Source organism: Hyaena hyaena, unplaced genomic scaffold (genome assembly GCF_003009895.1).
Source record: "Hyaena hyaena isolate Hyena2069 unplaced genomic scaffold, ASM300989v1 scaffold_370, whole genome shotgun sequence".
NCBI lineage: Eukaryota > Metazoa > Chordata > Mammalia > Carnivora > Hyaenidae > Hyaena > Hyaena hyaena.
Window position 1 is genome coordinate 606,249 of NW_024081001.1, and position 72,089 is coordinate 678,337.

The following is a 72,089-nucleotide window of genomic DNA, read 5'->3' on the forward strand; positions in this document are numbered from 1 at the left end:
GAGACAAAAACAAAATTTAACTATTGGATCTACATCAAAATAAAAGTCTACTGCACTGTGGAGGAAACAATCACCAAAACTAAAAGGCAACTTAAAGAATGGAAAATATATCTGCAAATGACATATCTGATGAATGGTTAGTATCTTAAATATGTAAAGATTTTGTACAACTCAACGCCCAAGAAACAAATAATCCAACTAAAATGTGGGCAGACATATTTCCAAAGAAGATATACAGATGGCCAACAGACACATCAAAAGATGTTTATCATTACTTACCATCAGGGAAATCAAAACTACAGGGAAATACCACCTCACACCTATCAGAATGGCTAAAATCAATAACAAAAGAAATGACAGAGGTTGGTGAAGATGTGGAGAAAAAGGAACACTCACGCACTGTCGGTGGGTATACAAAACTAGTGCAGCCACTGTGGACAACTGTATGGAGGTTTTTCAGAAAGTTAAAAATAGAAGTACCCTTCAATTCATCAATTGCACTACCGGCTACTTACCGAACCGGCTACTTACTGAAAGAATACAAAAACACAAATTCAAAGGGATACATACACCCTTATGTCTATAGCAGCATTACTTACAATAGCCAAGATATGGAAGCAGCTCAAATGTCTACTGATTGACAAGTGGATAACGAAGAAGTGATATATCTATATGTATCTATCTATATCTATATCTCTATCATCTATCTATCTATCTATCTATCTATCTATCTATCTATCTGTAGATCTAAGTACAATTAGACATAAAAAAGAATGAAATATTGCCATTTTCAATGACTTGGATGGAGCCTGAAAGTATAATGCTAAATTCAATAAGTCAGTTAGGGAAAGACAAATACCATATGATTTCACTCATATGTGGAATTTAAGAAACAAAACAAATGAGCAAAAGAGAAGAGACAGTGAAATCAAGAAGTGGACTCTGAACTATAGAGAACAGAGAGATGGTTACCAGGGAGGAGGTGGGTAAGGGATTAAGGAATGCACTTGTTGTAATAAGGACCAGGCGATATACGGAAGTGTTGAATCACTGATTGTACACCTGAAACTAATATAACACAGTATGTTAACTAACTGGAATTAAAATAAAAACTTAAAAAGGAAAAGAAAGAATGAAATATTTTTAAAAAGTTCCATAGTATGGAAGAAAATATAAAATATTAGGAATGAATTTAGTGAATAATGTATAAGATCCCCTTATTGATAACTTAAAAAATTACAGAGAAAAACAAATGGAAACCTAAATGGAGAGGTGTACTATGAACTGGAAGATTAAATTTTGTTAATTGGAAGATTCAGTTTTGTTCATATTTCAACTCTTTCCTAATTGATCTATAGATGTAGCACAATTCCAGTAAAGTTGTAACAGTATTTTTACAGAGTAATGGAACATCTAAATCAAAAATGTACATGGAAATGTAAAAGATCTAAAAGAGCTAAAAAAAAAAACTTCAAAAAAGAACAATGTTTGAAGATTTATACTACCTGATTTTAAGACCTACTATACAGCTTCATAATTAAGACACTGTTATTGGCAGGGAGACAGATAAATAGATCAATAGAACTGAATAAAGTACAGACATAGATCCACACATGTACAGACAATTGATTTCTGACAAAGTTGCCAGGTTAATTCAGCAAGAAAAGGATAGTCTTTTGCACAAATTGTGCTGGAGCAGTTGGATACCCACATGAAAAAAATTGAACTTTGATCTCTACTTCTCACAGTACACAAAAATTAATTCAAGGCAGTTCATAGACCTAACTATAAAAGTGAAACATAGAAACTTCTAGAAAAATATTTTTTGGACCTTGAGACAGACAGTGTTCTTTTATTTTTTAATTTCTTTTTCTTGAGAGAGAGAGAGAGCAAGTGCAGGTGGAGGATTGGACAGAGGGAGAGAGAGAATCTTAAGCAGGCTCCATGGAGCTGCTCAATCCCACCACCCTGAGGTCATGACCTGAGCAGAAATAGTCAGTTGCTTAACTGGCTGAGCCCCCAGGTGCCCCGGCAATGTTCTTTTAGTCATAATACAGGAAGCATTAACTATGAAACAACAATTGGTAAGTTGAACTTTATTAAAATTTAAAACTGTTTTTTAAAATGTGGCGGATTGTTTAATAGTCAAACTTTCACCTAATATGTCCATTCCCTTGCAGTGTGACTATCATTTCTCATATCCAGAGACAGAGCCTTTTTCTCAGTCCCTTCAATAAAGACTGGTCTTGTGACTTGCTTGGACCAAAAAAATGTGGCAGAAGTGATGTTTTGTAAGTTCCAGAGCCTATGTCTCAAGCTTTGCAGCTTCTGCCTTTGCTTTCTGTGACCCTGAGTTGAGGCTGCCATGTAAGGCAGTCAGTCCAGTCTACTGGAGGATAAGAAGCCATGTGGAGGAGAACCAGAAATCCCCCAGTAGCCAGCGCCAGCCTCCACACACGTGCATGAGGACATCTTGAGCCTTGCAGCCCAGTTGACCCTCCCGCTGAATCAAGCCTCATAAATGATCCCACACTAAACTAGAAGTGGAGGTGCTCAAATCACGGAGCTGAGAAATAATAAATCATTGTAGTTTTGAAACACAAAGTTTTGGCATGGTTGGTTATACAGTAAAGGCTAAATGAAGGAGAAATTGGTAGTGGGAGGTGGGATGCTGTGTTACAAAACCTGAAATGTTGCCATTGACTTGAGGACTAGGTGACAGATGGAGGCAGGAAGGACGCAGAAAGAGACAGCTAGTGAAGACTGAAAGATCACTGGAAAGTTCCATTGGAGGCTGGAAAAAGACCCAAGTTATATAATGGTGGAAACATTGGCAAAATTGTCATCTGTAGCGATTTAGAAACTAGAAAAGTATTTAATGAACTTGTGGGTGTGGACAAGGAAATTTCTATGTACAATGTTGAAAGTGTCAATTCATGTTTTAGCCACACATGGTAAGATACATGAAGAGAGAAATGAACTAAAAAAGTAACCGTTGGGTTTTCAAGGAGAAATTAAGACATGTATTAGACTCAGTGATGGGATAAAAAATCTAACTTGGAAATAAAACCAACTTGGAAAATAAAACTACAGTTGACCCTTGAACAATACAGGCACCAGATGCTGAGCCTCACATAGTCAAAAATGCATGTATAACTTTTGAGTCCTTTAAAAACTTAACTGCTAATAGCCTACTGGGACTGGAAGCTTAACTGATAACATAGAGTCAATTAACACATATTTTAATTAACATTGTATTATATACTGTATTCTTATAATAAAGTAAGAGAAAAAAATGTTAAGAAAATCATAGGGGCGCCTGGGTGGCTCAGTTGGTTAAGCATCAAACTTTGGCTCTGGTCATGATCTCACGGTTCGTGAGTTCAAGCCCCATGTTGGACTCTGTGCTAACAGATAGGAGCCTGGAGTTTCCTTCAGATTCTGTGTCTCCCTCTCTCTCTGCCCCTTCCCTGCTCTTGCTCTCTCTCTCAATAATAAATAAACATTTAAAAATAAAGAAAAAGAATCATAAGAAAGAAAATACATTTACAGTACTGTACTGTGTTTATCCAAAAAGTGAACTTGTGCAGGTTCAAACCTGTGTTATTCAAGAATCAACAGTATTTCTTATTCCCAGTTTCTCCAAGTGGAAGTAGGAAATTGCCTTTGGGTAAAGATCAAATTAAAGGTGTGGGTATAAGACAGTGTTTTTAGGAGCTCAGGACAATTTGAGTGTTGTCTAAAAGATCCTCTCAAATTTGACAAAAGGCTGCTGAGAATCATGAGGGCCTTCTTCTCAAAGCAGTCCCATAAATGGCCTCTGCAAGGCCAGATGTAGCTTTGGAGGCACTTAATGAATTCCAACCAAAATCTTGGGAAGGTCATAATTTCTAACAAGCTGTATTAGAAGACACACCACCAACTTTCCAGATATGTGCTTCTACTTCCTTGCATTCATCACTTGTCCCTCTGAAGTGGCTTTTGCAACTTCTACTCTCTAAAAAGGGCTCTCTTGGGGCGCCTGGGTGGCTCAGTCATTTAAGCGTCCGACTTTGGCTCAGGTCATGATCTCACAGTTAGTGGGTTCGAGCCCTGCATCGGGCTCTGTGCTGAGAGCCAGCTCAGAGCCTGGAGCTTGTTTCAGATTCTGTATCTCCCTCTCTCTCTGACCCTCCCCTGCTCATGCTCGCTCTCTCAGAAATAAATAAAATATTTTTTAAAAATTTAAAAAAAAGAAAGAAAGTGCTCTCTTAGTCGATGACAATCAGTGCCCCCTAATTGCATATTGAATATATTTTGTATCCCTTCTGTGTTCCCTTGAACTTTTTGGAGTATTTCACACTGGCGCTCTCTTCTATTTTCTTGACCCTCTTCTCTCCATCGGACAGTACACAGCCCTAGTTCTGCTTTGGTTTCTCCAGTTGATTCTTCTCTGACCTCTTTATGATATTTCTTCTTCTTGCTCACTAAATAAATCTAGTTCTCAGTCATCCTCCCTTTTTTCTCTATGTTTATTTCCAGGATAATCCCATATTAACCCCATGACTTAAACTTCACGTCGTATGGAAATTTACATCTGCGTCTTCGTACCCTACCCTCATTTCAGAACTACAGACCTTCCATTTCAACTACTTTTAAGTCAGGGTCTGTCCTTTGAAGCCCTGCTTACTTAGGACAAGGTCTGAACTTTGCCATAGTGCCACGCACAGGGTCTGACATACAGGGGTGTGGAAGTTGGAAATTTATTGGATGTTACGGGTGGTTAGGTGTTAAGTATGACAACGACCCCTAATTTTTAAATTTGTGTTACTGTGGAGATGACCAAATCTATATCAAACACTCTAACCTGGAGCTTAAATGCTCCACAGTCTGGGCTCTACTTAGCTTTCCAGAATGATCTTAGAACTTTCCCTTTCACCGAACATCTGCTTTTCATCTCCTGGGCATGCGTCAGACTCACCTACTGAGCCACTCCTTCCATCTGGAATGCACTCCTTCACCAACCTACCAATTAGAGTCCTACCCATTCTTTAAGACTCAACTCAAATAGCATTTTACACAATTAGAATAGTTTTTCCAATTACCCCAAGCAGAAAGACTTGTACCTCCAAGGACATATCAATCTTGTTATATGTACTGATCTTATAACATTCCTTCTTGTGCTGTAGCCATTCGCATATATGTTTTATTACACCTACGAGACCTAAAGCTTTAAGAGGTAGGGATTGTGTTTCACTTATATTCTCAACCTTTCCAAGTACCTAACCCATCATGTGACATGTAGTAAATGCTTAATAAATAATTATAAAATGGAAGAACAGAATAGAGATGAATGAATAATCGAAAGCAAGAAGGAATGAATGGATGAAGTAGTTGAGAATAACTATCCCCCAGTTGCTTTTACACACATACCCTTCAGCAAGTTCTTAATAACTGCACTGAATGTGCCAACATTGAATGAAGCTTGTATTCAGGAAAAAATCAGACCAAGAAATGAGCTTGTTGGAAGAACTATCAAAGTTTGGGCTAATTGATCCATGGCTCAAAGTCTGTGGCTGTTGGTCCCAGGTAGAAGCCCTGTGCCAATTAGTAGAATAGACAGTAAAAATAGAAGCCAAGTGAAATGTTTATACTTCTCCAGGCTAACTGTATATAAATTATTAATGCTTCCTGATACTATATTTTCCCTGAATATATTTAAATGTGAATACATTGATGGAAGCAGAAAATGCATTTATATTTCCATTGCTCCAATGTAACTTATAAAACTAACATGGATAATATATTTCTGATTACCAAATAAATGCTTTCATTTTAGGAAACTTACAAAGTTCAGAGAAGCACAAAAATGAAAATAAAATCGCCTATAAGCTTTTTCTTGTGGTATAAATCAGTTAATATATTGGAATGTATTATTTTAGGAGTTTTTAATCTAAGTATGGGATAATTGCATCTTCTAATGTGCTTTCTTTCTCTTAGTATACTTAGAATGTTTTCTGCAATTAAACATTCTTAATAGAAGGGTTGTTACATGTTCCATAATACCACATATCATGTAGCCAATTTTTATTATGGGGTATTTTATTATGGAACAATTACACATAAGTGACTGCAATAAACACCCTGTACTCAAAGCTTTAGCACTTCTCTTATTATAATTATAATAAATTCTAGTTGTGGAATTACTGATTCAAAGACTATGCACAGTCTTATGGTTTTACACACATATTGCCGTGAGATTTTGTTTGTTTTGTTTTGCTTTTAGGAAATTTACACTCTCATTGACACTGTGTGAAATTTTCTATTTCCCCATACCCCCTCCAGTTTCACCAGTTTTATAGGTAAACAGTTGACAGTTCGTTGCTGTTTAATTTACATTTATCTCAGAACTTGTTTGTTAAATTCCTTCCCATCTTATATAAACTGTGTTTCTTCTTTTGCCTTTTAATGGTTTATACCATTTGTTCTTTTTTATATTGATGTTTATAAGAGCTATTTATATATTAAAGACATTAATCTTTTGCCATATAAATATTCCCAGTTTCTGTATGCTAGTGAACTTCATTCATGTTGATTTTTTATCTATAAAAATGCTTTCATTTTATGGTGTCTGACATACCATTCTTTTCCTTTATAAATTCTGCCTTTACACGTAAATAGATTGTTGTGCTTTAGCTCATTCTTGCGTTTCACTTTTAATATTTTAACTTTTCAATCAGCCCATAGTTTATACTGAAGATGGTATGGGATGGGATTATGACTTTATTTTTCCCCCCAAATACTTACATAAGCGTTCTAGTATTACTATTATATAATTCCTTTATTTGAACAATTTGAACATCACTCTTATCATATATTAAATTCTTACACATATTATTCTCTGCTCCAGACTTTCCATTTTGTTTCATTTATCTGTTTATCTCTTCTGAGAGGACACTTTTTCATTATGTTAGAATTATAAGGTGTATAAATATTTACCAAAGTAATTCCACCTTTATTATTCTTTTTAGAAGATTTGTTGGCTCTTCTCATCTATTTATTTTTCCAGATAAACTTTTAAAAGGATTTACTGAAGTTCCAAAAAAGTCCTTTTAGGATTTGACTGAAAACTCATTAAGATTCATAAATTAAATAATGGTGAACTGAAAACTTGCAAAATCTTATGTACCCATCCAGAAACCTGATTCTATTCCAACTATTCTTTAGTCAGTTAACTTTTCTTATGCATAAAGCAATTTCCTTATTTAATTTATGTCTAGGAATCTCATTTTGTTGTTTGTTATCATGGATAGAATCTTAATTCATTATATTTCTAACAGAATATTGCTGGCATATGTACATTTATTTTGTAACTGACCAATTCAGTGAACTCTCCTGTAAAACCTAAGGAGCTTACTTACTTCTACAAAATTCTTTTTTTATTAAGTTTTTAAATTTTAATCCCAGTTTAGTTAACATACAGTGTTATATTAGTTTCAGGTGTACTATATAGTGATGCAACAATTTTATACATTACTCAGTGCTCATCAAGATAAGTTTACTCTTGGGGCGCCTGGATGGCTTAGTCGGTTAAGCGTCCGACTTTCGCTTAGGTCATGATCTCGCGGTTCGTGGGTTCGAGCCCCGCGTCGGGCTCTGTGCTGACTGCCAGCTCAGAGCCTGGAGCCTGTTTCGGTCTGTGACTCCCTCTCTCTCTGACCCTCCCCTGCTCACGCTGTCTCTCTCTCTCTCTTAGAAATAAATAAAACATTAAAAAAAAAATTAAAAAAAAAAAATCCCCTGGTTAAACCATATAAAAAGAGACATAACAAATATTACAAAGTTAAGAAGACTAAAATCATACCAAGTATATTTTCCAACCACAATGGTACAAAATCAACAAATAAATGGTACAAAATTAACAATAAAACAAAGCTGAAAAATGTACAATCTAAATATTAAATATTCAATATGTAAATTTTAAATACACTATTGCACAAGCAATGGGCCAAATAAGAAATCAAACAGCAAATCAAAATGTCTCAAAACAAAAGAAAAAGAAAATACAATATCCCAAAACTTATGAGATGCAGCAAGAGCACATTAAACTGAAATTTATAAGTGCTTGTATTCAGAAAAAAATTTCAAATAAACTTAACTTTACACCACAAGGAACAAGAAAAAGAAACTTAGCTGAAATTTAGTAGAGGAAGGAAATACAAAGAAAAATTAGAAATAAAATAGAGACCAGAATAAGCAATATCATAACATTGAAAATAATGACCAATTTTTCAAAAAAAAATTGGCAATTCTTTAACTGCACTAACAAAAAAAAAAAAAAAAAAAAGAGAAGACTCAAAAAGCAAAATGAGAAATGGAAGAGAACAACAGATAACCACAGGAATATTGTGTGATAACAAATTACTATAAACAATTATATACTAACAGATAACTTAGGGGAAAAAAAGATAATTCCTTAAAAAGCACAAATTACCAATATTGAATCATAAATCTTGAATCCAAGAAGTAGGAAATCTTTTTAGACCAGTAACAAGAATGAAAGTTGAATTAGGAATCAAAAATCTCCCAGCACAGAAAAGTCTAAGACCATGTGATTACATTGGCAAAGTCTCCCATACATTTAAAAAATAATAATTAATGACTGTCTTCATCAAAATCTTACACATAATGGGGCACCTGGGTGGCTCAGTCAGTTAAGTGTCTGACTTTGGCTCAGGTCGTGATCTCATGGTTCAAGGGTTAGGGCCCCTCCTTGGGCTCTGTGCTGATAGCTCAGAGCCTGGAGCCTGCTTGAGATTCTGTGTCTCCCCATCTCTCTGACTTTCTCCCACTTGTGCTCTGTTTCTCTCTCTCTCTCTCAAAAATAAAATAAAAACTATTTTTAAAAATCTTGCAAATAATGAAATAGAGGAAACACATTCAAAATCATTGCATGAGGACAGTGCTACCCTGAAACAAAAGCAGAATAAAAATACAACAAAAAAGTCTAGTTTGTCTGATATAAATAAGTATTGCTACTCCAAGCTCTTTTGACAGCCATTCGTGTTATAAATGTTTCTCCACCCCCTCCCTTCCAATCCACAGTCTAAAATGAGTGTCTTGTTGGCAGAATATAGATGAGTCTTCGTTTTTTTATTATTTTTTTTAACCCATTCTGATACCCTATGTCTTTTGATTGGAGCATTTAACCCTTTACATTAAAAGTTTTGATAGACATGCATGTATTGCCATTTTATTACTTGTTTTGTCATTGTTTCTGGAGATTTTCTCCAATCTTTTCTTATTCTTGTCACTTTTGGTGTCTCCTTTGCTCTCAAACAGTCCCCTTTAGTATTTCTGGCAAGATTGGTTTAGTGGTCACCAACTTTTTTAGTTTTTGTTTGTCTGAGGAAACTCCTTATCTCTTCCTCATTCTGAATGATAGCCTTGCTGGACAGAATATTCTTGGCTACAAACTTTTCCCATTCAGCACTTTGAATAAATCATGTCACCTCCTTTGGGCTTGCCAAGTTTCTCTTGAGAAATCTCCAGCTAGCCTTTTGGGTGTTTCCTTGTAAGTTAAAGACAAGTTAAGGACTTCTTTTCCTTGATGCTTTTAAGATTTTTTTTCTTTATCACTATATTTTGCAAATTTAATTACAATATGTCTTGGTTGACCTGCTTTATTGATTTTGATGGGAATTCTCTGTGCCTCCTGGATCTGGCTGTGTGTTTCCTTCTCCAGATTAGGAAAGTTTTCTATTATATCTTGAAATAAATTTTCTGCTCCTTTTCCACTCCCTTCTTCTGGAACTCTTATAATACAAATGTTATTATCTTTGATGGAGTCACTGAGTTATTTAAGTCTATTCTCATGTTCCATAATTCTTCATTTTTTGTACAGCTTCATTATTGTCCATTATTTTATCTACTAGGTCACTAATTCATTCCTCTGCTTTTTCCAGCCTGTTGTTGATTGCATCAAGCCTGTTTCCAATCTCATTCATTGTATTTTCACCTCTGATTGATTTTTTTGCTAACTGTTTTATCTGTATGGTAAGGGTCTCACTGATGCCTTCTATTCTCTTCTCAAGCTTAGTGAGTATCTTTATGTCGGTTGCTTTAAATTCTCCATCAGGCGTGTTATTCATACCTGTTTTACTTAGATCTTTGGCTTATTTTGTTCATTCATTTGAGATGAATTCTTCCATCTTAGAATTTTTTCTAAGTCTCTGCCTTTTTCTATGTGTGTTAGAAAAGCCAGATCATGTAGTTCCCAGGGTCTGGCTCTTTGTGGAGCGTCTCCAGTTGTGCTGCATGCACTCTACTGTTGTGTTTTGACTGCTCTATCCTTCAGGCTGGTTGTCTATGGAGGCTCTCCTTGACTGCTGTGGGCAGTGTTTGGTCCCTGGCTTGAATGTGTTGAGTTTTAATTAGGTGTCCTCTGGTTTGCTTGTAAAATGAGACTTGTAGCCACCTGCATCAGAGCTGAGGACCTGCAGAACTCTCTGGTCAGGAAATGTGGTGTGGACAGTGATTTGTGTTGGTCTTCTAGGGGAAAGAGCCCACCACACTGAGACTGAGGCAAGCTTGCTTGAGAAAAGCAGTCCCACCAGAGCACAGAGGGGTGGGGCTTGGTGTAAGCAAGTTAGGCACCAGTGTCCACACTGAGCTGCTTCCTTCAGGTGGCTCTGTGCTTATGCTGATGGGTGGGGAAGAGAAATGGTGCCAGCCAACTCCTTTGTTCCTGGAGTGGCAGTTTCCATAAATGCTGCCTCTCGGGGAAGCATTCATAGAACAGTGAATAATCTCCTCCGTATGTGCCCAAGGCATTCTTTAGATGCTGTTTCCATACTGACTGACCCTAGGTTGTTTGTCTGCCTTCATTCCAGGAGCAGGGCAGTGACCTCCTGGCTGTATCCCAGCCAAGTCCATTGACCTTTAAAACGCCAGTCTTTAAGCTCTACTGGTTGAAAGAACTCAGAGAATTCATCCCCTCTCATTTTCCCAGCCAATGGCTTTGGGGTAATGTTCTTGTGCATTCTCCTGTGTGCTCTACTCTCTTCATCTTTCTCTGTGACCACAGCTCACCGCCTCTGCAGCACCCATGATCCCTTTCTCCTCTAAATCATATTTTCACACATCTTACCTTCTTTGATATGGCCTCTGCTCTCCATTTAGTTGTGGAGTTTATTCTGTCAGTCTTCAGGCTGATTTTGGGGGCATCCAGGATGTTTGATAGTTATCTAGCTGTGTTTGTGGGACAAGATGAGTTTAGGACCCTCCTACTCCACCACTATCTTGGGTTCCTTCAATAGACTGTGATCTCAAATTCTTAAGTACATCATCTACAAATATTTATCTATTGGTTTTGCCATCTTTTTATTTTTATTTTTTTTATTTTTGGGAGTCTTATTTTTTATTTTGATATTAATCTTTCATTGGATTTGTCGTCACCGAGCAATTAACTGCATGCATGATGCACTTCATTTAACAGAATTTTTCCATTATGAAACTAAGTCATCAAACTTTCATCTTAAAGTTTGTATTTTGGGAGTCCCAATTAAGATGCTCTTCCCCCCCCTTAGGTAAGATCTACTCCAACATTTATTAATTTTATGGTTTCATATTTTACATTTTGATCATTAATCCACTTAAAATACATTTTTGCAAATAGGACAGGGTAGAATTCTTCTATATTGTGAGCCAGTTTTCTAATATCGTTGGTTAAATAATCCATCCTTTTGACATAATTTGTGGAATCATCTCATTGATAAATCAAAAACATATATTCAGAAATGTAGTAACTTTGAACTCTTTATTTTCTGCTTCTTGCCATGTTCATATCAGAAAGGGTAAACTCCCTCAATACTTTCTTTTTTTTTTCAAAATTGATCTCACTATTCAAGAACTTTAATTCTTCCATATAAATTTTTAGATAGGTATGTTCAGTTTCTAAAAAAAAAATTTTTTTTAAAAGCCCTGTTGGAATTTTAATTGGCCTTGCATTGAATATATTGACTAATTCGGTCAGATTAAAATCTATATGATGAGATTCTATCTCATTCATGACTATGGTAAATCTTTTTATTTTATTCAAATCTTCCATTGTACCCTGTAAGTTGTAACATTTTCTCTATAAAAGTTGTGTATATTCCAGGTACTTCATAAAATTTGTTATTGTGAATGATACTTTATTTTCTAATTTATTTTTGAGTTAGTTATTGCTGTCATGGAGGAATACTGCAAACACCCATCTGAGCTCTTTCTTTTTTTTTTTTTTTAATTTTTAAAATGTTTATTTAGGTTTGAGAGAGAGACAGACAGAGTGGAAGCAGAGGAGGGGCAGAGAGATAAGGAGACACAGAGTCCAAAGCAGGCTCTAGGCTCTGAGTTGTCAGCACAGAGCCTGATGTGGGGCTTGAATGCACAAACTGCAAGATCATGACCTGAGCCTGAAGTCTGAAACTTAACCAACTGAGCCACTTAGGTACCTTCCCTCCCTCCCCACCCCCCCGCCCCCACTCTTTCTTTAGTTCCAATACCAACTATTAGGGCTTTGGTATAGATGATCTTATAATCAGAAAATAATGATAGTTTTTATTTTTTCCTTGTTAATCTTCAACCTTTTACATTTAATACTATGTTAAAAATAGTAGTGATGCTTATATTACTTCTGATCTTAAAAGAATTATGTTCTTAAGATTCTCCATCAAGCCTGATGTTTGATTTAGGGTTTTAGCATAAAATCTTTATCAAGAAAATTCCTTTTATTCTCAATTCTTTAGGAAGTTTTTTTAAAATCATAAATAAGTATTTTAATCTTGTAAAGTACTTTCTCTGCATCTACTTTTAACATGGTGAATTACACTGATAGATTTTTCTGACATGAAATCATTCTTACTTCTTAGGATAAACTCTTTGGATCAAGAGTTTATACTAACTAAACTCTTGGGTTTAGTTAGCTAGTATTTTCTTTAGAATATGTGTTTATATGTAAAACTTGTTTATAATTTTTTTCTTCACTTATACCAAGCGCTCTTCATTTTGATGGTATTACCTAGAATTTTAAATATGGATTGTAATGGATATGTGGTAAATCTAATATGGTAAATTCATATTATATTTACGTTATGCCATCTTCCTTATTTTTCTTCCTGCTGGAATATTTTCCGTAAGATTTTTTTCTAAGAAGGTATTTGTAACAAGTATTTTTATGCATAAAGATATCTTTATTACACACTCATATTTAAATAATTATTTCTGTGGACATAAAATCCTAGGCCTTAAAATAATTTCTTTTAGGGCACCTGGGTGGTTCAATCAGTGAAGCATCTGACTCTTGATTTCAGCTCAGGTCATGAACTCATGTTTTGTGATTTTGAGCTCCACATTGGGCTTTATGTATGGAGTCTGGAATTATCTTTCTCTTCTCTGTCTGCACTTCCCACTCACACTTATGAGTGTGCTTTCTCTCTCCCTTTCTTTTTCTCTCTCTCTCAAAATAAACTAACTTAGAAAAATGTAAAATAATTTCTTTCAACATTTTGAAAACATTTCCCCATTGACATATGCCTTGGTGCTACAGTTAAGAAATCTGACATTGGGGCACCTGGGTGGCTCAGTCAAGCATCCAACTCTAGATTTCAGCTCAGTCATGATCTCGAGGTTCGTGACTGTGGGCCCCACATCGGACTCCATGCTGGCAGTGTGGAGCCTGCTTGGCATTCTTTCTCTCACTCTCTCTCTTCCTCCCCCTTCTCCTAGCTTGCTCTCTCTCTCTCTCTCTCTCTCTCTCTCACAGTCTCTCTCTCAAGCAACTAAATTAAAAAAAAAGAAGTATGATGTCAAACTGTTTCCTTAGTGTGGGATGTTTTTATATTTACTCTGGATGTCCTTTTAATTTGAAGGCTGTCCTTTTTAAAATATGGAAATTTCACAATGATTTATTTCCTCTTAATGGTGTTTTTTTTCCGTTTCTTTTGGTATTTTAAAAAAAATTATTTATGGATTTTGAGAGAGAGAGAGGAAATGCACACACATGAACGAGAGAGAGAGAGAAAGAGAGAGAGAGAGAGAGAGAGAGAATCCCAAGCTGTCAGCACAGAGCCCAACTCAGGGCTTTAACTCATGAACCATGAGATCATGATGTGAGCCAAAACCAAGAGTCTGATGCTTAATTGACAGAGCCACCCAAGGACCCCTCTTTTGGCATTTTAAAATATAATTTATATATGTTTTTGTTTTTTAATATATTCTTTGTGTCTTTTGTGAGAGTTCTTTAATATGATCCTTAAATGATTACATGTTGCCTTTCAAGCTATCAATTGAACTTTATCCATTTTATTTTTCATACATAATATGTCCAGATAAGTCTTATTTATGACTTCTATCTCCTTCGGTGTTGAACATGTCCTTTCATGTTCCTCTTTCATGTTTTGAACACTGCCCCCCCCCTTACCTCATTGACAATAATACATTTATTTTAAATTCTTGCTCTATCTATTCCACCACTTTCTCTTTGTCTGGTTGTGTTCCTTCTTTTTTTTTTAATTAAAAAATTTTTTTAAAATATTTATTTCTGAGAGAGAGGGAGACAGCATGAGCAGGGAAAGGTCAGAGAGGGAGGGAGATACAGAATCTGAAACAGGTTCCAGGCTCTGAGCTGACTGTCAGTACAGAGCCCGACACGGGGCTAGAAGCCATGAACTGTGAGATCATGACCTGAGCCGAAGTCAGATGCTTAACCAACTGAGCCACCAGGCACCCCGCATTCCTTCTTATAAATAAAGGTTGTGAAGATACCTTGTTATTGTATCTAAAACCCTTGCAGTCTCCTGGAGGTTTTGTTTCAACCACTGTGGTTTATGATTAAGATTCAGGTTCTAGCTTGTGCCCCCTCCTGATGAGAAAGGTGTCTTAGGCTCTGGTGTCTCTCTCCTTGCCCTGGCTCAGCCTCTTCAAGAGCTGTAATCACCTAGCTACTGAAATGCAGATACGTATGGGGTAAGAACACTGAAAGGCAAGCCCTAGTTGTATTTGCTTTTGTTTTCCAGCTTTCTTGAAGTATGATTGACAAATAAAAATTGCATATATTTAAGGGGTACTATGTGGTGTTTGGATATACCTAAACAGTATGAAATGATAACCACAACCAAATTAACACATCCATCACCTCACATAGTAAGGATTTGGTGGGGTGGGGGGCACAGTGGTGAGAACACTTATGATCAACTCTCTTAGCAGTTTCAATGGGTAGTTTTCAGACCTAAAAGAAGGAAAGCGCTTGCTACAGCATGTATGAAACTGGAGGACATTATGCTTAGTGAAACGAGCCAGATAGAGAAAGACAGACCTCACTTACGTGTGGAATCTACAAAAGTCAAACCCATAAACACAGAGAATAGAATGGTGGTTGGCAGGGGCTGGGGGTTGGGGGAATGGCGGGAAAGTTGGGCACAGGGTACAAAGTTTCAGTTATGCAAGATAAATAAGTTCTGGAGACCTACTTCACAACAAGCCCTAATTTTTAACTGTACTTCATTCTAGGCAGGTTGACACGCTAGCTTGATTTTAATCTCTCCTGTCATTGCTGGGGCTGGTACTCTGCTTCTGCTGCTGTTGTTATGTATGATCTAATCTATGATGTTCTGCCTTGTACAAGTGAAGAGACTAACCCTGGAGGGAAAAAAGACACACTAAGAAAGCTTTCCCTAGTCCAGTCTGTGGTACTCAGTTCTCTTTTTCATGTTAATTGCCTATATTGCTATACTACTATATTCCTGATATATACTGATATAGAAACTGGAGTTTCCAGTAGTTGTCATTTTTTAAAAATGTTCACTATGATTCATTGATCTCCTCCTACTTTCTGTTGCATCTGTTGCATATGTATTCATAAGAGGAGGCCAGCAGTACTTGCTAGTGCTGTTATCCTGTCTGTTGTGAATTTTGTGCTTTATATCCAGCATTCATGCTGAATCCTTATTCGTCTGTAGATTAGATATTCTGTGTAGAAAATTATATTTTCTAGAAATAATGTCAGTGATGTATCTTTTATTTCAATTATTAAACTTCTAATTTTTTCATGTCTTGTTGTATTTGTTAGGATCTCTAGGACACTATTAACAATGGAATTGACATTGAGTATCATTGTCTTGCCCTTGACTTTAATAAGAATAATATTTGCTTTAGGTTTTGAACAGTTGTCCTTTATCAGCATAAGAAAGTTCCCTTCTCTTCTCAGTTTAAAAACTAGGAGTTTTTGTTTTTATTTCAAATCATGAGTGCTTTTGAGTTTTGTCAAATATGTTTTCATTTACCGTGATGATCATATATATGGCTTTCCTTGGGTTCTTTCCTACCTTCTCTCCTTTTTGTATTTTATTCTTTTCTCTCTCTCTCTCTCTTTTTTGGTTTTCATTTTTAATCTATTAATTCAAATGGCAAAATTGATATTGATTAATGTGGATTTGCTGATATTGAAACTTCTTTACATTATCAAAATAATAGATACTTGGATTTGATTTGCTAATAGTTCAAAATTTTTGCATTTGTTCTCCTAAATGAGATTATATTATATTTTTCTTGTTTTATTTTGTTCAGTTTGGGTTAATTTTATATCTACCCTTTAAAATGAGTTGGATAACTTTCCCTCACCTACTGAAACTATTTATGTAGGATATGGAATAGCTATTCCTTGGAAGTCTAGAAAAGTTAGGCCATAAAACCATTTATATTGGTAATCTTTTCTATTTGTGGGGAGGAACATCTTACCAATTAAATAATTCTCAAGGATATTGACAGGATTTTAGTTTTTTTCTTGAGATAATTTTGAGAATTTAAATTTTTCCAGATAATTATCCATTTCTCTAAGTTTCAAAACTTTATTGGCATAAAATATTTCATAATGTTCTTATTATTTTCTTAAAAAGTTCTATTATATATAGTTATGGTCTCTTTGTACATTACAAAGTTTTATTTATGACTTTCTTTTGACCCATTATATATTCCTTTCCTTTTACTCCAATTCTTTCATATTTAGAAATTATAATTTTTATTTTTAGTCTTTTAGTTGTTACTCTTTAAGTATATATACTCTTTCTCTTTTTAAAATTTTTTATGTCTATTTTATTTTGAGAGACAGAGACAGAGAATGAGCGAGGGAGGGGCAGAGAGAGAGGAAGACACAGAATCCGAAGCAAGTTCCAGGCTCTGAGCTGTTAGCACAAAGCCCGACGCAGGGCTCGAACTCACAAACTGTGAGATCGTGACTTGAGTCGAAGTCTGACACTTAATTGACTGAGCCACCCAGGCGCCCCCCCCCCCCCCCGCCCTTTAAATGAAGACTGTACAGGAATCCTTGGTCAGAAAGGTCTTCAGATTGCTGGAATTATCTGTTAGCACAACGCTCCCACCATCTTCTTTGTTATTGCTGTCTGCAGCTCTAAGTTTGCTTTTAAAAATATACTGAAATTAATTACTTTAGGTCAAATATTTTATTAAATCTATAAGCATCCTTTATCAGCTTCTGGGCTCACCATTGTTTCTTACAATATTCCTTTTTTGCTAGGGTCACTGGTCACTTCTTAGTGGTGCCTTCAATGTGGGTTGGAAGATGACAAGCAATTTTAGTTTCTGTGTGTCTAGAAGAGTCTTATTTCATCTTCACTTTTTTTTTTTCTAGGAGAGAGAGAGACAGCGTGAGCAGGGGAGGGTCAGAGAGAGAGGGAGACACAGACTGAAACAGGCTTCAGGCTCTGAGCTGGCAGTGAGCACAGAGCCCGACGCGGGGCTCGAACCCACGAACCGCGAGATCATGACCTAAGCGAAAGTCGGACGCTTAACCGACTAAGCCACCCAGACGCCCCTTCATCTTCACTTTTAAATGATAACTTAAATGGGTATTGAATAAGACAAACTATTAGTTTGCCTCAGCCTTTGTTTCTTAGCATCTGTTGTTCCTGGTAAGTGGTTTGCTGTCAGTCTAGTTATAATTCCTTTGTAGGTAATGTGTCATTTTTCTCTGTCAGCTTTTTACTCTTTCCTCCTTCTTCTTTTGAACCTCTGGTTACAGATTTGGAGTGATCAGAATTCAAGTTCCACAAACACTAAGTGCTATCAATCTATACCTAACTATCTACTATTTATTATAATTTATCTGTCTCTGTATATCTCTCTATACATTTATATGAGTACAATAATATTTATATGGAAATAGATATAGAGATACATACTGATATAGACATATAGGACTTACCATTTACTATTTAATGAACCCTTAAGAAAAATTAAACTTCCAAAAATATACATCTTTTAATGCATTCTTCTACTATGTATTCTCTCTATCACCTTCCCTTCCAGAAGTAATCCCTAGCATGAATTTTGTGTTTATCTTTTCTTTGTTTTAAGAAATATTTTATCAGAATGCCTGGGTGGCTCAGTCAGTTAAGAAATGTTTTATCATCTATCTACCTATAATCTCTCTCTCTCTCTATATATATATTTTACATATTTATATTTATATATTATATGTATATATTTTTTATCTATCATCTATAATCTGTTTATGCCTCTACAGTACATTATTTGATCTAGCTTGAGTTTGGGCTTTCTAAACAGGGTGTCTTATTGCTTTTCACTGGGACTTGCTTTTTTCACACAATTGATTAAGATGCATCCAGGTCATTGCATGTAGTTGTAGTTCTTTCATTTTCTCTGGTGTGAAATTTCCATTGCATGAATTTACACAATTTAACTTTTCCCTGTTAATCAACATTTAGGGTGTTTCCCATTTTTTAAAATATATGGATAGTGCCATTGATATTTTTGAACATGTCTCTTGAGACACATGTGCTAGCATTTCTCTTGGATATATATCTAAGAGTGGAACTGCTGAGTTGTGAGTTAAAAGGGTGCTCAATTTTACATTATAATGCCAAATGGATTTTTAAAACAATTGTATCAATTTACACCATCAGCAATTATACCTGGGGATGAAATTGACACATATTCTTGCCAAAACTCAATATAGTCAGATTTCTTTAATTTTTACAAATCTATTCAGTATGAAAACGACATCTTGTTTCATCTTAATTTGAATTTCCCTGATGACCAATGGAGTTGGACATCTCTTCACTTTTTTATTAGCAATATGATTTCCTCTTCTGCACAATTCAGATAATCTTTTTTTCGTTCTTATTTGCATTGTTTGTTTCTCTCTTACTGACTTGTAGAAAATTTAAAAGATAGATTTTTGTTTATATGAGTATTTTCTTCTTCTCTCTCTCTCTCTCTCTCTTTTTTTTTTTTTTTTTTTTAAATAGTCTATTGTCAAGTTTGTTTCCATATAACACCCAGTGCTCATCCCCACAAGTGCCCCCCTCCATGCCCATCTCCCCCTCCCCCCCACATCCATCAGCCCTCAGTTTGTTCTCAGCATTCAAGAGTCTCTCATGGTTTGCCTCTCTCCCTTTCCCCCACCATTTTCACCCTTCTTCTCCCCCATGGTCCTCTGTTAATTTCCTCCTAATCCTCCTATACGTGCAAACATATGATTGTCCTTCTCTGCCTGACTTATTTTGCTCAGCATAACACCCTCAAGGTCCATCCATGTTGCTACACATGGCCAGATTTCATTGTTTCTCATTGCCATGTAGTATTCCATCGTATAGATAAACCACATCTTCTTGATCCATTCGTCCGTTGATGGACACTTAGGCTCTTTCCATGTTTTAGCTATTGTGGAGAGTGCTGCTATGAGCACTGGGGTACCTATGCTCCTATGCATCAGCACTCCTGTATCCCTTGGGTAAATTCCTAGCAGTGCTATTTCTGGGTCATAAGGGAGTTCTATTAATTTCCTGAGGAACCTCCACACTGTTTTCCAGAGGGGCTGTACCAGTTTACATTCCCACCAACAGTGTAGGAGGGTGCCCGTTTCTCTACATCCTCGCCAGCATCTAGAGCTCTCTGATTTGTTCATTTTAGCCACTCTGACTGGCATGAGGTGGTCTCTATAAGAGTATTTTCTACCAATTTGTAGTTTGAATTTTCACTTTCTAAAGTATTTTTTAGCACTTTTAGCAATGTTAATGTAGCTGAATCTATCAATATTTTCTTTTTAAAGTTGGCACTTTTAGTGTATTATTTAAAAAATCCTACCTTACCACATAGCCTGAAACACACTTGCCTATACTTTTTTCCAAAAGATTTTTTAAATGTGACCCAGTTTTTCCACTTTCATTTCTTATTTTTTTCCAGTTTTATTAAAAAATATTGTCATACATCACTGTATAAGTTTAAGGTATACAACATGATGGTTTGATTTACATTATGTTGATTTACATTATATTTGATTTACATTATAACAGATTTACTACAATGAACATCTATCTTTTCATACAGATACAATACAAAGAAAAAAAATTCTCTCCTTGTGATGAGAACTCTTAGGCTCTATTCTCTTAAAACCTTCCTATGTATCATATGACAGAGATGTAGAACATGCTGGCTAACAGCTATCACATTCCCAGTACTTATTTATCTTATCCCTGGAAGTTTGTACCTTTTGACCCCCTTCCTCCAATTCCCCTTCCCCCAGCTTTCTGTTCCTAGTAGACACAAATCTGATCTCTTTTTCTATGAGTTTGGTGTTTTTGTTTGTTTCTTTTTAAACTCTACGTATAAGTGAGATCACATAGTATTTTCTTTGTCTCTCATATTTCTATTTCATTTAGCATAATGACTTTAAGATCCATTCATGTTATTCCATGTGGTAAAATTTTCTCATTTTTTATGGCTGAATAATATTCCACTATATCTATCTATCTATCTATCTATCTATCTATCTATCTATCTATCATCTATCTATCTATACCATAACTCCTTTATCCATGAACATTTGGGTTGTTTCCATGTCTTAGCTATTGTAAACAATGCTGCTATGAACATGGAAGTGCAGATAACTTTTCAAGTTAGTGTTTTAGTTTCCTTTAGGTTTCCAAAAGTGGAATTGCTGGATCATACACTAGTTGTATGTTTTAATTTTTTGAAGAACCTCCCTACTGTTTTCCATAATGGCTGCGACAACTTACAGTCTCCCCAACAGTGCACAAGAATTTCCTTTTCTCCATATCCAGGCCACTGGTTTTTTTATTTCTTGTCTTGTTGATGGACATTTTGACATTTGTAAGGTGAGATCTCCCTGTGCTTTTATATTTAATATCCCCAGTGACTAGTGATGTTGAGCATCTTTTCATGTACCTGTTGACCTTTCATATATCTTCTTTGAATAAATATCTATTCAATTCTTTGTCCATTTTTAACTGGATTATATGTGGGTTTTTTTGCTATTGAGTTATATATGTTCTTTATATATTTTGTCGTTAACCCCTCATCTGGTATATGATTTACAAATATTTTTTTTCCTGATTCTCTAGGTTGTCTTTCATTTTTTTCGTGGTTTATTTTGTTGTGTAGAAGCTTTTAAGTTTGATGTAGGCCCTCTTGCTTATTTTTTATTTTGTTGCTTGTGCTTTAGGTGTGATTTCCAAAAATTCCTTTCATAATTGGTTTTTAATGGAAGCTGACTATCCTCAATCTATTATACATTTTTCAACAAATTTTCCTTTCTTAAAATATCTCTATTTCGCTCTGTGTATCTTAGAGAAAACATTTTAGTGGTTTCTTCCAGTTTACGAACTCTCTCTTCAATTATTTTTAATCAAGAGATTATCTTGCTATTGGGTTTACTAGATCGACAACTGTATTTTTCAATTTAATGATATGGATTTTAAAAAATATATACTTGTTCTTTTTACATTTCATAATTTTGTTCTTATTTGTGGATGTTAATCCTTCATTTATATCTTTGATGGCCCTAAACATACTTGTTTTAAAGTCTAATTCAGATTGCTCTGTTTCTTTGTTTCTATCTGCAGTAAATTCATATTCTGGTTGTTGGCTTTATTGGTTTTTTCCCTATCTTTTGTTTTCTTTAAAATTGTTTAATGTTTATTTATTTCTGAGAAAGAAAGAAAGACAGAACATGAGCTGGGGAGGGGCAGAGAGAGAGGGAGACACAGAATCAGAAGCAGGCTCCAGGCTCTGAGCTGTCAGCACAGAGCCTGATGCAGGGCTTGAACTCGTGATGGTGAGATCATGACCTGAGCTGAAGTCAGATGCCCAACTGACTGAGCCACCTGGGTGCCCTACTTTTGTTTTCTTTAGAATTCATATTTTTGATCATTTTGAATGGGTAGATTTGTTTTCTCTTTTTCTCTTTATCTTTGAGCTCAAGCCCCATTTAGTAGTCTTGAATTAACTGTCCTTGGATCCCCCAGAACCATGTTTATATTGGTGCTTCAGCTTTTCTGCTCTGCGGTTAAATCTGGGATGTCATAGCTTCAGCTTGCTTGACTTTTCTCTTGGGATTAAGGCTATGTCTGCTTTCTCTTACTGCCCCTGGCCCAGAAAAACACTTGGCAATAACATTTAGGAAGACTGAAAATCAACCCCCAGGTATTTTTAATTCTATATTTTCATTAATTGTTGAAGTCAAGAGTGAAATAATATCTTTTGTCTTGTCCCACTTTAGATAAGGGATGTATCATATAAATTCCTCCTTCTTATTTTCTTCTTGGTTTTGCTAGTATGATTTGGGATTTAAAATCAGGATTATTGTTCTCAGTTTATTATATTAAATATATAATATATATATATATATTCCAGCTTCCTTATTAAACTGGAAATGCTTCAGTGTAAAGAATAGGCACACTCATGTTTTTCTAACAACCATAACATGGAGCACTGGGGAGTATAAAGAAAATGAAGATATTTGGAGGGATTGCCAGTTTTCTTCTATCCCAGTTGCAATAAATGAAAAACTAAAGTAGCGTAACTAAAATGGGTCATATTTGCAGGTCTTTCTAATTGTTATCTTTTTTTCAGAGCAGCTTTTGGCTTATCCTGTCGTTGTAAGTAGCCTGCCCAATAAGGATTGGAAATACACATGAGAATGTGAAAGTATTTAAATAAAAGCTATTTGTAGGCACTGGAAACACAGCAAAACCATAGACTGGTTGGCCTATATTATCATGAAATTTATATTCTGGTTAAACAAGCTGTGAATCAACCATAGGTCCTCTACAAGTTCACCTTCAACACATTTCATGCCGTCTTCCATCTCCACAGCTTCTGTCAAGGACACTTAAAGCCTTCATGTTGCCAAATCCAAAAGACTTCACTGTACTTGACTTCTTGGCAACATTCAAAGAAATTGACTATCTTTCTTAAATCAATTGTCCCTCTTAATTTTTTTGAGACAAAGTTTTCCTTCTCTTTTTCTGGCTGCTCCTCTATAAGTTTGTTGATAAATAATGGAGTTCTCAGTGCTTACTCCTGAGCTTCCATTTCTATCAACACTTTCTCCTTATGAAATCTTAATCCAGTTCCATAGCTTTAAATAGTGTACAAAATGAAGAGTCTCAAAATTAATCATCAGCTTTAAATTTTCTTCTAAGCTTCAAACTCATAGGTATAATGCATATTTAATATTACTACATGGATGTGTAATAGACAATTCAAACAACCCATCAATTGTCACCTACTAAACTGTTCCTTCACCATTACTACCTTATCTCAGTAAATGATTTTACCAGCCAGTTGCTAGGCTAACAGTCTAGGAATCTTTCATCACTATTCCTTATCCCGAATATCCAATCTGTTGCATTACCCACAAAATATATTTTGGATCCACGTACTTTTCTCCATTCTCATTACCACCACTGAAATCTAAGCCAGCACCATTGCCTGTCCAGACCACAGCACTGGTCTGCATGTTTTCATTCCTGCCTAACTCCAGTCTCTTCTTCACATGGCGGACAAAGTGATCTTTTCATAATATAAATCATATCATGTTATTCCCCTGCTTAGGGCCTCTCATGACTTCCCAGTTCCTTTAGAGAAAGTCCAAATCCTCTTAACATGAATTATTTCAACAACCTTATCTTATTCTTTTCTCCCCCAGTTCCTTTCAGTTGTTCAAAATGGCAGATTTTGTTCTGCCTTAAATCCTTTGTATCTGCTGTTCACTTTGCCTGGGAGGTTCTTTCTCTGGCTCTTTGCAGGGTCTTGACTGAAAACACCATCATCAAAGAAATTTTCTCTGAGAGGCGCCTGGGTGGCTCTGTTGGTTAAGTGTCTGACTTTGGTTTCAGCTCAGGTCATGATCTCATGGTTCATGAGTTTGAGACCCACATCGGGTTCTGCACTGATGGTCCAGAATCTGCTTGGGATTCTCCCCCTCTCTTTCTCTCACCCTCTCCTGTGTTCTCTCTCTCTCTCTAAAAATAAATAAACTTTAAAAAAGAAGATTTTCTCTGATCACATTCCCCAAGATTGTTTAATTCAGTTAACATTTTCTCTTTTTCCTTCATAATGTTATATGAAATTATAATTTCATTTTTAATTTATTATCTATTTCTTACCATTAGAAGGTACATTTGGTAAGGGAAGAGACATTGCCTTGTTCATTGATATAGTCTCACAATCTAGTTCTAGGGTGAAAGTATAATTTATTTCCAAACTGGGACACTTGTTTTTGTGCTAAAATAGTAAGATAGGTGGAATACAAAGATAACAGTTGAAAACAGAGACTACTCCAGGCAAACCATAATGTATAGTCCATCTGCTGAGAGCATTATCTGATATGTAGTTGGCCCTCAACAATGAACTTTAAAAAAAATTACAGGATCACATAGTGCTAAGTGAAAGAAGTTGATGTGGAAATGTTTAATATTAAATGATACCATTTATATGAAATTCTAGAAAAGACTAAACTATAAAGATGGTAAACAAACACATCAGTGGTTGCCAGGGACTTGGGGGAGGGAGAGGGTTGAATAGTTGAAGTACAGGGGATTCCTTAGGATGGTGACACCATTTTATGTGATATTGTAATGGTGAATACATGACACCCTGCATTTGTTAAAACCCGTAGAACTCTGCAGTACAATCTGTGAACCTTAATAAATGCAAAATTTAAAAATCATTGGGGAGGTCAAGGAATGCCAGGGTACAATATGGGCTATGACTAAAGTCTTTAATTGTACCATAAGTGTATATAAAAAACCTTAATGAAAGAAGTGTGTCTGTGTGGGGCATTGGTGATCCTGACTTATGTAACTTTAGAAGTGGATGGAGACTCTGAGACTGAAGGATAAAGAACTGTACATAGACACCATGCTCTCTTTGCTGAAGTTGTTTCCCACAGGGTAAGGGTTAACAGTTCTGAAACCACTATACATGTATACTGGAACTGAATAATTAATTAAACAAGTGCAATTGGTGTGAGCTAGGTTCTCACTGTTGGAATGGAAGGTGCAGAGAAACAAGGAAGGAGAGGCTACCTGAATGATCCATGTGGTACTGAATTAGAGTTGGAGGCATCAGTATAATTTCAGGTTTAGTTTACTATGGAAATGAATGAATATATATAAAAATATTTATAGATACATGTATGTACAAGAGTTAGCATACATATATTTCCTTCATCTACCCTCAATGAGCATATTCAGCATGCAGGTCATGGTTTCCAATATCTTCTTCAATAAAAGAAATCACAGCTTTTTGGAAAAATGGCTGATTCAGAAAATAATGAAGTGCTCAAACACACACACACACACACACACACACACACACACACACACACACACAGAAGGATAACGGTACGTCAAAGGAACACAGAAGTCAACCTGAAAGAGCTTTCTTGGGCCCAAACTGGAAACTTTGAGCAAGAAAATAAATAACAAAATATTAGGTTATAACCTAAAATGTAAGTATTCATGTGTTCATACTGTTATAAGCAAATCACTGAATAACTTAATAAGTGGAAGAGAGGAGACAGTTCTTATGTGTCCAAAACATTCCAAATAATTTATATAGAAATCCATTTCTCAAAGAAGGGGAGCATAACTCCCTATTTCTTAATTGTGGACTGCACATGGTGATTTCCTTCCGAAGAATGAAGTATTGAAAGAGGGGAGAATGACATTACAATAAAGAAAGCTGACAAAGACTACCCCAGCCAGATGATCAAGGTCAACATCAATGGTGATAAGTCATGTTGATGGCACGCAACCTTGAAAAGATGTGATAAAAATTCCTCCCCCAACCCCATAACCACAGACTAGCCATAATTAAAATACCAGGCACACCCAGATTGAGAGAATGGATTATAGGTTTATAAAATACCTGACCAATACTCCTCAAAATTGTCAAAGTCATGAACAACGAGGAAAGTCTGAGAAACTGTAACAGTCCAGAGGAACCTATGAAAATATAATGATCAAATGTAATGTGGTACCCCAGATGGAATCCTGACACAGAAAAAGATGTTAAGTAAAAAACCTAAGGAACAAGGAACTCTGGATAAAATTTGGAAATATATAGAATACTCTACAAATACAAATATGGCTAGTTGACTTAGTCTGGTGATGTGGGGAGGAGAAGGCTTCTTCAGCAAAGCTATATATAAACTAAAGCCTGAAAGATGAGTAAAAGCCAGTATAAGTATGGGTTCTGAGTGGGGAGCAAGCTGAAGAATGTTCTGGGCAAAGATAACCTTGTGGGATGATCCATAGTAGAAAAAAAGCATGTAACATTTAAGAAAAGTAAACAACAACAAAAACAACAACAACAACAACAACAACAACAAAAAGTAAACAAGTCTAATATCTTATGTTCATCAACCCATTCAGTCTCCAGAACAGTTCTTGAAGAGGCTATGATTCATCCCAATTTACAGATGAGGAAATGGAGGCTATGTTCCCAGAGGCACATGGCTGATTAAAACAGAATTGGGAGCCCAGTCCATCCGATTCTAAAACCTATATCCTTTCTCTCACACTACTTTCCATTTTCCTAAGAATTGTATAAAAATAGGCCCCAGTCAGGCAGTTTCTCACATCCAAAAACGAGCAAAACTCAGCCTGCAAGGAGTTAAGAAACAGATCGGCAGGGATTCTGAGAATGGTTGGCCAGAGCACCAATGGTTCTCACTGAGCTGCTCTCACAAGAAGCATTCTCTTACTTGCCAGGAACCAGAGCCTTCTGAATCCAGAGGTCAAATTCCAACCTGTGAACCCAAGGGGAATTATGTATCATGAAAATATGGCCTGGGAGCTGGAACCAAAAAAAAAAAAAAAAAAAAAAAAAANTGAACCCAAGGGGAATTATGTATCATGAAAATATAGAAAAAAAAAAAAAAAAAAAAAAAAAAAAAAAAAGCCTGTAATGGAAATGAGAGTTACAGCAATAGAAGGAAGGATGTGGTCGGAGACAGGCTGTCCTTGGGTGGGGGAGATGTAGACAAGGTGAAGAATTTAATCTCGACTAGGAAGGTGCCATCAAGAAGACTCAAGGCTCAGACCGACATTGTTAAAAAAAAAAAAAAGAAAGAAAGAAAAAACCAAGGGGTTTTGACTCAGGTCATGATCTCAGGGTTCGTGGGTTCAAGCCAGGCGTCGAAATAAATTTAAAAAAATTAAAACAAAACAAAACAAAAAGACAGGAGGAAACATCTAAACCTAGCACCCACCTGAAAAAATCGCATTGGTGTCCTCACGGACCAAGCCCAGGAACAAAGCAACATTTGGTGGAGGAGGGTAGGAGAAGGGATACCTTAGACAGAAAACAAACTCAAGCACTGGACGGAAGCCTTACAACACTGGTAGCAAACGGAGCGATACGGAAGTTTTTTAAAAGGCCAAAAAGAAAGCCAAAAATAATTTTAGAACACCCAGAACAATGTCAAAAAAGCACTCAGAGGAGGTTGACTATTAGAGAAACTTGTTATAATGAATCATTAAATCAACTGCTTTTTAAAAATGTTTTATTTCTGAGATCTCTCTCTATATATATAGATAGATAGATAGATAGATCTATATATATATATCTATATAGATATAGAGAGAGATATAGAGAGAGATATCTATATAGATATATATATAGAGAGAGATATATCTATATCTATCTATCTATCTATCTATCTATCTATATATAGAGAGAGACAGCATGAGCAGGGGAGGGTCAGAGAGAGAGGGAGATACAGAATCTGAAACAGGCTCCAGGGTCCGAGCTAGCTGTCAGCACAGAGCCCGATGCAGGGCTTGAACCTGCGAACTGTGAGATCATGACCTGAGCTGAAGCCAGATGCTTAACCGACTGAGCCACCCATGTGCCCCAAATCAACTGCTTTTAATCTAAAGTTCTGGAGATACATTTACCAAAGAGATGGCAAATAAATGTTATTATTATTGGCCAAAAGAATGTGAGGCTGGGAAGGAGAGCAGGAAAAGGCAGGTTCCCTAGTTTGGCCCTCTGTAACCGTTCCCAGGCAAAGCTCTTAAGTGAGTAAACCTGAGGTTCAAAAGTATGTCATCTCTTGGGTGCCCTTGAGCCCTCCTAGTTGGACCCCAGATCTGATATGTCCTGGGTCCCGCCCACCTAGAGGATGGCCTTTCCAGAGGCTGACCTGTTGTTTGTGTGGTCGTTTGAGAGATGGCCAGAATTTTCTCTAGGGTGTATTCTACCGTAGGGATCCAGGTTTGGGGCACGCCTAGTATCTCCTAATTACTTAGCTAGAGAAACTCAGTTTTACCACACAGATGGAGTCAGGCATGCTGTTCTCTTTCCAAGCAAGTTTGAATCAAAGGGAGGTGTGGTAGAGCTTCAGAACTTTGAAGCTGGAAGCAATTGACATTTGGATCCTGGAGGAGGAAGGGGAAGTATTTGTGGTTCGTGTTTACATTGGCTCAGATAACAGGGCTCAAACAGTTGCGGTATTACTTTCTCATCCTCACGCCCTCTGCATCAGCTGCACAGAGCTGGCTAAGTGGGGTCCTAGGGACATTCTTCACCAGCTGACCTTTGTCCTGGCTGTTTCTAACACAAGCACCATTAGCTGCCTTGTAGCTTGGGATATTAAATGTCGGAGAGTGGGGGTAGGGTGGGAGTTCACCAGGTCAGCCTGCTGCTCTGACTCTGAGTAGAGCATACTGTTGATCATTTGCCAATAAGTTCTGTACAATAAGGTGGCATGACTAGAAATTATTAACACAGGATGGGGCAAATACATAAGGTATATATGTTAAGTACCATAAATTCTTTTACAAGAAGAAAATACCAGAAGGTAACACTTTTGGATGAATATTGCTGATTTCATGTACTTACTCACTGAGGCCAGCTGTGTGCTGATGCCATTTTGATCCTAACACTGGATACACTTAATGTTGGAACTCATCTTTGGAAATGGTCTTAGGGGACTTGTTACATTCCTTTACATATTATCAATGGTGAGTCTTCATTCTTGGAGGATGTATTTGATTTGAAGAAAGAGCCAAAAGTCATTATGACCTCACTATGGTAGGTAATTTGGAAGAGGATTATTGTTTTTGGTGAAAATAATTATAAAACCTTTCTTCCCCCTCTCTAGCATCATCTCTCTAACTGACATCATGGAATCTAAGATTTTTAGTTTTGGAAAGATCAGGAGGAATAATGTAAGGCATTCCAAAAGAACTTGATGTTGAATGATATTTGGACAATCTAAACTCAGTTCTGAATTTGGAGTATCAATATCATCTATTCAGGGACTATTAAAAAAGAATGGTATTTCGAGCCAATAAAATTAGTAATACTAATATTTGTGCAATGCTTCTAACTTTTCAGAGGGCCTCTGGAACCCATATTTAGTGGTTGCCAAGTTACAATGAGGCAATATTTGATTGCAGCAATTTTTAACCCCTTCAAGTATGGTTAAAGAGAGGAGCTTAAATTGATATTTGAAATACTTGGTGTCCTGATTGGGTGAGAACTGGTGAAGAGAATCTTGATTATTTTTTAATATATTTTCATATTTTATGGTGATATGCTTACGAATCTGGGCTCAGGACCAACTTGCCTGGGTTCAAATCTTATGTCCATTACTTACTTAGCTCACATTAGCATCTTGGAACCTCAATTTTCTTACCTGCAAAATGAGAGTAATAATAGTATGTACCTCAGAAATTTTTTGACTATCAAATGGATTTAAGGTATACATATTGCACATAGTAGGCACTCAATGAATCTTAACTCATTGTAACTACTATTTTTATAATTATTTCCCAAATCACACTATAAAATAGGCAGGGCACACAGTCTGAATTTCAATTTTATTTAATTGGCACAATAATCTTGACTGTGAGACATGAAAGTGCCCAAAGAATAAAATGTAAGAGTGGGAAACTTTCTAAAGTTTCTAAAAACTCCCTGCGTACAAGATAGATTATAACAATAAGATCTGTTTTTCTTTTCTGTTATTCTATTTCTATTCTGTTATTTTAGTGAGCTCTGAGGTTTAGAACATCATGATTGAACTGGAATTTCTAAACTCTGTATTTAGCAACTCTGTTGCTTCTTCCTTAGTCAGGGCATTTCTGAAAAGGTTTAATGTAAGCTGATGCTTTAAACTTATCATAAAAGCAATGCAGAAGATGAATATCACATGTATTTTCTCTTGTATGTTCATTCAAAATTCATGCAAGTGGCCACACATTCCTTTCCCAGAGTACATGCTAGGAAATTTTTTAGGACTTTGGTTATGCATATAAGTGGAAAAGTCTTCTTCAACTAATGCTGTTAAATTGGAGCTTACGTGGTAGAATTTAAGTATTTGAACATAATATCTTCTTTTCAGCCCAAATGCTATCATGCTTACAATTAATGCCTTGTGATGAAAGACAAGTCATTTAATTATTCTGGATAATCTTTAGTCAAGTTATTCAATTATGAAATCTGAATTTTCTCATCAGTAAAATGGGGTTAACTAAATAGGATTAAACTGAGAAAGAGGACATGTGAGTGTTACGTATAAATAATCTGCCATCATTTGTATAAGTGTCTCCATGAGGGAGTTCTGAAGAATGAGAGATGATACCTGGTGCATTCAAGCTCTCAATAAAGATGAGCTGCTAATATTAGTGTTAGTATTATTACTACTACTATTACGACCACTCCTGTCCTTCAAGTCTCATTCAGGGGCAGCTGGGTGGTTTAGTCGGTTGAGTGTCAGGGTCGGTTGAATTCTTTGGCTCAGGTCATGATCCCAGAGCCATGGGTCTGGGCCCCAGGCTGGGGTCCATGCTGAGTGTGGAGCCTGCTTGAGATTCTCTCCACCCCCCTCCCTCTGCCCCTCTCATGCTCTCCCTCTCTTTAAAGAAAAAAAAAAAAAAAGAATCTCATTCAAATATGAGCTTACTCTCTTTTCCCAGCCCCAACACATGGTTTATTCACTTATCACAAGATACTGTTATTTTATTGTATGTATGTATGTATAACCCAAGATTCTAGAAGGATACACACACACTTTAAGAAGGTCCCTTCTACTGCTCCACATAGTAGGACTTGTGCATACTTATGAATATAACCAAGAAAGGCTTGTGTGGGAAGAGAGGTATGGAGGTGTGAAGGTACCTGAGTGATTCTGGTTTCTGGGACATGCCAGGGAGCCAAGAGAGTGCTTAAAATTAAGGAGCCACCAGTAGTGTGGTTGGGATGGGCAGCACTTGGGTGGCAAAGGCATATGCAGAGAGAATGAAGGGTGCAGCCCTCATGTTGAGGGGGCCCCTCATCCAAGGCACTACGTGTTGGAAACGAAGAGGGGCCTTGACTGGCCCATCCAGACAGCCCTAGGTCAAACACTTCTGGTTCTCTTAAAGCTAAGCACTGTCTTCTCCACAACATCCACCCTGCACCCCCAAACACCCAGTAAGTAACCCTCCACTGAGTCCTAGGGCACCCCTTGCATTGCATTATCTTAGTATAAGAGGTTGACTAAGTAAATTTTCCCCCTGAGGAAAGACATCAAAAGATTTAATTTTTTGCCACTGGCTGCTCTCAGATATTCTGTACAATCAGATATTCTGAACACTCACACCCCTTCTTACCAGGAAATGGGTCTGGTAAGAACATTTAAAAGCACTTTGCCTAAATCCCATAATAACCCAATCATTTTTACTTGTTAAAATTTAGTCTGGTCCCATTTAAAATGTTAGTCTCATATGCGGTCCAAGCTCTCCTGGTTCCCCAGCTGAGGTGAGGCTTGTACCCACTGAAAGCAGGAATAGGTACATTGGTCTTTGCCCACCCCTCTCCACTCATCATGGTGAATTTCCTCTGAAGTCACAGTAAGGGAGGAGGATAGAGGAAGCAGAACGTTCTGAAAGGGGCTTCTCCTGGCTGTGGCAGAGATGTGCCCCTTGCCTCACTCTGCTTTGATCTGCTTCTATCTCTCTGCTGATATTATGATCTTCATGTAGGTGGACGGCAACATTTTTTTCTGGGGGAATGTTCACCTCAGCCTCTTCCATTGCCAAGGAGTTTCCAGGTAGGGCGCCATGTTGGCTGTGAGCCCAGCTAGCAATGCACACTCTAGCTTTCCTCTGGGTTCGGCATGAAATGTTTGGCCCAATAGAACCTGGGCTGCCCATCTGCTTCTGCCTCTTAGCTAAGCTCTGTGGTTCTTCACCTGGAGCCACAGATGCCACTGGGCTCTCTTCCTCATCCTCTAGACCCTATGGGAACCGGGAGGAGGTGGACTTTGCTTCATGTCATTCTGTACACATGACACTGCATTGTCTTCAAACCCTGATGATGGCTCAGATGCCTTGAGGAGACCTCCTACCTTCAGAAGCTCAGAATGAGAAGCAGGCAGCACTCTGTACATTGTCATATGCTCTAAACTTTAGATAAATCAGATACAACGTTCTCCATGCTCTACTCACCAGGCAGCTCCAGAGGGGAAACTTGGGTCCTTCAGTCCAACAAGCACCCAGCGGGGATGCAAGAGTCACGATTCCTTTGGTTGCAAGCACTGCTAGTGCACACACCTGATGCCCTTTCATATCCCTCCATAGCCTGCAGAAGGGCAAGCGTCCCTTTCTGCCCAGAGAGGAAAGAAGAGTGTCTTTCTGCAACTCGCCCCCTGCTTACAAAGCTGATCAATGTTCCTTCCCTCTCCCCACAGGAGTGAAGTGAGAGGTGGTCCAGGAGAATTGTTCAGATATCTCTTGATAAGCACAATGGGGTAGGGTCTGTGGCCAGTCACTGACATCTCCTCATGGGTCTCTTTAGGGTTTGGGAGTCCTGGTACCTTTCACGTTTGGCTGTGGGGTCTAGCCTATGATTCCACGACATTAGGAAAAATCCCCTCTTAACAACTTCTTACTCTATCACATTGGAATTTTCTGTTTATTCATCTATACCCTCTGTCATGAGCTTTACAAGGACCTAGCTTAGGTCTTACTCAGCAGACTTTTTTGTACATCTCAAAATTTTGTTCTTCTGTTAAAATAACATAAAAATTACCTTAATTTGTCCTGACCATTTTTGAGTACACGGTTTAGTGGTATTAAATATATTAACACTGTTTTACAGCCATCACCTGCATCCTTAGCCACAACTTTCCACCTTCTAATCTGAAACACCGTACTGTACATTTAGCAAATGTCTCATTTCCCCTCCCCCCAGCTCCTGTTAACCACCATTCTACTCTCTATCTCTATGAAGCTGACCATTCTAGGTACCTCAGATAAGTGGAATCATGCAGAATTTGCCTTTTTGTGATTGGCTTAATTATTTTAGCATAATATCCTTAATGTTTATTCATGTTGTAGCATGTGTCAGAATTTCCTTCTTTTTTATGTTTGTTTTGAAAGAGGAAGAGAGATAGAAAGCTCTGAAGGGGGAGGGGGGGAGAGAGAGAGAGAGAGAGAGAGAGAGATTCCCAAGCAGGTTCCACACCATGGGCACAGAGCCTGATGCAGGGCTCGAACCCACCAACTGTGAGATCATGACTTGAGCTGAAATCAAGAGTTGGTCACTTAACCTACTGAACCACCCAGGCACCCCAAAACTTCCTTCTTTTTAAAGGCTGAATAATATTCTACTACTGGCATATACCGCATTTTATCTATTCATCTACCAATGAATGAATTGCTTCCACCTTTTAGCTATTACAAAGAATGCTGTCATGAACATAGGTGTACAAATATTTCTTCGAAACCCTGTTTTCAGTTCTTTTGGGTATATACTCAGAAGTGAAAGTATTGGATCATATGGTAAGTCTATGCTTAACTTTTTGAGGAATTGACAGAGTATCTTCTATAGCAATTGCACTACTGTATATCCCCACTAACACTGCACAAGAATTGCAATTCCTCCATATTCTTTCCAACACTTTTTATTTTCCTTTATTTTAAATAGTAGCCATCCTAATAGGTGAAAGGTGGTATCTCATTGTGCCTTTGCTTTGTATTTCACCAGTGATTAGTGACATTGAGCATCTTTTCATGTAGATGTTGGCTGTTATATATCTTTGGGAAAATGTCTGTTCAAGTCTTTTGTCCATTTTTAAATAAAGATAATTGACTTTTTGTTGCTGAGTTATAGGAATTTTTAATATATTCTGGATATTACCCCTTTATCAAATATGTAATTTGCAACTATTTTCTACCATTCCATAGGTTGCCTTTATACTCTATTGACTGTGTCCTTTGATGCACAAAAGTTTTTAAGTTTTATATAATCCCATTTGTCTATTACTGTTTTTACTGTCTGTGCTTTTGGTGTTATTACCAATAAATCATTGCCAAATCCAGTGTTATGAAGATTTTCCCTTATGTTGTCTACTAGAAGTTCCATAGTTTTGGAACCTAACTTTAGGTCTTTAATCCATTTCGAGTTCATTTTTGTATATGGTGTAATGTGAGGGTCCAACTTCACTCATTTGCTTGTGGAAATCCTGTTTTTCCAATATCATTCATTGAAGAGACTGGCCTTTTCCAAGTGAGTATTCTTGTCATCCATAAGACTATTTGACCATCTATGCAAGGTTTTATTTCTGAACATTTTATGCTATTCCATTGTTCCATATGTTTATATGCCAGTATCACACTGTTTTAATGACTATATATTTATAATAAGTTTTGAAAGCAGGAAGTGTGAGAATTCCAATTTTAATTTTATTCTTCCTTTTTCAAGACTGTTTTGGGTTTCTTGAAATTACATTTAAATTTTGGATGGATTTTCTATTTCTGAAAAAAATGTCAGTGGGATTTTGATGGAGATTGTGTTAAATCTATTTTTTAATGTTTATTTATTTATTTTGAAAGAGAGGCATGACCAGGGGAGGGGCAGAGAGAGAGGAGAGAGAGAATCCCAAGCAAGCGCTGGGCAGTCAGCACGGAGCCCAGTGTGGGGCTCAGTCTCATGAACCATGAGCTCATGATATGAGCCAAAATTAAGAGTTGGATGCTTAATTGACTGAGCCACCCAGGCATCCCCAAAGTATTGAGTTAAATCTATAGATCACTTTGGGTAGTATTGAAATCTTAATAATATTAAGTCTTTGAAATCATGAATATATGATGTTTTTCCACTTATTTGTATCTGCTTTAATTTTTTTATCAATGTTTTATAGTTTTCAGTATGTAAATCTTTCTCTTCCTTGATTATTCCTAAGTATTTTATTCCTTCTGATTGAAAGTGGAATTATTTTCTTAATTTCCTTTTTGGATCGTTCATTGTGAGTGTTTAGAAACACAGCTAATATTTATGTGTTGATTTTGTATGCCACAATTTTGATGAATTCGTTTATTAGTTCTAATAATTGTGTGTGTGCGTGTGTGTATGTGTATGTGTGTAACTTTTGGAAATTTCTACATGTAAGATTATGTCATCTGCAAACAAAGGTAATTTTACTTCTTCTTCAATCTGGATGCTTTTTAATATTGTCAAATGCTTTTTCTTCATCAACTGAGACTATTATGTTATTTTTTCCTTCATTCTGTTCATTTGTTGGTATATTACATTGATTTATTTTCATTTGTTGAACCATCCTTGCATTCCGGGATAAAAATCTCCATAGGTCATCACTATGATCCTTTAAATATGCTGTTGAGGGCACCCTCCTGCACTGTTGGTGGGAATGTAAACTGGTACAGCCCCTCTGGAAAACAGTGTGGAGGTTCCTCAAGAAACTAACAATAGAACTCCCTTATGACCCAGCAATAGCACTGCTAGGAATTTACCCAAGGGATACAGAAATGCTGAGGCATAGGAGCACATGTACCCCAATGTTCATAGCAGCACTCTCCACAATAGCTAAAACATGGAAAGAGCCTAAGTGTCCATCAACAGAAGAATGGATCAAGAAGATGTGGTTTATCTATACCATGGAATACTACATGGCAATGAGAAACAATGAAATCTGGCCATGTGTAGCAACATGGATGGACCTTGAGGGTGTTATGCTGAGTGAAATAAGTCAGGCAGAGAAGGACAAATACCATATGTTTGCACGTATAGGAGGATTAGGAGGAACTTGACGGAGGACCAAGGGGGAGAAGAAGGGCGGAAATGGTGGGGGAAAGGGAGAGAGGCAAACCATGAGAGACTCTTGAATGCTGACAAAAACTGAGGACTGATGGATGTGGGGGGTAGGGGGAGATGGGCATGAAGGAGGGCACTTTGGGGATGAGCACTGAGTGTTATGTAGAAACTAATTTGACAATAAACTATTTGTAAAAAAAAAAAAAAAAGAAATATGTAAAGAATAGTATATTTAAAAAATAAAGTGTATTAATGAAATTCAAAAAAAAAATAAATATGCTGTTGAATTCTTTTTTCTAGTATCTTGTCTAGGATTTATGTGTCACTATTCATCAGGGTGACTGGTCTATAATTTTATTGTGGTGCCTAGTTTCAGTATCAGGGAAATGCCAACATCATGAAATGAATTTGGATAGTTACTTCCTCTTCAACTTTTTAGATGAATTTGAAGAGGATTACTTTAATTCTTTTAATGCTTAGTAGAATTCACTAATGAAACCACCTTGTCCTAGGATGTTCTTTGTTAGGAGGTTTTTGATTACTGATTCAATTTTCTTGCTCATTATTGGTCTGTTTAGACTTTCCATTTCTTCATGATTCAACCTGGATAAGGTGTGTATTTTTAGGAATTTGTCCATTTCATCAAGGCGATCCATTTATTGTCATACAACTGTATATTCTCATAACCTCTTTTATTTCTGTAAAATTGGCTGTAATTTCCATGACTCATCATATTTTTATATTTAGCCTATCCAGTGCTTGCTCAAGTTGAGAAACTTGAAAGCCATTTATTATTTTTATTTTTTATTAATATTTTTCTTTTTAAAAAATTTTAAATTAATTTTTTAAAAATTTACATCATAAAATTTATATAGTTAGCAAATAGTACAACAATGATTTCAAGAGTAGTTTCCTTAATGCTGCTTACCCACTTAGCCCATCCTCCCCTCCCACAACACCTTTAGTAATCCTCTGTTTGTTCTCCATATTTAAGAGTCTTTTATGTTTTTGTCCCCCTCCCTGTTTTCCTATTATTTTTGCTTCCCTTCCCTTATGTTCATATGTTTTGTATCTTAAAGTCCTCATATGAGTGAAGTCATCTGATATTTGTCTTTCTCTGATTGACTAATTTCGCTTAGTATAATACCCTCTACTTCCATCCACATAGTTGCAAATGGCAAGATTTTATTCTTTTTGATTGCTGAGTAATACTCCATTGTATTACATACCACATCGTCTTTATCCATTCATCCATTGATGGACATTAGATACTTTCCATACTTTGGCTATTGTTGATAGTAAACAATTACTAACCATAACAATTACTAGCCATAAACATTGGGGTGCATGTGTTCCTTCAAAACAGCATACATGTATCCCTTGGATAAATACCTAGTAGTTCAATTGCTGGGCCATAGGGCAGTTCTATTTTTGATTTTTTGAGGAAGCTCCATACTGTTTTCCAGAGTAGCTGCACCAGTTTTCATTCCCACCAGCAGTGCAAAAGAGATCCTCTTTCTTTGCATCCTTGCTAGCATCTGTTGTTGCCTGAGTTGTAAATGTTAACCATTCTGACAGGTGTGAGGTGGTATTTCATTGTGGTTTTGATTTGTATTTTCTGATGATGAGTGACATTGAGCATTGTTTCATGTGTCTGTTGGCCATCTGGATGTCTTCTTTGGCGAAGTGTCTGTTCATCTCTTTAGCCTATTTCTTCACTGGATTATTTGTTTTTTGGGTGTTGAGTTTAAGAAATTCTTTATAGATTTTGGATACCAACCCTTTATCTGATATGTCATTTGCAAATATCTTCTCCCATTCTGTCAGTTACGTTTTAGTTTTGCTGATTATTTCCTTCACTGTGCAGAAGTTTTTATTTTGATGTGGTCCCAATAGTTCATTTTTATTTGGAAGTCATTTATTGAACTGAATGTAAAAGATAAACTCACTGGACACTTCGAACCATGTGAACAACCTATCATGGGTAACTTCACTGAGAAGGGATAGAGTTGGAGAAGGAGGCCACCACAACAAGGCCGTCAGGTCAGAACTTGGGCTAGCAGAAAGGGCTCCCAGAGCTGGCTCTGAATGTTGGGTGATGACACTCTGTGAGATGTGGTGGAGTCTTCAGGCATGGTATGGATCAGGGAGACATAGTGGTCTTGCCCATCATGGAGCCCAGAGACCTGTAGAGTGAATTTAACCTGGCCAGGAGAGCCAGTGGATCTAGTGTGCTCCCTGAGCCCAGCTTGGACAGTTCTTTTCACACTGCTACAGAGATGACTGGAGGTGTTGTGTAGTAATCCATGTGGGAGGTTGTCTGGCAGGGACAAAGCCTATCTATCGCTGTGCTCTCGGAGAGGTAGAGTCCAGGCCAGAAGTCACTTGGTGAGCTTTTTCAGGACAGGGTGGGGACACTCCCACTTCTTCCCCTTTCATAGATGTGACGTGACCAGGAAGAGCTGTAGAAAACCACATAGGTGGTACATAAATGTTGAGAAGGCATGGCCAGCTTTTGTCTCACAGTTAGCCTTCCTCCACCAGCTTTGAGCCTGCTCTCACAAAAGCATTTCCATAATCTGAAGGGGCATGCCTCCTTCCCTGCTATGGACAGCCAAAGTAGGCAGACTTTTGTTTTTATGAAAAGGACTATTCTACTTGTCCAGCATGATTTTCAGACCCTTATTTGCAGCCCTGCCATTCCCATCAACCCTGAACCCACCAAGAATCTCTCTTTACCACCTGCATTAGCTCACATTTGCACATTCCCCACACATAGTGCGGTGCTTGGTGCTTAGGAGGTGTTTGAAAGAAGGGGCTGGATTCCTTCTATTCCTGTAGTCTTTCCACAGCGCCCCACTTGAGAGAAGATGAAGAAGGGACACATTCTCTGCTGCGATCATAGACACCAGAGAGAAATGTGTGTGTCAATGAGTCTTTCTTCTGTTTCCTTCTTCTCATTTTTATTCAACTACCCAGAGACCAGCATTCTCATCTGAGGCATTTTGAGAGGCAAGCAAACACAGCGGATGACAGGCAATGCTAGCTAGCAAAATTTTTTCCCCTTCAAAGCAGGTTAACAGGTTCAAATAAAATACATTGAAGAGGGATTACATAAAAACAAAACGGAAACTGTGAAGTGCAAGCTGATATTTTTAGAAGTTTGTATAATGACAGGTCAGATTCCTGAGGATTAGCCAAAGTGGCAAATCTAACACCACTTACCCAAAAGGGGGTAAAAGATATAGCAGGCAATTATAGTTTAGCAGCAGTTGAGGAGGGAAATCAACTCTTCTTGAACTTACTGAGGGGACAGCTTGAAAAGTGTAATTTGAATATAGATAGCCAACAAGAAGGTTTCTATGAGGAGGGGGTTGGGAAGCTGGAGGAAAGGGAAGAGGAAAGGAAGGGGGTTGCCAGGAGTTCATTATTTTCATATTTTAAAGCCCTGCACAGTTTGAAAGGATGATTGCCAGAGGGGACCAGGAAAATTAGTGGTTGTTTGATTCAGGATCAATTTTCAAATCTGCCCAGTTTATAATTGTGCACCTCTCACTGTCATCACTCATGTGATTCAGGCTCCAGATGTTCAGGGTTGAAATGTCCCCAGGGCTCACCACCTCCTTGGTATGCCCCCGAGCCTCTCTGTCTTCCCCCAACAAACAGTTTTCCCCTGGACTTATTTATCGATATCTGAAATGCCTGCATAGGGGCTCAAAAATAAGAAGTGAAAAAGGAAAGCTTAATACACAGAGCTCAGGCTTAATGTGTAATATCTTTGCAAGAAGTAACATAGATTAAATCCACACTCAGACATGAAGGGCCAGGATCCTCCTCTTTTCCAAGAGGAGATTTTTATGAGGACAGAGTTCTGAGATTCTTGGGAATGAGGAAGATGAAGGAAGGGTTGAATCACAGAAGACAAATTTGCATAACCTGATGGTTTTAGTTAGAACTCACCTGTGTTTGCTGTTTATCATTCCTGACTTTAAGGATAATGGGAGAACTTCAGAACTGGAAAGGATCTTTAAGATCATCTGGCACAGCCTTACTCAAACTAGGTTTAGCAGACTCCTGGGATCCACAAACATATTCTTAGTCTACAAGTTTGTTTTTTTTTTTTTTATGAGATTTAGAATTTGTCATACTCTGATGGTGATATAAATATATTATCAGAGTATTCAGGGCATCTGAAGACAGATCCAGAGCTATGTGATCCTAAGACAGTGTTTATGGTTTTTTGAAGGGGAGGGCACTTGTACAAAGGGAACTTGTACTTGGGCTTGTCCAGCTAGAAGCAAGTTGGCAGGTCCTAATATCACAACGACAGCTACCAGCCCCTGTTCTCTGTATACTCACACTGAATCCTTTACCAGTAATAAACACAAGGCTTATTTGCCAGAGATAATTTACAATTAAAAGACACTTTCATAGACCATGATTTTTGTCCCTAAAGTTTTTTTTCTTAATAAATTAAGGCTTTGATTTGACATCTTGGAAATGACATACTATAACAGGTGACTAATGAAAAAGAACAGAGTTAGGTTTAATAGATGAATTATGCATTTCATAAAGTTAAGATGAAATACTATCATGGCACACTGTCTGAATGAAAGTTTCCAGTAATTTTAAAAGGGGAAAGTGATATGAGAATTTTGTCATCACGTAACACACAGAAATATAAACATATCAATCAATCTCCAAAGTAACTGAATTGTAGCTTTCAGCACCCTGTTCATGCTGGGGATAACAATTTAGTTTCTGCCAAACAAAATTACTTATTATCTTAAATTAATGACTTTTATTGTCTTTTGGGTTTTGTTTCTATTCACTTTGTGAACATGCCTTTGTAGTTATTTAATACTTATAAAAAGTTATACTTAATTTTATATTTGTACAAAGCATAATAAAAATATATTAAGTCAACACTGGGTATTTACACATTTTTCCCCCATGACAAGGAGTCTGAATATAACGTATCCTTGAGTAACACTAATCTGGTTCTTTGCTCTTATTTAAAGGAGTGATCCTTTAGTATTATGGGTGTGTCTCAGTGATGGCGCCTCTATAGTCTTTCCAAAGAAAACTCAACCATCTTCTCCACCCATATATATCGGTTATTCTATATTCTTCACAATGTAATTACTCTTTCTCCATTCCTACATTTGCTTCTTTCACTCCTCAGATTCCCTCAGTGTTCCTGCATCAACCATAGCAAATTTCTGCTCATGTTTCAAGATCAGCTCATTGAAGTCTGCTCTTCTGGAAAGGTGTTTTTTTCCCAATACCATCAAGCAATTCTCTAATTCTCAGTGGACAACGAGTGGGTGTCCCACAAACTTCACACAATTCTCCCACTACCTACCTGGAGATAGCATCAGATCCTGCAGGTTAAGGGCTCAGCCCCAAAAGGCTGCCCACACTTCATATGCCAATCACAAATCCAGCTTGTCACCAGACTGGCTGGCTATAAATCAGAGGTTTCCATGACCCCCTTCTCAGGCTCAAATACTTTGCTGCTGTGGCTCAGAGAACTCAGGAGATCAGTTTATTTAATAAATTACTGATTTATTACAAAGGATTAAAATATTTGAATCAATAGTCAGGTGAACAGATATATAGGGTGAAGTTTAGAAGAGCCCCCAACACAGGGGTTTCTGTCCCCATGGAGTTTAAAGTGTGCCACCCTCCCAGCACATGGGCATGTTTTGTTTCACCAACGTGGAAGTTCTTTAAACCTGTCTTTTGGGTTTTTTAATGGACATTTCATTACATAGGCATGATTGATTAAACATTTGGCCATTGGTGATCGAACTCAAACTCCAGCCTCTTTCCTCTGTTTGGTGGTTAGTGATGGGGCTGAAAGGTCCAGCTCCTTTATGATAGTCCTTTTGGCAACCAACCCCATCCTTAGTGGCTTTCCAAAAGTCGCCTGATTAACATAAACTCAAGTATGGTTCAAAGAGGTTTGTTATAAATAACATGGCACTCCTTTCACCTTTATGGCTCTGGAGCTAATTCAAGAACCAAGGGCAAAAGACCAAGTACTACAACAAAAGATGCTCACATTGCTCTTATCGTTTAGGAAATTCCAAGGGTTTTAGGATCTCTGACTCAGAAGCTGGATGAAGACCAACTATATATTTCTGACTATAAATCATAATTTCACAGAAGCCTTCCTTCTTTTCCTGGTGTGGTGAGTGGCTCTCCCTCTATTTGCTCACAGTTTCTATGTCTCATGCTGCATCCTTCATGAGACATTGAACATATCTACTCACCCTCCAAACTTCTGATTCATGCTTCTCAAGGTGTGGACCTAGCCTTACTCATCCACTATTCTAGTCTGTGGCTCAGTGTCAATTTTTAATAAAAGTGTATTAAATAAGTTAGATCTCTCTATATTAAAATAATACCTCCGAATGAAACTGATCATCACACCATAAAGCACAACCTCTAATGTTACCTTGTAAGATTTTTAAAATTTTTTTTTTAATTTATTTCTAGGAGAGAGAGAGAGACAGCATGAGCAGGGGAGGGTCAGAGAGAGAGGGAGTCACAGACTGAAACAGGCTCCAGGCTCTGAGCTGGCAGTCAGCACAGAGCCCGACGTGGGGCTCGAACCCACGAACCGCGAGATCATGACCCAAACGAAAGTCGGATGCTTAACCGACTAAGCCACCCAGGCGCCCCACCTTGTAAGATTTTTAGAAGACATTCGCTGCTAGATTTATTTTAACCAAATTAGAGCCTGCAAAGTATAAAACAGAAACAGAGGAAAATTTTGCCAGTAAGACATTAAACTCCCTGGAATTTGTATGCAGAAATGGGCAGGAGACTGCCTCCAGGGTCAGCTTTTGACCTTCCCATTTATGTTTGAGGAAGAAGGGTTGGAAGTTAATTCTTGCCTGACTCTGGCCTTGTGATTGGTTGCAAATGGAAAGACTTCTCCTCTCTGCAGGAAATGATGCCATCACACTGAGAAGCTGTGTTTTGGACTGGCAAATGGAAAATGTTCTTAATGAAAACACAGAATAATCACTCTGAGTGTGGGGAAGAAGCACTGGGAGGAAAAAGGAGAAAGAATACATATTAAATAGATGTGCCTACCAGCATACTGATGAGGAAAGGGATTTAGAGGTTATTGTAGGAAAAAAAAACCTCTTCATGTTATTATCCTAATGCTTTTCTGTAGCTTAAAAAGTGAATATACAGAATGTGTCACAAGTGGAAGGAAAATGCTAATCAATGGTCTCTAAAATAGAGGTATGGTGGTCACTTTCTAGAGCTATTATAGACACCATCACCCAGCCCAACCCCTAAATTTAATTTTACCTGTCAGACTATTTGTCCAAAGCTTTGTTTGGAAAATATGGTCACCAGGTTATCAGACATATATTATAATAATCATAGTGGCTCATATTTACCAAGTCCTGACATATGTTCTAAATGCGTTATAAGTATTCATTCATTTTTCCCATTTTACTTAGGAAATGGAGTCACCAAGCAGGTAAGAAGTTTGGCCAAGGTCACACAGCTAGTGGGTTGCTCAGCCTAACTTCAGAAATCCAGCTACCTGGCATCACAATATTCTGCCTTCATAGTAGAAAAACGTGGGCTTTCGAGTCAAACTAGTCTCCACACAAATCCTGACCATTGGTCCTTGGCACAGGATAAGCTATTTAATGTTTATCAGCCTCCATTTTATCCTATGCAAAACAGGAATAATACTATTTAACTCACAAGGTTTTTTGTGGATTGCATAATCTAATATACATAGAGTTCTAGGGGCTCCTGGGTGGCTTAGTAGGTTAAGCGTCCGACTTTCGCTTAGGTCATGATCTTGCGGTTCGTGGGTTTGAGCCCTGCGTCAGGCTCTGTGCTGACTGCCAGCTCAAGAGCCTGGAGCCTGTTTCAGTCTGTGACTCCCTCTCTCTCTGACCCTCCCCTGCTCACGCTGTCTCTCTCTCTCTCTCCTAGAAAAAAAAACAACATTAATATACATAGAGTTCTTTGTACTGTACAAAGTAGATAATTTCCCTGAACCTACATTATCTTTAGAAGACAGAGCCTGAAGGTTTTGGGAGAGAGACATGATGTGTTGAAGTTGGCTTTATGGGCTGGTGTCACCAAGAATGTATACCCCATCAGGCCAAGGTCCCACTGAGGTCATGGACAGGTGCATGAGGGTGCTCAGAATCAGGGACTGATGGGATTGTTCCTCTGTCCTTGTGTGTTCTCTTCAAGGGAGATATGGCTTAGGAGAATCAGGAAGATGAAATCTGAAATTAAATTGCTTCCACTAATCCTGTATGCTTCCTGCAAACAGAGTAAAAGACCCTCATACATGCGCAAATGTAGCTACCATGACATTGGTAATTAGCCCATGTCCTTTGCTCCAATGGAGCTGAAGTCTGATATTCTTGGGGGAGGGTAGAGATGGATGACATAGAAGCAGGGAATGAAGCAGCACTGGAAACAATAAAAAAACTTGATGTGGGTGGTAGGGTGTTCACATCCTCAGTGTTCTTCCAGTCCAAATTGGACAATGAAGCAGATTCTAACTGACTGGGAAATTCTTGGAATCCCATCTACTGTCCTAAAAAATGCCAGCCCACAGACCCAGAGTCTTCTCCATCAGTATTTAAGCCCGAGTGAAGAATTACCATCAGGTGGCACCAAACCACAGCCCGCACAGGAAGGATTTGGCTTGCATAGCCAAACCACTGGAATGCTTCCAGAATGTCAAGCTGGTCACATGTGCAAAGTCCACCTGGTCATTTCATTAACCTTGGACAAAAGAGAGATGACACTTTGTACAACTGAAGTTTGGGGACATTGCACACCAGGTTATTGTGGGTTTTATCATGTATGCTCAATATCTACTATTTGGGGACATATGTTAAGTGTTTGGGATTCAGAAGCAAAAAAATATAGCCCATGGGAGCTCATGGTTCAACGTAGAGAAAGTCAAACAAACAATCACACTGCAGTGCGACAAGTGCTACCACAGTGGAAAGCAAGGAATGCTCTGGGACTGCAGGAGAGACACAAGAAGGACACCTGAACCCATTTTCCTGAGGCGGAACAGGAGGACAGGAAGAGCATTCCAGGCAGAGGGAGCTATCTTGTACATCGACCTAAATGATTCGTGGTTTGTTCCTAAAGTGAAGAAGAAGAACATGAGGGTGAGGTATGAGGCATAAAGGACTCCAGCTGCCATGATAAGAAGCTTGAACTTTTTGCTGTGTGTTTGTAATTCCTAGTCTTTTCTGGGATGCAGACTATAGTGGACTTTATGGTCCTTTTTCTCTCAAAAAACTAAAAAAGGTATGGTGACACACACATACACATTAAAGTTCAGGGACAGTTTGGGGCCCTCTGGCTCACACTTATTTATGGACTCCTACTTAAGACATCCCACCTAGAAGCAGTAGAGATGAGTAGAAATCAGATTTCAGGTTGAGCAGGAATGTGTCCATCAAATGTCGGGGAACACAGAACACGAATGGGAAGGACAGCCTGAAGATGAGGAAGAAGGGACCACAGCTGGGAGCCTGTCATCAACGATTAGACAAAACGATGCTTCCGTGCAGTCTCCTCCATCTCGGAAACTTTTGTTGGGTGATGGATACGATGCAAAACCCAATCGCTGGACTCAGAGCATTTTCTGCTCCGCCCCATTCGTTCTGAGGAAGGTGCCCATGATCTTGGACTCAGCTGGGAGGCAAGGCATGGGGGTGGTAATAAAAGAAGCTGTAATCTACAGGTGATATCAGCCGCGCTCAGGGGACAGACTGCCTAAGATGGCACCGGGGAGGTTCGTCTCTGAGAACATGCTCCTGGGGTGTGTTTTCTGCCTCTAACATCTTCAGTGGTATCTCACTAGGAGACGAGGGAGCCTCTGGGTAGCAAGACATGATTGTTTCTTCTGCGCATGGGGGAGCCGGGCGGGCATGCAGAGAGGGAAAAGTGCATTCCTTTAACAGTGAAATAAGGATGTGGAGATCTGAACTTAATCTTGAGACTTCCGAGGAGAGCCTGGAAAGTGTCCCTGCACTCCTATTTCTACATCTAAGGGGGTAACAGTACAAGAGCTAACATGCTCTGGGAGGAGTAACATAGAGAAGCATTTTGTAAATTCCGCGGAAAGCTGATGCAAACATGGCCGATGGCACGTTCACGGGAAGAAACAGCAGAGGTATTGCCACCCTTGCTTTCTGGCAGACTTTGGATGTTTCCCATCACTAAAGGCCTTCCCAGAAGTAAGGGAGCCCTTTCTCGTCCCTTTCTCCAACTGTCTTGCCATGTGGCAGCAATATGGTGGAAACTAGAGAAAAGAAAGTGTCCTGAAGCAGCAGGGAGCTTACAGTGTTGAACCAGCCTCACTATCTCTCTAAAATAGCAGCTTAGGGAGACCAGGGCTGGCTCCACTGTACATAGTGTGTGTGTGTGTGTGTGTGTGTGTGTGTGTGTGTGTGTTCGTGTTTAGTTGAATTTTCAGTGAAGCCAAGAGGGCCTACAGCACTTGCTGTGCCCCATAAAGTGGGCAGTAGCTGCTCAGAACGGCTTGGCTTCCTTGGAGTCATGTTGTGGCAGACTGCTGCACCCATCCACCCAGTTCCACGCCTGCTGCTTTTCCCTTAGAACCGTCCTTGCACCTGAGGAAGGTGGGAATGATGATCCCTGCTGGAATCTACACCAATCTGCTGTTCCCTTCAGACTCCCAAATGCTTGCTCCGCACGGTGATGCCTTGTTGGGCTTGAGATTTTTTGGGTTTTTTTCAAGAGCCGAGTTTTGGCACCATTTCTATCAGTTGCACTGGAACAGAAGAGGAGGGTAGCTACAGGTAACAGATTATTTTTAATTCTGCCTTGTTATTTGGAACTGATTTCCCATATGTTGTTGTTGTTCAGTTCCTTGCATGCATTTTCTCAAATATTTGTAACATATGTCATATCTATATGCAGATTTTAAATTATGGATGCCTTCATCCAATCATTTTCGAAGGAGGAAAAATCCAAGTCTAATACTCTCAGGCAGGACCACAGTCTCCTGGGCATCAGTTATCGTTCAGGTAGACACATCTGGTGAAATGCATCACATCAAATTAGTATCAAGGGTATTGAGACTCTGAGACTACAGGCAGACAACCTCCTTCTAATGTACTGCTTTTTAGATTGTTGGGGAAACTTGAATCCCAATTCTCCTGTGAAATGAGTGATACTAACATGCCTGTTCAAATGCTCAAAGTGAAGATCAAAGCAGCAGTGTCCAAATTGCCTTTGCAAACAAAGCAGCCCCTTGCATCCCCCACGGGGATACCGTGCTAATTTTATCTACTCTCCCTGGCTCTTCTGCTATTAAATAGCAATAAATAAATGTTTTTTTCTGGGTTTGCCAGTGGCTTATTTGTCTGACAAACAAGCTCATTTCCTTTTAAGTGTGAGGTTTTAGTCCAACTAATAGAATTAATCTATTTTTAATGAAAATGCGAATGGCTTTTACTTAGAAATCTACCTACCCATCTCCCTCTCGGCAACAGGCCCCTCCCCCCAGTGCCTTCTCTGAACACATACAACCAGCCATGAATATTTCAATACATCTCAGGCTTCCAGATCAATATAGGCAACTCTCAAGCCCTATTGATTTTCAGAGGTTTGACTCACAAGGGTGATAAATATTTCTCGACTTATGAAACCTGAGTTAAAGAGGCTTTTCTGGCCCTTCAACTTTTCCAGACATCTTTGTCTCCTCTTCTGGCCTCTTCCCATATCCCTTCTGCTCCTTCTCCCTCCCTCCCTTGCCCTGCACCCTGCCTCCAGTGCCACCCCTCCCTCCTGCCCCCCAACAGCCCTGAGATGGAGGTTTATGACTAAGCAATACGTCCTGGAGAAGCAGGCACTATTTCCCCACTGGGTCCACTTTAGGTGAGCGGGAGAAGAGCCACGGGAGCAGAGCAGCCATGGCACGATTCAGCCCCCATCCATCTCGCCTGCAGGGACCCTGCCAGCTTTCCTCTTGTCTCTCTGATTCATTTATCAGCACAGCCAACTCCACCTCCTGCACACCTCTGAAGATGTAATCCCAGAAGGCGACCCTAGCAACATACGAGGAATTCCCCACTGAGGCACAGGAGCTGAGCTGCTCCATATGGGTAGGAAACAAGCTAATTATACAGTCAGCCATGTCCAATGCCAGGATGTATGTTGTTATAAGTTTATCCAGCCTAGTTACGAAGCAGTGAGCCCGAGATTCTTGGAAAATGTTACTGAACCTTCGGTATTTGATCCACCGCGACGTGCATCGGATTAGGAGGAGTTTGGAGGCTTGGGTATGGATCTCTCTGGCTCGCCCTGGGAGGTTGGTCAAATCTGATGACTTCCCTTCTCGAGCCTCTATTTCCTCGTTAATAAAATAAATTCATTCATTCATTTACTGAACAAATCATTATGGAGTTCCTCCTACGTGCTAGGGACAGAGGCTAGAATGGCAAACAAGAGAGATACAGGTCCCTGCTTTGCTGAAGCCCGTCATCCAGCCAGGAGTAGTCAGGGACATACTAACGGGGCTTCCTCCTCTGAATTCCCTTATTGCATGCCCCCAGATACTGCAAAGACAGTGCACATAGCGATGTCATTATCATGTTTACAATGTGATGCCCTGCTTAAACTGTGTGCTGCTTGTTGGTCTGGATCATGCCTAGATCTTTGGAGATGCTCATTCACTGGATATTAGTTGGATAAATTGGCTCTTTATCCTCTGAGTCCTCTTTAACATCAGGTAGAACTGAGGCTGCAGTCCTGCATGTGGGGCTCAGCAGCAACACACTCGGTAGTCATGGTCCTGCTCCAGTGGTTTTTCATTCCAAGTCCTGTGTAAAGAAAAGCACCCAAAAGGACTTACAGAAAGCAAGTTATAAACTGTGAATAAACCGTAGCAGCCCTTCCAATGGAAAGTTAGAAAAGAGCAAAATGACTCTGTGACCAAAACAGACAGACAGACTAAAGTCTTGCTCTTGAAGCACAATCGTGTTTTGAGGAAAAGCATGGTAGAATATGTGTGTCAGGAGAGAAATCATTTTTTATAGTAGTCAGATATATTTTTGGATGTCAACTTTTGAAAAAGTGTTGAATGTATTATTATTTTCAATTGAAAAAGTTGTTCAAGCTTTACTGAGATATGAATAACATATAGCATTGTGTAAGTTTAAGGTGTACAATGTACTGATTTGAAGTACATCTATGTTGCAGAATGAGTCCCACAATAAGTGTCTGTTGACAGACGAATGCATAAAGGAAATGTGGTATATAGTTACAGTGAAATATTTTTCAGCCATTAACAAGAAAGAAAGCCTGCCATTTGTGACACCATGGATGCCTTGAAGCCATTAGGATAACTGAAATAAATCAGACAGAGGAAGGCAAATACTTTATGATCTCATTTATATTGGAATCTGAAAAAAGCAGAATTCAGGGCACTTAGGTGACTCTGTCTGTTAAGTGTCCTACTCTTGCTTCTGGCTCAGGTCATGATCGCATGGTTCATGAGTTTGAGCCCTACATTGGGCTCTGTGCTGACAGCACAGAGCCTGCCTGGGAGTCTAACTCTCGCCCCCCACCCCCTGCCCCTCCTTTGCTCTCTCTGTCTCTCAAAAAAAATAAACATAAAAAAAATTTAAAAAAAAAACAGAATTCATAGAAACAATGAATAGATCAGTGGTTTTCAGGGGTGGGGTTTTGGGGCCAGAGGGAGTGAGGAAATGGGTGAAGTTGATCAAAGGGTACAAACTTCTATCTGAAATTTTTAATTAAAGTCACCTTTGCTTCTTTTTTTTTTTTTTAAAGTTTTATTATTTATTTATTCAGAGAGAGAGAGAATGCAAGCAGGGGAGGGGCAGAGAGAGAGGGAGGGAGAAAATCCCAAGCAGGCTCTGCACTGTCAGCATGGAGCCAGACACTGGGGTCAAACTCACCAACTGTGAGATCATGACCTGAGCTGAAAACAAGAACTGGATACTTAACCTACTGAGCCATCCAGGCGCCCCAAGTCACATTTGCTTCTATGACCTTGACTGACACTCAAACAGATTCAATGGCTGGGGTTGGAAAAGATGCATAAGGCTCCTTCCCGCATTGGTATTGCTAGATTCTACATGGCATTTATAATTCATGTGAGCTCAGAAGTAAGTCCCTCTTCTATCCCACTCCCTCATAAGTCACACAGGGTTAGCACCCCTTTCTCAGGGAAGCCCTCTCTGGGAGCTTCCTGTACTTTCAGTGAAGGGCCTCTCCCACACTTACCTCTGTTGCTATGATACATTTTCTTGATTGTCTCCTCCACTCAACTTGGAGCTCTCTGAGGACAGAAGTTACGTTTTATTCTTCATGACATTTCTAACATCTTCCTACCACATTGCTGGCACAAAATAAGTACTAGTAAATGTTTACTTTGGGTAAGATTGAGAAGTTTTCTGCTTAACATATTGAACAAATAAATACTAATTGAAGATCTAAGATGGGGAGTGGGGAGGTACTGATGTCATTCCTTCTTGCTCTTAAACCCTCAGGACACATGTAGGAAAGGAATCAAGTCATTTGCTTTCTGTTTCCATTTCACTGGAAGAATATGGTGACCATTTTTGTACCATTGGAAGATAGTTGGTTTTTGTCCCCAGTTCCTGGCACAAACCTCCTAAAATGTTTGGGATTTCTTGAGTGGTAATTGTGATAGGAGCCAAGAGGCGACTCTTGGCAAGCCCCATATAGCTCCTGGATGGTGGCTGGTCATCGCTACAATGAGAGCTGGTCACCAGAAAGACCCAGCCTTGATTAGAAGCTCAAAACTTTCAGCCCCACATCCAACCTCTAGGGAAGAGAGAGGGGGCTGGAGATTGAGTTCATAACAAATGTCAAACAACTTCATCAATCTTGCCTACATAATGAAACCTCCATAAAAATTCCTAAACTACAGGGCTCAGAGTTTCTGGGTTAGTGAACACACTGAAGTGCTGAAGGAGTGGCGTGCCCTGCCCTTAATGTGTTTCCCTATCTGTCTCTTCCATGTGGCTGTCCCTTGTTGTATTCTTATAGCGTATTCTTCACGTGCTAATAGTATTTGAAGTGTCTTCCTGAGTTCTGTAACTGTTCTAGCAAATTATCAAACCTGAGGAAGAATCAGAGGAACTCCAAATTTGTTTCTAAGTCATAAAGAAGTGTGAATAATCTGGGTACCCCACCTAAGACTGGCGTCTGAACTGAGGGCAGTCTTATGGGCTTGAGCCCTTCAGTATATGGAGCACTAATTCAAGGGTAGGTAGTGTGAGAATTGAACTGAATTGTAGGATACCCAGTTGGTGTCAGAATTAGCTGATGTCAAGAAAAAAGTCACACATGTGGTGTCAGAAGTGTGAGTAAACCCAGTTCAACCATGAAGACAGCCTTTGCTGTTTGCTTTGGCAATAAAGCCATTTCCTGAGAGAAGGCCCAGTCTCCCACCATGAGGACATAAGCTTGCAGCCGAGTGGGTATTTCCTGAGTTAGGTTTGCAGGGAGTAGTACACAGAAGTGGTGATATAATGAAGAGTTCTTAGGGGCAGGAGCTAGTTTGGGGAGAAGATGGAACTCTATGGCTTCTCATTTGCTCTGGAATTTCTGAAGGATCTCAAAGAGCTTCCTGGGGGAACAATCCAGTTACTCTCCACCAGAGACAGAAAGGCAAACCTCACTGCAGAGCACAAAGCTGCTCTCCAACTTGACAAACTAACACCTTGATGGCAGCAGATTAGCAGTGGAAATGGCACTGGGAACATGGCATGATGTGGACGACAGCAGCTTTGCCCTCAGTCTGCCAGATGCTTTGCTGGATACTTCCACGAGCTGTCTCATTTTGTACTTCTCAAAATCCTTTCCTAGATAATGTACTATGATACTTAGTACACAGATCAAGACATTAATTCTGAAATTCTGGGGGAAAAATTTCTGAAGTCACAAAGGTTGTAAACGTTCCAAACTGTGTGTGTGACTAAGAGATACGATAAACAGAGCCCTTACATTGCCACAGTTTTGTGCAAAGTGATGTGGGGTTTTTTGGTGTGTGTGTGTGGAGGGGTGGTGGCTACATGTTATATATTAAAAATGTGAATGCAAATTATATTTAAATATGTAAAATATATTTTGCTTAGGTTAAAAAATAGCTGCAAAGGGGCCCCTGGCTGGCTCAGTCGGTGGAGCACGTGACTCTCCATCTCAGCGTCGTGAGTTCCAGCCCCACGTTGGAAAAAAAAAACCCACACACATCTTGGGGCTCCTGGGTGACTCAGTCGGTTAAGTGTCCAACTCTTGATTTTACCTCAGGTCATCATCTCACGGTTCATGGGTTCAAGCCCCACGTGGGACTCTGTGCTGACAGCGTGGAACTTGCTTGAGATTCTATGCCTACCTTGCTCTCCACTGATTCCCCATTCTCTCTCTCTCTCTCTCTCAAGATTAATAATAATAATATAATAATCCCACACACATCTGCAAAGAAAACGTGCACGGTGGCTGGTTTGCATACCATGTGCCCAGTACTTCCAGTGGCATGGTAGTTATCCAATAGGAAAGTTTGAAACAAGGGGATGCATGAATCCTGAGGTCTCACAGCTTGCTGTGATGGGGCTACAGCTATCTGAAGAAGTTGCAAAGAATGTCAAAGAATTTGTTGGCATTAACTCTGGAGGGTAATTTATTTCTCTGTTTCTGAGAAGGAAAGAGAGGAAGACAGTGCTTTATTAGTTAAATGGGCAAGGAACATTTGTTCTCCCGTTAATAGTTTGATGCTTCCCATTCAGTGGCATGCCCTCAATTGCCCTCACTTACCCCTTGTTCCAAACAGGACACCCCCCCCCCCATAAGTACCATCAATCTGAAATTTTAAAAAATCAAGTTGCTATCTGTTAGTGTCTAAATGCATCACATGTAAACATTTGGATGGATTTTCTCACTAAATCTTGAGGGTGTATGTGGGGTGGTCTGGTTTAAAGTCTAGGTTATGTAAAGTTTGTGAAATTTGCTTTCAGGAGTTTCAGGGGGACCTAAAAGGGAGATACAGCTGTCTTCTGGAGAATCTGAAACTGAGTGTACTTGAGATGTCCCAACAACTTCTGATCTACATGTTATAACACCCATGGAAAGAGAAAAGGGTGTCGTATACGAATCCCAAATTAGAAGGCTCAAGGGCAGGTGCTCTGAATTGATTCATCATCGAGCTACTTCTAGTATAGGCAACTCTATCTGGCGAGGCCCAGACTTGACTTATATGACACTCAGTGAGACTTTATTATTACCCCAAACGATGCTGGGGACTGGAGTAAGGGGGACAGCTAGTAACACACATTTCCTCAGATGAGCAGCCTTCCTTTTACATCTGTCTCTTTTCCAGGCAAACACGGTGGGATTTTCAAAGGTATTTGGCTCATTTAGTCATTTTTTCTGAAAACAGGGAGATCATGACTTACTGAGAAATTGAAAATAATTTCTCATAGGGCGTTATTGCAGAGAAAATGTTCCTTCTCCTCTGTCTCTCCATGAAAGAAGTAGACTTTTAGACACCACTGGTCAGCTTAGCCATGTGACCTGTTTGGCCAGTGAAATGTGAGCAAATGTGAAAATACCACATCTGAGCAGAGGTGTGCTATTGTGGGTCTATGTGCGGGTTCTGTGCTCTTTCCCTTTCCCACAGGAAGGACATGCTCCAGCCTCCTGGCCCCTAAAATAGGAAGACAAGAGATATCCCTGAACCCAACTTGCTGCTGAAATGCTGATCTACAAACCCATGGGCAAAGATATAAGTTTGGTGCTGGAATCCATAGAAATTTGGGGGGATTATTTATTATATAGTGTATCACAGAGCAAGCTAATACACTCAAGCAAACCTTTCCTAAGATATTTGTGCCTTGCTCTCACCTTTCACATTGCAATGTATAAATTCAGATTGTCCCTTCATTTTTCAGATAAGAAAATTGCATCCCAGGTTAGACTCTTCGTATAAGGCAACATTGGAGAAACACAGAGGCATAGCTGAAGTTAAAATCCACATATCCTTTCTGATCTTCAGAATTCAGTTTCATGTAGTATTAGACATGAGATTCTTATTACCTTTCAGGTTGGGAAAAAAAAATCCGAGGCTATTTGCTTTTTTGGTTTTGCCTATTTCTTATCTATCATCTCTCTCTCTCTCTCTCTCTCTCTTTCTGTCTCTCTCCCCACCCCCTGCCACTCTCCCCCGCCTTTATCTATCTCTTTATCCATCCAACTGTATATTCATTTGAACTAGAAAAAGGTAGTCTTAAAGTTCTATTCTGTTCACTGTTGTGGGGTTGACATTTTAGTGCCTAAAAAAAAAATCAGCTGAGTTGATAATGTTTAGTTGATCTGTCTGCATCTGATTATGCTTGTTTCCAGATCCAAGCAGTTGTTAATGAAACAGTTGCTGTTTTGTTGACAGAACATTAATTACTTGATCTTAGGACTCAGTAATTGCACAAGCCCCTTCTGTATACACTACTAATTACATTAGCAATTATATGGCATTTTAAAGACAAAGAAGTGACTGAAGCAATTGCAGTGTCACAGGTAGCCTGCTGCTAGATTTCAATCACACTCTTCACGTGTCCGTGATGTCCTAAAGCAGTTCTGAGGCATCTGGGACACTGACCTGAAGAGATGGCCTAAGACTTCTTGCCTATGAGTCCACTATCCAGTGGGAAGCCCATCAGGTGGGCATAGATAATGTCAGGAAAGTCTCTTTAGCAGTCATTTACTTCCTCCATTCAAAGAAAAATCAGAGAGAGAAAGGTTGGGCAAGAAAAATTAATTCACTTGTTTAACAAATATTTATTGAATTTCACTATGTTCGCTAAGTTACGGGCCTAGTCCATAACTCTGTAAAGTGTATAATCTTGTGGAAAAGACAGATAATGAGCAATAACACTAAAATAAAGTGGTCGTGGTCAGAGTAAAGCTCATTAGCTACTGTAACAAACAACTCCCCAAACCTCAGCAACTTAATATAATACAGTTCTATTGCTTGTTCATCTCTTGGTCAGCTCTTTCCAAGTGGTGGCTCAAAGATCCAGCTCTTCCATCACATGGCCGCTTCATTCTGGATTTCTTCGTTCCCAGCAGTGTGGCCAGAAGAGAGAGTTGAGGATCTTGGGAGATTTCATAAAGCAGGCCTAGAGGCCCACACGCCATTTCCCCTACATTTCGCTGGCTGAAATGAGTCACAGAGCTCCTTCTTCCCTGCAAGAAAAAGCCAGAAAATTAAAGAGAAAGGAAGAAATGAGCACTCACCCAGTGTCTGCCACACCACATAATTATAAATGGTGGCTAGTGCTGTGGAGGACAAGTACATAGTACAACAAAAACATGCAATGGAAACGTTCACTCACTTGACATCTGGCATCCATTCCTCCTTCTGATAAGAATGCACTCACTGCCTAAAGAGGGAATTGCTCTCTATTGTGTATGGTTTGTGTGGAGCTATCGTTCAAGTTGTCTTTCTGCTCCATCCTATTCCTACGTGTGTACATGGTATGAGCTATGCCCATCAGATTCTCTCCCGGGACCTTAACCCCCACTGGAGAGACACAAAAGACATGGAAAAGTAGCATCTCATTCTCTACTGTGAAAGTACCATAAACAGACCCACTTGTCCCTTGGATCTGTGTATGCCTGGTCCCTGTCCTTCTGGCCTATTTATCAGCTTTCCTTTCAATCTCTGCATGATTTCATATTGATCTAATGGTTTCTCTTTCTTCCTAAATTAACCACTTGGTTTCTGTGCCTGCACCCAAGAACTAATTGACACAGGCATATGAATTAAATCGTGAGGTTTAGCGTCCTTCTATGGAGCAGCATTTTTGCTGATAAATGATGCAGAACTTGGGGTTAACTAGGCGAAGTGGGGAACATGGTTTCTAAGGCAGAGGAAATCATGTATGCAAAGGCCCTGGAGTATAAAAAATAAAGTGCTCTTGTTTTGCTGGAGGTTGTGGAATGAAGGAGAAAATGACAAGATGGAACTGGACAGGTGGGAAAATAATAAAAATTGTGAGCAGTGTTAAGGATTTTGGATTTTACCTTAGGTGCAATGGGAAGCTACTGAAAGTTTTAAAAAGGAAAGGGATACAATTTAATTTACACTAAACAAACAACAACACACTGAAGCTAGTCTGTGAGAGACAGAAAGGAGTCAGAGAGAAGCAGGAAGATCACTCAAGAGTCCAGGAGTCAACAGATGGGAGGCATGACCGTGGTTTGTCTTTGGTGGCTGGCAGAAAAAATGGAGAGAGGAAGACACTCTGGAAATGCATTGGGATAAAACTGACATAGCTTGGTGACAATAATATTCGGGAGGCAGGAAAGGAAGGACAAGAGGAATGATGTCAGTTTAGGGAGGTTATCACTACTGAGATTTAGAAAAAATTAACAGAGGGATAAGTGAGAGTGATAGAGCTAAGAGTGCTGTTTGGCCTTGAACTGCCTTGGAGACTCCATGACAGTCATGTCAAGGGTCGATATATAGGTCTGGCATTCAGAAGAAAAGTCGTGGTCAGAAATACAAATGTAGATAGCATAGACTCCGACACTGCATTTGAAGCCATGGAGAGGAAGAGACAAGATATCCATTACCTCCTGAATCTCTTACACTGGGATGGGGTATCTGGGTGGCTCAGTCAGTTAAGCGTCCAGCTTCGGCTTGGGTCATGATCTCCCAGTTCGTGAGTCAAGCCCCTCACTGGGCTCTAAGCTGACACCTTGGAGCTCAGATCCTGGAGCCTGCTTCAGATTCTGTGTCTCCCTTTCTCTTTGCCCCTCCCCACTCTCAAAAATAAATAAACATTCTTACCCTGGGAAGCAGACAACATTACAGCCTCCCATCCACACACCTAACCATGTTTGGGCTGTGCTGTGTCTCCCTAAGCCCTGTGCTTTTAAGGAAGCCAGCCCTTCCTGCGCTACTCAGCCAGGACACATTTGGAACAGTTCCCTCTATTCCTGAAATTCCCCTCACTCCCCAGTCATTTCCCCTCACCTTTCAATCCCCTTGCCTAGTTTCAGAGTAAAGTAGCCCTGCTCCCACTTCCCCAGATCTGAAGCCAGTTGTGTCCCTCTTGTGCAGCCCCTGGCTTCCTCCCTCAATGGCTGGTGCTAGTTCTAATCTGTGGGTTATTTTTCCTTGCGTACCTGATCCAGCCTGGCCCTTGAGTCGTGCCTCTGGGGAGCTCCAACCTCTGAGAACTAGCACCGTGCCCTTACATCATTTCATGGCGCCTGGCCGTTGGCCTAACTACTGCTTTCTCGAATTGAGGGAATGGGTGAAGCAGAGCGAGAACAGTAGAGACTAGCTCCTGGGAAGCCAGGCTGGTGATCTGAAACTGGAGAAGTTCCCCAGACGGTGTGAAGGGGATTGCCCTCCTGACCCCTCACCTCCCCACAGCTCTGGGTCATCTTCCTCTGTTTACTTGAGAACACGCATGTGAGAAAAACAGGACCTGCCTGGGCCGGTGAGCAGTGTACGAGAGGATTTGAACCTTATTGGCCCTGACACCTCTGCCTTGGTATGTGTGACTGGTCGTACACATATGGATCGGATCAAATGAGATAATTTATGCGAAAGCACTTTGAAATTTTTAGAGGGCTATCCAAAGGATTGCTTGTTGTTCTTATTACATTCCACAGGAAAGGCTTTCGCCTTTAACGTACCCACGTATTTGATTAAAATTAGGTGGCAAATTGGCAAACCTATAAAGTGCTTTCTTGTGTAGCCTGTCACCTATACCTATGGTGACCATATGGTCTGCATTTTCCAGGATGGCCCAGATTTCACATCATTTTATTTTTTACAACTGAAGTGATTGGTTAAATTCTTAACTAAGTGTCACTTTGTTATTAAGCCTCTGTAAGATTTTTCTCAAAAATAAATTCTTAAGCCAGAATAAAGACTTTTGTCAAAGAAAGCCTTTTAGTTTTTTAGAGAGGTATACCCGTCCATATTTAATATTGTCATCCAGGCAGAATCTGAGAAGTTAGAGCACCTCTTTTTTATTGGGTGTCCCATCTGGCAGGAGGGGAAAATGAGAAGACAGTCAATTCTTCTCCTTTTAACAAATAACTAGATTCAAGCCAGAATGGCTTGGGTGGCACCATGGTCTCATGAGGACTGCCACCCTGGAATTAGTTGGATTTTAATGGAAGTGGAAGAGGATGGGGACTGGCCACAGTACCTTTGTTCCTTGTTGGTTCTCCCGTCTTTGTTTTCGGTCATTCAAGGCTTTTCAACAAGGACTCTGCAGTGGAGTCTTTGGGTTCTCATTGTCCACATATGCTCCATGTCTGTGGCCATGGGAATGAGTCATGAACTGAAACTAAGAGAGAAGGAAGGACAGTGGGGCTCCTGCTTGATGCCCACAGGCTTACTCTCTAGGGAAGAGAGAGGTTCATGGGTTCTTTCTCTGGGACACCACTTCCTGATCTATTCTGAGGTAGCTGGCCCACCAGGCACCAGAGAGATGTTTCACAAATGGCTGCATCTTTTCCTCTACTTCCTCTTCTTTTTCCCCCTTCAAAACACATTCTCCTTTGCACAGCCATCCTCTAAAATCCTAGCACAGGGCTCATTTGGTATCATTCCACAAAGGATTCAGTGAAGAGGTCACTTTAGGTCTTTCTGTCAAAGTAATTTGTATGAGTAAGAGTCCAGTTTCTAGAACATTGTATGGCAGGTTGTGTTTGAGCTTCAGTGAAATCTGGCCCTGACCCAACCGCCAATGAGCACTGTGAGACAGAGCAGCTCAATGAGGACCACAGGCCTTACTCTGCTTAACTGTGCTGTGAAGGAATGGTCCTTCCACCTCCATGGAACAGTTCAAAGAACAGAGCACCTTTTGTCAGCATTCAAGAGTCTCTCATGGTTTGCCTCTCTCCTTTTCCCCCACCATTTCCGCCCTTCTTCTCCCCCTTGGTCCTCCATCAAGTTCCTCCTAATCCTCCTATACGTGCAAACATATGATATTTGTCCTTCTCTGCCTGACTTATTTCGCTCAGCATAACACCCTCAAGGTCCATCCATGTTGCTACACATGGCCAGATTGCATTCTTTCTCATTGCCATGTAGTATTCCATGGTATAGATAAACCACATCTTCTTGATCCATTCATCTGTTGATGGACACTTAGGCTCTTTCCATGTTTTAGCTATTGTGGAGAGTGCTGCTATGAACATTGGGGTACATGTGCTCCTATGCCTCAGCATTTCTGTATCCCTTGGGTAAATTCCTAGCAGTGCTATTGCTGGGTCATAGGGGAGTTCTATTGTTAGTTTCCTGAGGAACCTCCACACTGTTTTCCAGAGGGGCTGTACCAGTTTACATTCCCACCAACAGTGTAGGAGGGTGCCCGTTTCTCCACATCCTCGCCAGCATCTAGAGTTCTCTGATTTGCTCATTTTAGCCACTCTGACTGGTGTGAGGTGGTATCTCAGTGAGGTTTTGATTTGTATTTCCCTGATGAGGAGGGATGCTGAGCATCGTTTCATGTGTCTGTTGGACTGAGGACTGATGGATGTGGGGGGGAGGGGGGATGGGCATGGAGGAGGGCACTTTGGGGATGAGCACTGAGTGTTATGTGGAAACTAATTTGACAATAAACTATTTGTAAAAAAATAAAATAAAATAAAATATTGGCTGCTGTCAAAAAAAAAAAAGAACAGAGCACCTTTAGTCCCAGATACTATTCTACTATTCATTGGGTTTCACAGTGTGAGCCTCTGTACTCAGTTCTTCCATCTGGGCACGCAGCTACTATTTTCCTGCTTGTATAAATCTAGTTTAATGAATGTTGGAACAAGTACCTGCTAGATGCTTGCACTTTGACACGCCTTTTTCTCATCAAGACTCACCTTCCAAAGAACAGTGTAGGGATGAGATGAAAAAATATGGACAGAAGCATCCATGGGAGAACGAGGACTCTGGGTTTCATGGAGCTCACACTCCTTGCATGAGGTCATGCAGATGAGAAGCAGCCAAACCAGGATTTCAACCCTGGGTATTATGGCTCTGGGGCCTGTGTTCTTCCCAGCACATCATGGCAATTGCATTCGGAAGCTGTTGCTCTTTAAAAGAACCCCAAAAAATGAAAATTCTGTAATCCAGGAAATCCCAAGTCTTCTAAAATTAAAGAAGTTTAGAGAAGAGTGTAGGTCATTTTTTAAAAAATATTTTTATTTATTTCTAGGAGAGAGAGAGAGACAGCGTGAGCAGGGGAGGGTCAGAGAGAGAGGGAGACACAGACTCTGAAATAGGCTCCAGGCTCTGAGCTGGCAGTCAGCACAGAGCCTGACCCGGGGCTCGAACCCATGAACCGCGAGATCATGACCTAAGCGAAAGTTGAACGCTTAACCGACTAAGCCACCCAGGAGCCCCAAAATGTAAGTCATTTTGAAAAGTGAATCACCACAGCATCGCCTAGCCAGGAAAATGTTTGAAAGGAAACAAATAACAAGGAGATAAATGTTACCTTTCTGACTTTTGATAGTATTAAGATCATTTCACTTCAAACAAGCATGCAGTTTATTCTTCAGTATTCAGGCTGGCTTTGAGGACTCTTCTAGTGTAGATTTACAGAAATAAACTCCATATTCTACAAAGGGCCTAAATAAAGACTTTTCGAACAACTTGTTCTGGGTTAAAGTCACATTTATACTTTGTGGATTGGAATACGAGGAGGGTCGTGGGGACACATAGGGTCGTATCTTGAAAGGAGGAAGGAGAGGGAACCACTATTTTTGATCCCCTCATATGTGTCAGAAAACACGAAGTGGGCTTTCACATATGTTGCCTCATTCAATCACCATAGCACCGCCATGAGGCAGGCAATGCAATCCTACTTTTTGCTAATGAAGCTGAGGTTGGGGAGGACAGTGGCTGGCATATGGTTGCTCAGCTGGTGGAGAAAATGGAAGAATCTTGAATGAAAGAAACTTAGCGTTTTTGTTTGAACAAATGGATGCATGGTATTACCATTTGCTGATGTAAAAAAAAACATAGATTGGAGGATACGTTTTGGGGAGATTCAAAAGCTTATTTTGGACATGTTGGGTTGAGCTTCCTGTGACATATCCAAGTAAGTGGCTGTCTGCACCTCAAAAGAGGAAACATAAATGTGAGAGATATCAGCATATAAACAGGTACTAAAAGCCAGGCTCGGGCTGAGAATGGAAATTGGTGCAAGCTCTACAGATAGAGGCAACCATTTGGTTTATCATCCAAACAAGACACTTAAGAGCAAGAGGTATTATTGTTAATAACTACACTGGGACAGTGTCCTTGGCAAGCTAGAGTGATGGTAGTCTCTCTCTCTCTCGAAGGTAATCTGGCAATATTTGAAAAATTACAAATGCACATGTTCCTTTACCCACTTCTGGGAATTTGTCCTGCAAATATACTATAACTGTTCTCACATATGCGCAGAAGGACACATTTATTAAAGATTAATTATATTATTATTAATAATCATGGCAAAAAAATAGAACACAACAGAAATGTCAATAAACAGGGATATGGTCAAACAAAATATATACATTAAGAATCGGAAAGGATTAAAAAGGGAAAAACACTGCTCACTGGGCCTGGGGATCGTTTGAGGACACAACCAGAGAACAGTGAGAGCCCGCAGCTGTTGCTGGGGCCACCTGCCCCGTGGCTAGAAAGGGTCCTGGGCATCCCTCCTGGTTTTGCCTTTCCTACGCCTGTGCAGGGACCTCTCACCGGGAGAACCTTCCAGGGCTTGGGCTCCGCCCTCTTAAAAAAAAAAAAAGACTACAAGGCAGCCATTAAAAGCCAAGCTCCTATTTATGCACAATGGAAATCTTCAAGATGTATGGTTATATACATATATATAGTGTAGTTATATATATATGTTTTTATATTTTTAAAATAGGTACGAAACAAGTGTGTAGCATGTGTCCTCATGGGAATGATGGGTAGGGGATAATATGTATATGTAAAGAGAGAGACTACCTCTTGGAAAATATACAAGACATTGGTAAAATTGATTCCCTGCAAAAAAGGAAATTGGGTAGCTAAGGGACACTTGTCAGAGGGAAATTTTTCAGCATACCTTTTGACTATCTTGAATTTTGAACCACGTTAAAATATTACCTCTTAGAGAAAAAAATTAAAATTAAAGATGAATCTGTAAACTAAAGGCAGCCTGAACTTTAATCCATAGAAAAACATATTGTGAGGCTTGTAGTGTTTTATACATTTTTTTCTTACAAGGTGAAAACCACAAATGCCTAGACCATGCAGGAAAAAGTGTACTTCTCGTGCATGGTAACCAAGATATCCTGTGAGACCAACAGACTGACACTGAAAAAAAGGGATCGAAATAGCATCAACCATCATTCCAGATGAATACCTGGAAAAGGGCAATAATAGCATCCAGATGGATAGTGAAGATTAGCAAAAAGGCTCCATGCACACTAATAACCAGCACATATCAGGATGGGATGGTTCCCCGCCTGCTCATGGGTGAGTGAATAGAAATGACCACATAAATCTATACAAATCTTCCACAAGTGTAGGGATAAATACTGTAGAGCCCATGATTCAGAGAAAGAGCATGTAATTTTTTAAAAAAATATTTTTTTGAGGGGGAGGTGGAAAGCATGGGCACACACATGAGCAGGGGAGAGGGGGAGAGGGGGCAAGACAGACAGAGGGAGAATCTTTTTTTTTCTTTTTAAAAAATATTTATTTATTTTGGGGCGCCTGGGTGGCTCAGTCAGTTAAGCGTCTAACTTTGGCTCAGATCATGATCTCACGGTTCATGGGTTCAAGCCCCACATCAGGCTCTGTGCTGACAGCTAGCTCAGAGCCTGGAGCCTGTTTCAGATTCTGTGTCTCCCTCTCTCTCTGATCCTCCCCTGCTCACGCTGTCTCTCTTTCTTTCTCTCAGAAATAAAACATTAAAAATTTTTTTAAATATATTTATTTATTTTGAGAGAGAGAGAAGGACAGAAAGCGAGGCAGAGAGAGAATCCCAAGCAGGCCCCACACTGTCAGCACCGAGCATGACACAGAGCTCGATCTCACAAACCACAAGATGGTGACAAGAGCTGAAATCAAAGGTCCAACGCTTATCTGACTAAGTCATCTAGGCCCTCTTCAAAAAAAAGATATTTACAAAGAAATAAAAACAAACTTTACATTATGTCTTTATTATAATCTTAAAACTTCATGAAAACTTGGACTTAATGAAGATATAAACAAATAACTTAGAAGAAAAAGAAACTGGCTGAAATATTAGACTAAAAGTTTTTTCAAAAAGAATGACATGAAATAACAAGGAAAAATATATATATACACATACACAATTACAAATTGAACTTAAAAGCTGTAAAAAGTTTCAGCGACAATGGAGAACTGGAACCAGGCGAATCCTTCTTCCTTAAACAACAAGGAAACTAGACAAAATATATGAAATGACTCTTTTCACACACTGGAAGTGAGCAGAGAATGACCATGACAGTGAGGGAAAAGAAACAGTGAAGGGAAATCGTAGCCCTACAATGACTCTGGCTTTCTTCCTGGAGGTGCTTTCTGGAGCTCAGCACAGGGAGGAGGAGATCAAGCACAGCAGGGCCCTCTTGATGAGTTGAGGAGACAGAGATCGAAGTTTCAATGTTCTAAGGTGGCTGGAAGTTGTGGGGCAGACTATCAGAGGCAAAGAAGCAAGGCAGAGAGAGATAAAGATCCAGAAATCTGCAGAGGAGCCTCCTAGAGTCTGAGGATAAATATTAAGCAATCTGTCCATAAGGTGTAAGTCCATGAAGCCATATAAAATCTACTGGTGAGGACTGGAAAGCTGAACAGCTAGCAAAGCTCACAAGACCTGACAGATGTTCAGTTTTCCATCAGCCAAAGAGGAGAGACATTGTCTAACACCTAGGCATGTGGTAGACACCCCAGAAGGGTCATGTCTCATTGAGGGTTAAATTAACCCTAGAGAGAACTGATTCTAGATTTTTCCCTACAAAGTTTAACCAAATCCACAGAGGATCAAACTAATCCTTTTCAAAATAAAAATCAACTCTCTTTAAAGACTGACAACAAAATCCAGACACTCAGCAAGGTTACATTCACGGTATCCATGACCCAATAAAAAAATTACCAGACATATAAAGAAGAAAGAATATATGATCTGTAACCAAGAAAAGAATTGGTTGGTAGAAACAGAGCAGAAGTTGCAGACATAATGGGATTAGCAGAAAAGGACTTTCATACAGCTATTTTAAGTATGTTCAAGGATTTAGGGGAATGGGGGTATAAAAAAGAATCAATTAGAAAATTTAGAACTTAAAAATGCACTATCTGAAACTTAAAAATTAAGTGTACTCAGTAGAATGTTATACACAGAGCAAGAAGAGATCAGTAAATTTGAAGATATGGCAATAGCAACTAATCAAATTGAAGCACAGCAAGCAAAAAGTTGGGAAAAAATGAAGAGTTTAGTGACTTGTGGGACACTATCAAATGATCATATAATTGCAGTCTCTGAAAACTGCAAAACATTGCTCAGAAAGTTTTTTTAAATTATCTAAGTTTATAGGAAAATACAAAGATCTAAAATAGCCAAAACATTTTTTGAAAAGGAATAAAGTTGAAAGATTTATTTCAAGACTTACTATAAAGTTCAGCTTAAAATCAGTGTGGTATAGGCATGAAGGTACATACATAGACTGGTGAAACATAATAAAAGAATAGGCCCACACCAAATATATGCTCAACTGATTTTGATAAAAATGCCAAAAAACCCAATGTGGAAAGAATAATCTTTTCAATAAATGGTTTTGGGACAATGGATAACCTTAGGAGACTGAAACAAATGGAACAAAACAAAATAAAACAAAACAAAACAAACACCTTTTACCCACGTTTCAGACCAAACACAAAAATAACCTGAAATAGATGAAAACTTAAATATAAATCTAAAATTCAAAGTTCTAGAAGAAAACAAAAAGGAAAACTTTTGCAACAGTCAACCATTTAACATTGGGGTAGGAAACAATTTCTTAGACCAGATGCATAAAGTAGTATCTGTGAAATTGAAAAAGACTGATAAATTAATTTTGACAAAAATTTAAAAGTTCACCTCTGCAAAATACATTTCAATTGTATGTCCATATGCAAAAAACCCAACCCAACCCAACAACCCAACCTAAGCCCAAACCAAACCAACAACCCTTGCTCCCACACCAAAGCCTCACACTTTTACAAAACTTAACTCCAAATGGATCATTAAACAAACTTTAGGAGAAAATCTTCAAGATCTAGGGATAGGTGAAGAGTTCTTAAGACTTAAAACAAACAATACAGTCCATAGAAGGGAAAGCTGATAAATTGGACCCCATTAAAATGAAAATTATTATTCTGCAAAAGACCCTCTTAAGAGGAAGAAAACACAAGCTACAGACTGGGGGAAAAACATTTGCAAATCTCTTATCCAACCAAGAACTACTATTTAGGATGTATGAAGATTCTCAAGCACCAAAGTACAAAAAAAAAAAAAAGAAAAATGCAATTAGTAGATGTAGTAGATGAAGAACTCATGAAGAAACATTTCACTGAAGGTGGTTATTTAGAAGGCAAAAAAGCACATGACAAGATATTCAACTTCATTAGCAATTAGGGAAATGCAAATTAGAACTACAATGAAAACCATTCCGCACCTATCAGAATGGCTAAAATAAAAACCAGTGACAAGACCAAATGCTGGCAAGGAGGCAGGGAAACTGGATCACACATTTTGCTAATGAGATTATAAAATGGTACGGCCACTTTGGAAGATGGTTTGGCAGTTTCTTATGCTACGAAGCATGTGATTACCATATGACCCAGCAATTGCCCTCCTGGGCATTTATCCCGAAGAAATGAAAATTTATGTTCACACAAAAACCTGTACATGAATTTCATAGCAGCTTTATTCATAATAGCCCCAAAGTGGAAACAACACAGATGTCTTTCAATGAGTGAATAGTTAAACAAACTCGTATATGGAATACTACTCAGAATTAAAAGGCAACAAACTACTGATACTTGCAACAACTTGAATGAATCTCAAGGGAATTATACTGTGTGAGGGGGAAACATCCCCAAAGATGACATCCTGTATGATTCATTTATATGATACCTTTGAAATGAAGATCATAGAGATGAAGAACAGATCAGTGATTGCCAGGGTGTAGGGACAGGGTATGGGTGAAGGAAGGAAGATCTGTGGGTGTGGTTATTAAAGGGCAACACAAAGGAGCATTGTATTCTGCATCTTGATTATGGATCCATGAACCTACACAAGTGATGGAATTGTATAGTACTGAATATGGGGTACCTGGGTGGCTCAGTTGGTTAAGCATCCAACTTCAGCTCAGGTCATGATCTCATGGTTTGTAGGTTTGAGACCTGTGTCAGGCTCTGTGCCGACGGCTAGCTCAGAGCCTGGAGCCTGTTTCAGATTCTGTGTCTCCCTCTCTCTCTGACCCTCCCCTGCTTACCCTGTCTCCCTCTCTCTCTCTCTCAGAAATAAATAAAAGAAACAATAAAAAAAAAAAAGAACTGAATATACACACACACAAAGGAGTACGCACAAAACTGGGAAAATCTGAATATGATGTGTGGATGGCACGTATGTCAATATCCCGGTTATAATGTAGTACTCATGGTTTTGTAAGCTGTTGCCACTGGGGAACTGGGTAAAGGGCACATGAGGTATCTCTCTACTACTATCCACAACTGTGTGTGAGTCTATAATGATCTCAAAAGATGCTTAACATTATTAGCCATCAGGAAAATTCAAATTAAAACCACAATGAGATAGGCTATACACCCATTATAATGGATGGAACCAGAAAATCTGAAAATAACAACTGTTGGTGAGGATGTGGGGCAACTGGAAGTCACATGCATTGCTGCTGTGAGTGAAAATGATGCAATAACTCTGAAAAACAATTTAGTCTTTTTAAAATTCTTTTTAATATTTGTTTTTGAGAGAGACAGAGTGCAAGCAGAGGAGAGGCAGAGAGAGAGGGAGACACAGAATCCAAAGCAGGCTCCAGGCTCTGAGCTGTCAGCACAGAGCCTGATGTGGGACCTGACCCCATGAACCATAAGATCATGACCTGAGCTGAAGTCAGATGCTTACTGACTGGGCCACTCAGATGCCCCCAATTTAGTCATTTTAAAAAATAAGATTAGACATATGCTTACTATATGATCCAGCAATTCCATTCCTAGTTGTTCACTCAAAGGAAATGAGAATGTCAGTCCACAGAAAGTCATGTATGTGATTGATCTTGGTGCCTTATTCATAATAGCTAAAAAAATAGAAAAAGTACAAATCTTTATCAACAGGTAGATGAGTAAATAATTTATAGTATGTTCATACAACGGAATACTATTCCTCAATAAAAAGAATGAACTACTGACACATGCAACAACATGGATGAATTGCTAAAGCAGTATGCTTGATGAAGAAAGACAGATACAAAAGATTACATCCTATATAATTCCATTTATATGAAATTCTACAAGAAGCAAACTAATTTATGGAGGCAGAAAGCAGAGCGGCAGATGCTTGCAGTCACTGGTGGAGGATGGGTTTAGAGATGATAGAAATACTCTAATCTCAGTTGGGATGGTGTCAATTCACCAAAGCTCACACACTGTGTACTTTAAATGGATTTTTTTAAATGTCAAAATTAATCACAATCAATTTTAAAGCAACAACAACAAAAAAAAAAACCACCGAGTTTAAAGAATAGATTCTGTAAAATAGAAAATCTCTGAACTAGAGGACAAGTTTGCGATCCTCTTACAGATGATGAAGTAAAAGGACAGAGCGAGGCAATGAGAGAGAGAAAGAAAGTATAGATGTGAAGGTCAGACCACAGAAACTTGACATATGGCAACGACTGTCCTGAAGAAGACAACAAATGGAAAGAAAGCAACACTTTAATGTGTAATCATAGAAAAGATGATAGCTAGCTGGGTGGGTAGGTAGGTAGACTGTCAGACTGATGTACCCATTGTACAGTTAATAACAGGATATGAATAACTTCTCAATCTGAGGAAAAAAAGGAAATATGGTGCAAACGGCTAACTAAAGAAAACTGCAAAAAGGCACATAATATAAAAAGTGGTGTAGCAAACATGAGACGACGCATATTGTTGATACCATTAACTGTAAATGGGTTAATCTTCCTTATATGAGAAGTGTAGTTTGAACTTCTAAAATAATGACACGTTAAACACAGACGTTTGATCTTTCTTCCATTTTTTTAACTGAAATGACAAGAGAAAGTAGAAGAAACCAGAATTTCTAGATGTTGGGAAAGAACCCATTCAGCTTCTTTAAGCTTTGGAGGTTTGTGCCAGAATGGAACCAAAACGAAGAGAGATGACATGAACATCCTTGAAATTTACTGTCCATAGAGTAGGCAGAGGTTTGGGAATAAAGAGTGGCTGCTTAGGAGTAAAGAGTGGCTGCAAGAACAGCCACTGTGTCTTTAGCTACAGTGTCTCAGTCATGGTCAGTACCAGAAATAGCCAGGTACCTCAAGTCCAAAGCCAGTACTGATGATAAATGGATTTATTCTAATAAAACAACAGGGCTCTTATCTGCTGTGGAAAATGACAGCACCAGAAAGGAAGCTGACCAAGGATGGAGAAAAGCCATTTCAATAAATGGTGCTGGGAAAATTGCAAATTCACATGGAAAGGAATGAAGTTAGACCCTTATATTACACCACTTACAGAAATTACCTCAAAATGGATTAAAGGCTTAACATAAGACTGGAAACCATAAAATCCCTAGAAGAAAGGATAAAAGTAAATAGCTTTTTGACATGGGTCTTGGCAATAACTTTTTGGATATGATGCCTGAAGTACAGGCAATAAGATAAAAAATAAACAAGTGTGATTACATCAAACTAAAAAGTTTCTGTACAGTGAAAGAAATAATCAATATAATGAAAAAACATCCTATGGAATGGGAAAACTGTTTGTGAATCACATATCTGATAAGGGGTTAATGTCTCAAACCTATAGAGAACTCAAACAACATACTTGTCATAAATAGACATTTTCTGGAAATATATGAATGGCCAACAGGCACACAAAAAGATGCTCAACATCACTTATCATCAGGAAAATACAAATCAAAACCATAATGAGATCTCACCTTAAGCCCGTTAGAATGGCCCTTATGAAAAAGATGAGAGATGACAAACCGTAAAACTTCTAGAAGAAAACATAGGCAGCCATCTCTTTGGCATCTGCCACAACATATTTTGGAAACCACTAACAAGATGAAAAGATAACCTCCTGAATGGGTGAAGGCAAATACTGTATCATCTCATTTACGTGTGAAAGAAAAAGAAAAACTCATATAAAAATAAATCAGATTTGTGGTTACCGGAGGTGGAGAGTGGGGTGTGGTGGGGCTAATTAGATGAGAGTGGTCAAAAGACACAAACTTCCAGTTATAAGATAAAGGAGTTCTGGGGATGTCACGCATAACACGCTAACTGTAGCAAACACTGCTCTGTGGTCTATAGGACAGCGGGTAACAGTAAATCCTAAGGATTCTCATCACAAGGAAGAAAATATTTTTCTTTGTTTTGTATCTATATGAGATGGTGGGTGTTAATTAAATTTGTTGTGACAATCACTTTACAATATATGTAAATCAAGTCCCACCTTAACAGTCATCCAGTTCTGTGTCATTTATATTTCATACAAAGAGGAAACTGAATACAATTTGGGGGCATGATCCTCTCAGTCTTTGATATAAATGGTTAGCAAGGGCTACATAAGGCTGGAGAATCTCAATAATGTGATAATATTGATTAATAGATATCTTTCAACCCCAAAGCTTCATCTTTTTCTCTAGTATTCTGAACTAGTTTTTTTTTTTTACAAAAAATGTATGTGACCACAAAGAAAACATACCAAAAACACCTGAAATCAGAAAATGTACTGAAATAGAAAACATTCTGAAATAGTGCAAGGAAACATAGAAATTAAGGACAAATTATGAAATAAGAGTCACCACTGCTTAGGAATTAGAATTAGAAAGCACACTAAATAATACTTTTGGTATGCCTGGGTGGCTCAGTTGGTTGAACATCTGATTCCTGATTTTGGCTCAGGTCATGATCTCAGGGCCATGGGGTCGAGCTTTGCGTTGGACTGCATGCTGAACATGGAGCCTGTTTGGGATTCTCTCTCTCTCTCTCTCTCTCTCTCTCTCTCTCCCTTTTTCCCTTCCTCTTCCCCCCTCCCCTCTACATGTTCTCTCTCTCTCTCTCAAATAAAAAGTAAAATAAAATAAATGAGCTCTTCAGGACCAATCTTGCAGAAAACAATGCAAATCCAAAATTAAGAATATTATATCAGTTCCATCATTAAGCAACGCAAACTGATCAGATTATACAAGATAGAAGGATGTACTGAGAGGATCCTGATGTAACACAAAGAATTGAAAAACAAGCTGAGCCAAGGTGTCTCAGGAAAGGCATGGAAGGCAGTTCCAGACTTACCCTGGGAGCTCATGGGGCCTCACTAAGGCTAGAGCTAAACCTGGGAGAAACAGGTTCAGTAGACAAAAACAATTGTTATTATGACTCCATAGATAAGAAAAATACAATCTAAAACCAGTGGGTTGGAACCAGATCTGTCCTTAGAGAGAAATTAAATAACATTAAGTCATTTTGTTTCTAATAAGTGAAAAGGTAAATAAACTTCACTCAAGTTAAAACAGGAAACATTCCCACTGCACCAGCCTCAAAAGGAAAGAACTAAGAAAAAACTAATAAAAGTACACTGAAATTTTAACAGAGGATTAGTAATGCTAAGAATGGATTCTTTGCAAAAAATAATCGAGTACAAATTACTAAAAGTAATATAATATAATACAAAAGAATATACTAAATTAGCCACAAAAAGAATCCAGTAGGAACCGTGTGTAATTCTGTGCTACTCAATTTAAAATTTTCAGTGCAATGGTCATTTATGTAGAAAAATTTAAGTAATAAAATTGACAAAAGATGAAATAAAAATCCTTCATCAATAATGTGAGTAAAACACAAAAAGTTGTCAGAATATTATCTCTAATAGAAGCTCCAAACCCACAAGTTTTTATGAACAAAATTTAAGTTTTTTTCAAGAAAAATAATTCCTGTTACAGAAGCCAGAAAATAATGAAAATTTTCTAATTTATTTCATGATTCTATGTATCCCTCAAGAACACAAACTTGGTACTTCTAAAACTGAAAAATAAAAGCCCGTCTTCCTTCTGCCTTGTCTACAAATCAGAGCAACTTATTTTAAATAAGGAGCACAGCAGAATCAGGAATGCAAAAATGGTTTGATAGAACATCTATTCATATAATTATTTTTATAAATAAAGGGTGTCATATGATTATCTTACTAGATGCCAAAATACATTTGACAATTTCCAGTTTCATTCTTGATTTTTAAGAAAACGTGTAAAAATGAAACTTCTCAGCAAAAAAGGAGACTTCTTCAACCAGAGAAAGCATATTTACATCAAATTGGCCAATATCACATTTAATTGAAA